This window comes from Gossypium arboreum, chromosome 4 (assembly GCF_025698485.1).
Source record: "Gossypium arboreum isolate Shixiya-1 chromosome 4, ASM2569848v2, whole genome shotgun sequence".
NCBI classification, from domain to species: domain Eukaryota; kingdom Viridiplantae; phylum Streptophyta; class Magnoliopsida; order Malvales; family Malvaceae; genus Gossypium; species Gossypium arboreum.
Window position 1 is genome coordinate 24,699,676 of NC_069073.1, and position 71,455 is coordinate 24,771,130.

The 71,455-nt window shown below is 34.7% G+C and overlaps 5 protein-coding genes and 1 long non-coding RNA gene across 15 annotated transcripts; 3 read left to right on the plus strand and 3 right to left on the minus strand.

Moving 5' to 3' along the window:
- The first annotated feature begins 22,786 nt into the window (after window positions 1–22,786).
- LOC108460768 (uncharacterized) lies at window positions 22,787–28,186 on the plus strand. Of its 2 annotated transcripts, none has more exons than XM_017760404.2 (4): window positions 22,787–23,286; window positions 25,323–25,598; window positions 25,944–26,081; window positions 26,464–28,186. In XM_017760404.2, exons 1-4 carry the CDS (start codon window positions 22,984–22,986, stop codon window positions 28,009–28,011), a joined length of 2,265 nt encoding a protein of 754 aa, XP_017615893.1. In that variant the 5' UTR covers window positions 22,787–22,983; the 3' UTR covers window positions 28,012–28,186. The 2 variants fall into 2 exon arrangements, with proteins under 2 accessions (XP_017615893.1, XP_052883042.1); XM_053027082.1 differs by lacking the exon at window positions 22,787–23,286 and adding an exon at window positions 24,928–25,081.
- An 11-nt stretch (window positions 28,187–28,197) lies between these two features.
- On the minus strand, window positions 28,198–30,328 carry LOC108460769 (uncharacterized). Its single transcript, XM_017760405.2, has 4 exons — window positions 29,943–30,328; window positions 29,451–29,594; window positions 28,662–28,867; window positions 28,198–28,486 (listed from the first exon to the last, which is right to left on the minus strand). Exons 1-4 carry the CDS (start codon window positions 30,182–30,184, stop codon window positions 28,332–28,334), a joined length of 747 nt encoding a protein of 248 aa, XP_017615894.1. The 5' UTR covers window positions 30,185–30,328; the 3' UTR covers window positions 28,198–28,331.
- Window positions 30,329–33,247: 2,919 nt separating this feature from the next.
- On the minus strand, window positions 33,248–38,426 carry LOC108460801 (uncharacterized). Of its 8 annotated transcripts, XR_008281692.1 has the most exons (7): window positions 38,073–38,426; window positions 37,118–37,181; window positions 36,045–36,943; window positions 34,859–35,195; window positions 34,242–34,770; window positions 33,561–33,650; window positions 33,248–33,443 (listed from the first exon to the last, which is right to left on the minus strand). It is a non-coding gene; the product is annotated as an uncharacterized LOC108460801 (long non-coding RNA). The 8 variants fall into 8 exon arrangements; XR_008281696.1 differs by having other exon boundaries at window positions 33,561–34,770; window positions 34,859–34,940; window positions 36,184–36,943; XR_008281690.1 differs by having other exon boundaries at window positions 33,561–34,770.
- A 7,675-nt stretch (window positions 38,427–46,101) lies between these two features.
- Window positions 46,102–49,694, plus strand: LOC108460410 (COP9 signalosome complex subunit 3). Its single transcript, XM_017759896.2, has 11 exons — window positions 46,102–46,469; window positions 46,756–46,871; window positions 46,979–47,225; window positions 47,657–47,714; window positions 47,807–47,896; window positions 48,123–48,188; window positions 48,318–48,407; window positions 48,491–48,649; window positions 48,745–48,866; window positions 49,251–49,323; window positions 49,415–49,694. The coding sequence occupies exons 1-11, from the start codon at window positions 46,285–46,287 to the stop codon at window positions 49,481–49,483; spliced, it is 1,275 nt and encodes a 424-aa protein (XP_017615385.1). The 5' UTR covers window positions 46,102–46,284; the 3' UTR covers window positions 49,484–49,694.
- A 580-nt stretch (window positions 49,695–50,274) lies between these two features.
- On the plus strand, window positions 50,275–54,701 carry LOC108460409 (uncharacterized). 2 transcript variants are annotated; one of them, XR_001867531.2, is made up of 13 exons: window positions 50,277–50,862; window positions 50,969–51,044; window positions 51,482–51,687; window positions 51,805–51,891; window positions 51,984–52,076; window positions 52,324–52,478; window positions 52,622–52,706; window positions 52,945–53,031; window positions 53,109–53,228; window positions 53,542–53,643; window positions 53,731–53,901; window positions 53,990–54,088; window positions 54,367–54,701. XR_001867531.2 is itself a non-coding variant. In XM_017759895.2 (12 exons), exons 1-11 carry the CDS (start codon window positions 50,548–50,550, stop codon window positions 53,896–53,898), a joined length of 1,494 nt encoding a protein of 497 aa, XP_017615384.1. In that variant the 5' UTR covers window positions 50,275–50,547; the 3' UTR covers window positions 53,899–53,901; window positions 54,367–54,701. The 2 variants fall into 2 exon arrangements, 1 of the variants encoding a protein (XP_017615384.1); XM_017759895.2 differs by lacking the exon at window positions 53,990–54,088 and having other exon boundaries at window positions 50,275–50,862.
- Window positions 54,702–54,937: 236 nt separating this feature from the next.
- Window positions 54,938–56,923, minus strand: LOC108459250 (kelch repeat-containing protein At3g27220-like). The gene is made up of 6 exons (XM_017758595.2): window positions 56,365–56,923; window positions 56,119–56,292; window positions 55,803–56,032; window positions 55,542–55,712; window positions 55,325–55,430; window positions 54,938–55,226 (listed from the first exon to the last, which is right to left on the minus strand). Exons 1-6 carry the CDS (start codon window positions 56,584–56,586, stop codon window positions 54,996–54,998), a joined length of 1,134 nt encoding a protein of 377 aa, XP_017614084.2. The 5' UTR covers window positions 56,587–56,923; the 3' UTR covers window positions 54,938–54,995.
- Between the last annotated feature and the right edge of the window lie 14,532 nt (window positions 56,924–71,455).

A 71,455-nucleotide genomic window follows, 5' to 3' on the forward strand; every position in this document is an offset into this window, starting at 1 on the left:
ATGTGTTGAAAGCATGCAGCATGTCATGGAGTGATGGGAATGTTGCTAAGTAAGCAGCTGCTTGCTCTTGCAATTTGGCTTTATGTTGATGCTCTCATGCATCCCTGTTTCGGATTGGTCCGCCAATCACACACCCCACCTCTAATAATTTTATTTTTCACTTCAAGAATCCTATGCTATACATTATACAAATAGCTGGATTAATTTAATCCAACTAAATAAATAGTGGATATTTTCGAATTTACCATTTAAAATATTAGAAATAAAATGCTATCTTAAAAGCAAACATAGCTTTGAAAATGGCCTCCTAACAAATATTCTTTTTCGAGCAACGGTTCTAATTACCTCATTAATGACTTCTATAGATGGTATGACATAGAAGAAAAACTCTTTTTTTTTTTGGGGGGGGGGAATATTTAATTTTATATATTTAAAATATTTATCAAAAATGTATTTATACTTAATTTGAATACAAATATTTTTCTATTAATTAAATTATAACATATAATATGTTGAAGCAAAGGGAGTTGAGCTGTGGTTATATCATATAAATGCTTGGAATTGTTTAAAAACTAAGCTTGAATTAAATACGCAAATTTGTTGAAAAAGAACTTTAAAGATAAAAGGAATTGTCTTACCTCAACATCAATTAGTTAAAACATTCTTAATGTAACCATTATTATTAATGGCCACGGTTAGTGATTGCAACAAGTATTTGGTACCAAACTTTTATGAACAAATAAAGTTGTTGTATTATCTTTTTGTTACTTATTTTTCTGTCAAACTTGAATTAATTGTTCGAAAGCTAATCTTTGACTTAAGTGTTATAAAAAGGGTCTTAAATTAGAAACTTGTTGTTAGAATTAAGTGACCCAAATTCTTATTTAAATAAAATACGATGGAAAATAAAATAAAAGTAAAATCCATATAGAACTAGACTTCTTTTATTTTATTTTAGAATAAGGTTTTAAACCTTATTAAACTCCATCTATTTTATATTGATTAGGATAAGGTGTTTCAATCCTACTAGAATATGGCTTTGCAAGCCTATAAATAGACATAGTCTATTCCTCTTGTATTTGAGTAAAAATTTTTCGACATAGTGAATTTTCTTCTCCTCTTGCCGTGGTTTTTTCCGAAAGGGTTTCCACGTAAAATTTATGTGTTCTTTATTTTTATTTATTTTATTCTATTTTATTTTTCACAAATTGGTATCGAGCTTAGGGTTATTCATCTCGATCACGGTAATGGCGTCTTTGAAGTATGAAATTCATTGTTGGATCGCAACACCGATTTGCGTTGTGGCAAATTAAGATGCAAGCGTTCTTGCAGATGGATCTAGAGGATGCCCCGCTAGGATAGATAAGATGCCTTCGACATTAACAGATGAAGAGAAGAAACGTAAGGATCGAAAGGCATTAACACAATTACATCTGCATTTGTCCAACGAAATTTTGCGAGGATGTGATGAAAGAGAAAACCGCCATTGCATTATGGAAGAGGCTAGAACAAATATGTATGTCGAAAACTCTAACAAGCAAGTTGCATATGAAGCGGCGTCTTTATGCTCATCGTTTGGAGGAAGGTGCGTCGTACACGAACACTTAACAAAGTGTTTAAAGAAATTCTCTCAACCTTGGAGGCCATGGAGGTTCAAGTATGATAAGGAAGATCTAGGGTTGATTCTACTTTGTTCGTTGCCCCGTCTTATTCAACCTTTAGAGACACGATTTTATATAGCCGCGAGTCTCTCACGGTTGATGAGGTTTATGATTCTTTAACCTCGTATGATAAGATGAAGCATCTTGTGGTTAAACCCAACTCTCGTGGAGAGGGTCTCATTGTTCGTGGGAGACAAGACCGAATGTTGATGATGATCGTGGTAGAACACGAGCGGAATCCTCGTGGTAAATCTAAGGGTAGATCGAAATCTTCAAGCAGAGGTAAAACTTGCAACTTCGCAAGAAGAAAGGGCACATTAAATCTGAGTGCTATAAGCTACAAAATAAGATTAAAAGGGAGGTGCGAATCAAAAGGAAAACAAACGGAAAATTCGGTGAAGCGATGTTGTAGAAGACTACGGCGATGGTGAACTTCTAGTTGCTTCATCAATGATTCTAAAGTAAGCGAGAGTGGATACTTGATTCAGTCGCACCTTCCACATGAGTCCCAATCGGGATTGGTTTACAACTTATGAAACAATATCCGAAGGTGTTGTTTTGATGGGAAATAATGCTTCATGTAAAATCGCGGTGTTGGAACAATTAAAGTTAAGATGTTTGATGGAGTTGTCGAACACTTAGTGACGTGCGGCATGTTCCGAATTGAAAAGAAATTTAATTTCGTTGAGTACTCTTGATTCAAAAGTGCAGAGATACACGGTGAAAGTGGGGTTTTAAAGATTTCAAAGGGTCCCTTGTTGTGATGAAAGGGCAAAGAAAGATTGCCAAGTTATATGTTTCTGAGGTTCTATCATTATTGGTGATGCAATTGCCGCTTTCTTCCTTGTCGATGATGATATTACTAAACTTTGGCATATGCGCCTAGGGCATATAAGTGAGAATGGCATGGCGAATTAAGCAAAGAGGACTTCTTAATGGGCAAGGAATTTGCAAACCGAATTTCTGTGAGCACTTGTGTTTTGGGAAGCAAAAGAGAGTTCGATTCACTAGAGGAATCCATAACACGAAGGAAACGTTGGAGTATATCCATTCGATCTGTGGGGCCGCCCGAGTGCCTTCGAGAGGTGGAGCTAATTATATGCTAACCTTTATTGATGATTTTTCCGAAAAGTTTGGGCGTTCTTCTGAAGCGAAAAGCGATGTGTTTTCCACATTTAAGTCTTGGAAAATTATGATTGAAAAAGCGAAGGAAAAGCAGATAAAATACCTCCGCATGCAGACAATGGCTTAGAGTTACATTCGATGAGTTTAATAGATTGTGTAAGTCGAAGGATCATGAGACACTTGACGATTCGTCATACTCCACAAAGAAAGCGGCGTTGCGTAAGCGAATGAACGAAGCGATCATGGAGAAGGTTCGATGTATGTTGTCAAATGCCAACTTACGAAGTCATTTTGGCGAAGCGACCTCTCATCGCATGTTTTTGATCAACCGATCTCCATCCGTTGCCATTGAGAAAAAGACTCCACAAGAGGTATGGTCCGGTAATCCGCTAATTATTCGATTTAAAGTTTTTGGGTGTCCTGCGTATGCTCATGTTGATAATGGAAAATTGGAACCGAGATCCATTAAATCGTTTTCTTGGTTATAAAGTGGTGTAAAAGGCTATAAGTTATGGTGTCCTGAAAATAGAAAAGTTGTGATTAGCGAGAGATGTTGTTTTGATGAAACCGCTATGCTACCTAACTTATCTCTTAAAGACTCTTCCAATAAAGAAAACCAAAAGCGGTGGAGCATCGAGTTAATACGTAATCAACTCCTCAAGCCAAGTACAAAAATTGAGAATAGAGTTACTTCTTCACCGCAATACTCTATCGCCAAAAACAGGACAAGAAGAGAAATTAAACCTCCAAAGAAGTATGCCGAGGTTGATCTAGTTGCTTATGCTTTAAATGTGGTGAAGATATAGATGCGAATCAAGAGCCATTTAATTATTACGAGGCGATTAGTGTGAAGACTCGAAAAGTGGATGTTTGCTATGCAAGAGGAGATGGAATCACTCCACAAAAAGCAGAACATGGGATCTTGTAAAACTTCCTAAAGGTAAAAAGGCATTCGTTGTAAATGGGTGTTTAAAAGAAAGAAGGACTCGGGAGTTGAAGAACCCGGATATAAAGCAAGGCTTGTTGCAAAGGGTTACTGATCAAATTCGAGTGGACTTCACAGATGTGTTCTCTCCGGTTGTTAAGCATAGTTCGATTCGAGCTTTGCTTGGTATTGTGGCCATGCATGATTTGGAGCTTGAGCGGTTAGATGTAAAAGCGCATTTTTGCATGGAGAACTTGAGGAAGATATTTACATGCAACAACGGAGGGTTTTATAGTCTCAAAAAGAGGACTATGTTTGCTTCTTTGAAAAAGTCCCTTTACGGTTTGAAACAGATCACCAAGACAAGTGGTACAAGAGGTTTGATTCCTTTATGACTTCTCATGATTTCAAAAGAAGTAGTTTTGACAGTTGTGTCTACTTTAAGAAAAAGCAGTGATGGTTCTTTTGTGTATCTACTTCTTTATGTTGATGACATGTTGATAGCGAGAAAAGATAAAGAGAGATAAGAAAGGTTAAAGCCCAACTAAGTGAAGAATTTGAGATGAAAGATTTAGGACCAGCAAAGAAGATACTTGGTATGGAGATTCTCGAGATAGAAAAGCAAGTAAATTGTACCTAAGTCGGAAGGGTACATTGAGAAAGTTCTTTGCGGAGTTCAATATGCAGAGTGCTAAGCTGTTAGTACTCCTTTAGCGACCCATTTCGGACTTTCATCGGCCTTATCTCCTCAATCGATAATGAGATTGAGTACATGTCACATGTTCCATACTCTAGTGCGATGGGATCTCTCATGTATGCTATGGTTTGTTCACGTCCGATTTATCATATGCGATCGGTCAGGTTAGCGGATACATGGCGAATCTGGTAAAGAACAACGGAAAGCGATTCGATGGATTTTAAGATACTTACGAGGCACTACTAATGTTTGCTTACAGTTTGGAAGAACTAAAGATGGAGTTATAGGGTATGTTGATGCTGATTTTCTTGGAGACCTTGATAGAAGAAGATCTCTCACGAGTTACGTCTTTACAATCGGTGGTTGTGCAATTAGTTGGAAAGCCACTTTGCAAACTACTGTAGCTTTGTCTACCACTGAAGTCGAGAACATGGCGATTCTTGAGGCTTGTAAAGAAGCTATTTGGTTGAAGGGACTATTTAGTGAACTCAATGAAGACCTTCAAATCAAGACGAAGATTTTGTGACGGTCAGTGCCATCTTTCTTACAAAAGATCAAATGTTTCATGAGAGAACAAAACACATTGATATTCGGTATCATTTTGTTCGTGATATTATTGCTCGTGGTGATATTGTTGTGAGCAAAATTAGCACTCATGAAAATCCTGCAGATATGATGACTAAGTCACTTCCTATAACCAAGTTTGAGAATTGCTTAGACTTGGTTGGTGTTCATTGTTGAAGTTAAACCCTTAAGGGGTTTTTGGAAGAGGTGAAGAACTTGTTTATTGAAAGTTCGCGATGAAGAACTTGTTCATTGAGAATTTGTGTCAAGGTGGAGATTGTTAGAATTAAGTGACCCAAATTCTTATTTAAATAAAATACGATGGAAAATAAAATAAAAGTAAAATCCATATAGAACTAGACTTCTTTTATTTTATTTTAGAATAAGGTTTTTAAACCTTATTAAACTCCATCTATTTTATATTGATTAGGATAAAGTGTTTCAATCCTACTAGAATATGGCTTTGCAAGCCTATAAATAGACATAGTCTATTCCTCTTGTATTTGAGTAAAAATTTTTCGACATAGTGAATTTTCTTCTCCTCTGCCCGTGGTTTTTTTCCGAAAGGGTTTCCACGTAAAATTTATGCGTTCTTTATTTTTATTTATTTTATTCTATTTTATTTTTTCACACTTGTTGAGTGGTTTTTTTTACAAGTTAGTTGATAAAATGTAGAACAAGGAGGGAGTATAGGACGTAGAGGTGGTTGTTACGAAGGTTGGTTCACCAAATTGGGATGGAGAGCTGGAGATTATGGAGAATGAAGGTGAAGAGAGTTCTAAGATTGGGAACTGAAGGTATGCTGATAGAATATTGGCTTGGTCTTCTTCAAGAGTCGATACTTTCTTCATCGTTTCTGGAAGTGTTTATAGGTGAAAGATGATGTTAACGTGTTAGACTAGACATCTGGTCATTATTACGAAGCGCGTTAGGGGAATGTCTTTGATAGGACGAAGATGTCTGTGACAAGACAAATTATTTCATTCATTCTGACTTGATGAGACAAAGCAATTGAGCCTACGTGATGTTTCATGCCAACAAATTTATGTCCCCAATGAAGATTAGACCATCCGTTGCCAAAGTGGTCATCTAGGAAGGGTGAGCTTGCAAGCAACATCTTAGCTTGTTGGTGGCTAGCTTACTGCTTAGGCATTTTTTTAGCTTGCCACGTGTCCAGTTTCCTAATGTAACACCCCTAACTCGTATCCGTTGTCGAAATAGGGTTACGAAGCATTACTATTAAAACAGAACTTTAAATTATACAATTTATACATTAATGCCAACATAATCTAATTACATACAATACACTGATAACGTCCCTTAATCGAGCCCTCGAGGCCCTAAAAATACTTTAGAAACAATCCGGGACTAAATTGAAAACATATGAAAAGTTTAAGAAAAAGTTAGAAAATTTGGACTGCAGGGGTCACACGGCCGTGTGCCTCACATGGCTTAGACACATGCCCGTGTCTCAAGTCACGTAACCTTCAAAATAGGGACATACGGCCGTGTCCTCGCCTATGTAACTCTCTAAGTTGGGTCACACGGCCAAGCCACACGCTCGTGTGCTAGGTCGTGTAACACTCAAAATAGCCTTACGTACCTATGTGCCAGGTCATGTGCTAAGCCGTGTAATTGCCTGACTTGTGAGCCTTAAATCTACAAGGGACACAAACCATGTCGCATGGCCATGTGTCACACACGGTTGACTCACACGCCCGTGTCTCAGGTCATGTGGACTTAAAATGAACCTTAAACAACAAGTTTACCATTTCAAGCTTACTTAGATCCTAAGTAAACCATTTACTGACCAAAATACCTCTTCAAAGTGAAATTAATCAATCCAAAAACATACCAAATCAACCTATTAAGTTCCTAACCAATATACCCTCATTGGTACCACAAATATATACAATTGAAAATCAAAATAAAATCTCAAACACAACTTATCAATTCATCAAATCAACACCTAACCAATGTACCTATCATAGGTACCTCAAATATACATATCATTAACACATACCATTTCTATTTGCATTGAAACATCTAACTCATTAACATGTATCTTATAGTTTAACAATATGCACATAAGTTATATTTAACATTATACACATCCAAAACATTTATAATGACATATACACTTAATACATGCCATAGAAATCGAAAAGAACGTTCCAAAAACTACTGAAATTATGACTTGAGTGCCGATCTGATCGTCCAGCCTTTCAAGTATCTACAAGAACATTAAATAACACAAGTAAGCTCAATGAAGCTTAGTAAGTTCGACATATTTAAAAGATAAATCTTATCGAAATAATTACAACAATTCAAACATTAACTATTCAACCACGAAGGTTTCCTGTCATCCATAATCTCAACCGATAAATCACATACGTTCAATTTAATACTCAAATGTATAGCAAATCCATCAAATTCATTAAACAAATTACTTTACCGAGATTTTCAATTCGAAGAACACGCTAGATGCTCATACGAGCCAATCCCTCTAAAAAACACCAATTGCTCACAAGAGCTATGTAACACCCCCAACCTGTATCCCTCGCCGGAACCGGGTTACAGAGCATTACCGGAGTTTACCGATCAAACAGACATAAATTTCAGACATTCCGTATCATATAATTCAGGTTTAAACCAATTAAACTCATACATACTATCCCTTATTCGAGCCCTCGAGACCCAAAATACGCGTTAGAAACAAGTCGGGACTAATTCAGAAACTCAGGTAATTTTTCAAAAAAAATATTAAAAATTTTCATAGCTACAGGGCTCACACGGCCGTGTGGACTCAGAATGTACCTTAAACGGCAAGTTTACCTTTCCCTGTAAGCTTGGACATTAAGCACTTAAAAAATCATTCGTTTAACCTATTCAAAACACGATCAAACGCATCCAAAATTTCAAAAGAATCATTCTCGGTGTTTAACCAATATACCCTCATTGGTACCACAATTATTTCATCGAATTATATTATCAAAACATCATTCAAATTCAAATTATAAACATACCAAATTCAATCCATTTTGCCCAATTCATGAGCACTTAAATATAAAATTAAATTCACGTGCACCTATCTAGATTTGGTTCAATTTACCATACCAGGATATAGCTTCAAACACAAACACATATTCATATGTATATACCAAACCAATATTAAACTTTTAACCTCATTTACAATCAAACCACAAAATAACTATTATTTAGACACCCTAGGTACATGCTAACACAAAAGATAAACATCACCACATTTGAGTTCGGAATCGTTGTTGGATGCTGAATTGGCGATCAAAATTAAGTGCCTAACCTATGCACGAAAAACAAAACCGTACGATGAGTAAAACTCAGCGGTATTTCTATAATCCGAATATTTAAAGATAAGAAATTACAAATATACAATTGAAATATAAACATATATTAATATTTAAATATTACAACAACCATATCATATTTCATTTGCTTCACAAATATCTCAATTCTCATACTTGCTATATAAATAGTTTTTCACAATTTATTTCACATTTCATTATACAATTGCATTATCCATTCCATATTCATTTCATGAGTATATAACTCATATATTCCATATATTTGCAACATATTTCACATTCTATTTTCAATTCACTATTTCACGTCCATTTCTCATACCATGCTATTTCAGTATCAATTATAAAACTTATTTATTATTTATTTACCCCTATTAACAATATCCGGACTCGGACGGATACATAGATCCGACCAAAATACACCAGTTTGGCACCCAGTGCCTCATCGAATAATTCGAAGTAATAATTTGACACCCAGTGTCTCATCAGCTAAACCGAAGTAAATTGGCACCCAGTGCCTCATTGAATTAATCCGAAGTAGCAAATTGACATCTAGTGTCTCATCGACTCGAAGTCGAAGAAATCCCTGAACTCTTCTAATCCTATGGCATGCCATCTATATCCTACTGAGTCTGATATAGTTAATAGGGTTTAATTTCACTTTTCAAGTACAACCGATATTCATATCAATTTAAATAATCAATATATTCAATATATATAGATATATACCAATTCAATCAATATAAATTCAATAAATTCATCATATACTAAATCAACCCATTTCAATTACAAAACACAATAATTCTCACCTCAACACTTACCATATACATTAAATTGAATTATAATAATTAACAACTAAATTTAGATTATAGAAATACAAACCAGAAATTCCAAGTTATTCCTCGTCGACTTTATCTTTCCCCCTTTTAGTCGAAGGTTCCGGTACGACGTTAGCTACGAAATTAAACAATTAAAAATCATCAATACAACACCATTCAGTTTCATATTGAATATTTCAAATTTTACTCAAATATTGCCTAAATTTCAATTTATTCCCTAAACCAATACTAACTTTTATTCTTCACATTTAGTTCTTTATTTTCATGCAAATTCCACTTTAGACTAAATTCAACTCCCTATTTTCACATAAATTCCTAAATTTCAATTTTTTTCACAATATAGTCCCTATTACACAGAATTTACTATTTGTTCTACAATTTAATCATTTTTCATTTCTAGCCTAAAAATCTATCAATTTAATCCCTAATACTAAAATTATTCAACATAGACAACACTTAAAACTCAATAATTTCTAAAATTTTGACATGGGTCGAGTAGTATTTAATATCGAAATTCCAAAAACATAAAAATTATAAGAAAAAGAATTAAATTGACTAATCAATTGAGTTTTGAACAATTTGAAACCCTAGCTTTGTGTCTTTCTCCTTCTTTCTTTCTCTTTTTCTTTTCTTTCTGTTTCATTGGCTTTGTTTTTTTTCTATTTCTTTTTCTTATTTATTCATTCTTTATTTATTTGTTTTATTATAATATAATATAATATAATAAATACTTAATTCTTAAGGTAAATATATTATAATATATATTTTTAACTTAAAATTTTATAATATTTTCATCCTTATGCCACCTTATTTAAATATATTGGGATAATTGCTTCTCTGGTCTATTTAATTTTTCTTTAATCTATAATTCAATTTTTACCTTATATACAATCCAGTCCTTTTACCTAATTACTCTTAATTCATGCAAATTCACCTAACCAAAACCTAATTAACCACACAACGAAAACAGAGTCTCAAAAATGCATTTTCTAACACTCGTGTCTATTGGGTCGTTACAAGCTAATCAACTGAAACACGCCAATGCTCATAAGAGTTAGTCCAACTGAAACACGCCAAACAGAGAGTATAACGCGAGAGTTCGCAACAAATACTAAACCTTGGTTTACTCAAAAAATATATATATACATCCCTCCAAAACCATCTTTACTCCAATCCCCCACAACACACCATATCACGACTGTACTCTGCCCTGCATTCAATCCAATCCGAACATCAAATTCAATAACACATCTCAAATAATCATTTATTATCAACAATTGAATATATATATTGTATCATGTTATACTATTCAACAATTCATATAGATGTTAAATTTTAAAACGTAAGAACTTACCTGGACTGCATTTTAGTACTTGCAGAAGTTCAGGGACTATTTCGTAATTTTTTCTTTTTCACGAATATCTACAGACTCTTGATCTAAAATATAAAATTTCTAAATTATCAACTTACATTTCACATTTCAATCCACTTTACAATTAATGCCCTTTTATTTTTCAAATTTACACAATTACCCTAAACTTTTACAATTTATACAATTTAGTCACTTAACTCGAAATTCATCAAATTAACCATTTTTTTCTCATTTCAATGTTCCACCCCAATATACTAGGCCCGTAAACAATCCTTAATAAACATTAATTCACCATCAAACCCTAAAATTTTGACATTTTCTTAATTTAATCCTAAAATCAAAATCTAACAAAAATCACTTTACAAAACCATCAAACAACACAATCAAAGCTCCAAATACATGGTATTCATCATAAAATTCAAAATTCATCAATGAAAACTTCAAAAATTTTTAACAAAATAAAAATAAAGGTACAGACTAGCTAGACCTAGTTGCAACGATCTCAAAAACATAAAAATTATAAGAAACAGAATCAAAATGGACTTACATGCAAAGAAATTAGGCAATCAAAAATTTTCCTTAACCTTGCTATGGCTTTCGGCCATTTGAAGAAGAAAATGAAAATGAATTCGTTTATCCATTCTTTAATTTTGTTTAATTTTGATTAAACTTTCACTAATTTACAAAATTGCCATCCAAATCACATTATTTTGTCATTTTCCATTAATTTGTCATCCCACTATATTAATTAGGGCTTAATTATCACTTAAGTCCTTTTTTAATTATTAATTAAACCATTTAATCACCTAATGCATTAATTAACAAGTTTTGCACCTTTTTCAATTTAGTCATTTTCTCTTAATTAACTATCTAGACGTTAATATTTCTAAACAAAATTTTAATACAACTCTAATGACTCTATAAATATTCTAAAAATAATATTTACAAGTCGATACGAGAAAAAATTGTGGTCCTGAACCATTGAAAATCGGGTTGTTACACATAACATGAGTGGGGGTATAACAATATTCCCTTTTGCACCGAGAGGAGGGTTACAAAGTGGCTTCCTTGTGAAATTCTGATATGATAACTCAGGTTGGTCCAGATGGTGGCTTTATTTTATGATAAAATGTTATATCCAAAAGTTTGAGATTCTGCCACAAATGTACTCTAAGGATCGTGTTCTTAGGGAGTCGTGATTATTATGAACAACAACCTTTTGGGACAGGTGATGAATTTCCATTGGATGTTGGTTGTCCTTTAGAATAGTGCATTTCTTTTTCAAAATTATTTTGCATCCTTTTTTTGTTTAAAATTTCTGCAACTGTTGTTGGCAATTTACTAGTCTTTATTGGTTTTTTGGAATGATTTCTATATTTTTAGATTTTTTTTCGATTCACTTCGCAGTTCTTGTTCTTTGCTGTTATAAGAATTATTTTCAATAATTTGTTAAAAAATTGCTTAACAAATGGTTAGGGGAGACAAAAGATCTAGCAAAACTTAAGAAAAAGGTGATGGTCATACTGGTTGTGCTCTATTTATAAAAGCGACAAAGATGCAGGAAATAATTACAGTGAAGTTTGATAAAGCTGTTGCAATGAGGTCCGGAAAGGGTAATGATAAGCCTGCTGTCAGTCTTAGTTATTAGTGTTTCACGATCCATCAAAAGATGAAAAACTTACTATTATCCCACGGTTTACTCATGAAGCATCACAAGTACGAATTTAGTATCCTAAAAGGGTAACATCATGGTAGCGAAGTGTTCAGCTCATACTTTATTAGTGAGAGGCCAGGATTCTATCTTTCATTGTTCCTACATGAAGCGAGTTTTACTATTCCCTTCCTAAATTTCACTTAGGACATTCAGTACGACTTCCACATGGCACTATATCAAGTGACGGGTCTCTCCTAGTGGTTACTTTTTCTTTTTCTTTTCACCATGTATCTTAAGAAAGGAATATATCCCTTCGATTAGTTGTTTTGATATATGTTTTCTTGAGAAAGTGGAACGAAGACTAATTCCCTAGGTTGTTCGAGTTTAAGCCTCAAACATCTTCTTCCTAGATGAAGAATTTATTCTACGACGAGAATGTGACAATACCAGTTGATTATAGTAAGTACATTTTCATAGAACTAAAGTTCAGAAGGAGATTTGGTTTTCTTATCAAATGGATTCGCCCCTTTACTAGGACTTGCTATTACCGTCTGCGCTTACAAAATATTCCTAGTGGTTCTCATTATTTCAAGATAATTAACTACAAGGAGATATTGGTGGTCCCTCTTGAGATTTCTTTGAGAAGTGTCTTCAAGTATTGTCATCGGGGAAGGGTGTTAATGGGTACACTATCCAAGATAAAGTGAATGGCTTTGAGAACAATGGAACTATGCCCCTAATTTCCTATGCTTTTCCTTTTCATTTCAAATTTGGGATAGCTAGATGTCTTCAGAGGGTGACTTTGGAAACTATCTATTATATTAGCAAGTTGTGCCGCCTACCTTATTGCGAGTAGGAGGTACCACCAGGTACTAGCCAAATCATTCCTCTGCTCTGAGATGATCGCCACATAAATGCTTTAGAGTCTCTCTCTTTTGGTGACGATGAGTCTGGTAATGATTATTCAGATAGCCATTTTATTATCATTATTATCTACTTGAAATTAATCATTATACTGATTACATTGTGCAGGTAGAATTTCTTTGTCTGGTTCAAAAAGACCAAAGGAAAGTGTTAATGACTCTAATAGGAAACGAGCAAGAGAAGATTTGTTTAGAAGGGGGATTTTTATTAGGCTTGCTAGAATAATGATTCATGACCTCACCGGATCTGACAATATAAAACAGTTCGTTTTTCAGTGGTGTTGAAAATAATGGTTTCAAAACCACAATTCTGATGTATAAGTCTGTATGTATTAATTATTTAATATTACAAGGTCATTAGTATCGTATTAAATTTTGGTCCAGTAATTTAAATGTTTAGATAGTTAATTAAGTAAAAAAGACTAAATTATAAATGTTGCAAAAATAAGCCATTAATAAATTATATGTGTTAAATGGATATTTAAACATGAAGTGAGGGTCTTACAAGGTAATTAAACCTTATTTAATATTAATGGATGGTAGGTAAATGAAAATGGATTAAAAATATGAAGTAATGACATTTTTGTAATTAAGTTGAAACTAAAACAAAAGAAAATGTAGAATGGTGTCATCTTTTCATTTCTTCTTTAATGTTGGTTGAACCTCCATGGGAAGAATTGGGGGAGCTTTGTTTTGAGTTCATGCTTGCATGTAAGTGTTTTCTTGGTCTGTTTTTCATAAATTTTACGTTTTTGAGATCGTTGTATTGATATTTAACTAGTTTAAGGACTAATTTGTGAAGTTTCCAAAGTTTAGAACCATTAATGTTCTTGAAGTATTTTTTATGTTTGTTCTTGAGCATGAAGCTTGATAATAATTTTGATCTAATTTGTAAAGTGATTTTTAGTAATTTTCATGTTCAGTGACTAAATAAAAAATAAACTAAAATAGACATGGTTTTTCTTGATAAATCTAGAATTTTAGGGTTATTTTAAAATGGTTAAAACCTAGGTGAAAAGGGTTTAAAGTTTAATTATGAGAAATAAGCTTGTTTTGGACTTAAAGACCAAATTGATTAAAGTGTAAAAATTTGGGACAAATGCGTAAAATTGTAAATAAGAAGTCATATGTATTAAATTGAATAATATATGAAATTGAGGCTAATAATTTAAATAAATTATATTATAAATCAAAAACAAATTGATAACCGAGGAAAAGAGAAAGTTGTGGTTTAGTCTCTGAACTCTTATCATTGCTGCAGTTTAGCTTTGGTAAGTTTGTTTGGTTTATTTTGATAAATTTTACAATATGAATTGAATGAGAATTTAGTTGTTGATTGTTATCTTAAATATTTCGATGTTAAATTAGTATGCATAGGAATAATAAACAGTTGGACCTTAGTTTAGTAGTAATATCTCTTGAGTCGATGAACATAGGATAGAGTACGATTGGCATGCCAATAGGTTATAGTGCATGCGGTACGGGGATTGTTTTGAGATGAGACGATAATTCCTAACCCGTGATTTTACACTTAATATACTGTAGTCTAGCATTTGTTGAGGACTATCATAATATATTATAGTGATTCTGGCATATTACTGGGGACGGAAGTAAAGCCTTTGGGCTTGGCACTTAATGCATAGGTGTGTTTTTGGTGGGATAATAGCCTACAGGCTAGGCACTTGGTGCTAAGATGTGTTATTGGTTGGATTGGCTTGTTTGAGCATTTGGCGTGTTTCAGATAGATAACTGTGTACTCATATCCGTATATCGTTCATCAGGCAATGTTTCTTATGTTAAATGTCTTGTTGTTAAATTCGTTGGATGATTATTCATGAATTTCTTGATAGCATTGTGGCTTGTTAATGACTGATCTCGTATGGGTATCTCGTACTCGTTTGTATATATATGCTCACCTGTTATGGATTGTGGTTAACAAGAAATTTTGACTTTTTAGTATTGTTATGTTTAGTTCGGTAAGTTTTATCGTCTTAAGCATCGAACTTACTAAGCTCTATAGAAGCTTTCTCGTGTTATTTATCTTATTTCCTTGTAGATAACGTTTTGTGGAGTTGGGCGATCAGATCAACTTGAAGATCACACTAACCAGATATATTTTGGTATACTTTGATATGTTTATCTTGGGTTATATGGCACGTAATAGTTGTTTTGTATATGTTTAGATACTTATTACAAATATTAGTTTAGATACTTATTACAAATATTATATTTTAAGCTTGGTATAAGCTTACTTATGTAGGTGCCTTTAATCCTGGTGTGAATATGTTCATATAAATTTGTTTTGGTCATGTGATATAAATCTTATTTAAGTGTTTGAATCATGGTATGAATGAATGTGAATGATTAAGAAGTAATGATAAGTTTGGCATGAGTTATATATATGAACTTATGAATTTGAATGTAAATTAGTTTATGTGTCATGTGAATTGAGGTTGATAATTGAATTATGGTGTCAATTAGGACACATTGGTTAGGCACTTAGGTTGATTGCTTTGGCATGTTTTAGGCTTGTTTAAATGTGTTTTTGAAGTATGGAAATGGCTGATTTTGATTTGGCTTGGAACCAATGTGTTGGATGAAAGTTTTACCTTGTTTTGGAAGCTTTTTAAGGTGCACACGGCCTGGGTTATGCCACACGGCCATGTGTCTTATTAATTTTTAGGTGTAGGATTTTTCACACGATCACAGTTAGTTACACGGTCTGGCCACACGGGCGTGTGGGGAAGACACACGACCTGGGCTATTCCACACGGCCTGGCCATACGACCGTGTGACCATTATTTCTAAAATTTTCAAATTTTTGGATATTTTTCTATTTTGATATAAATTAGTCCCGGATTATTCCCAAACTATTTATAGGATCCCATAAGCTCGACTTAAGGCCCGTAAGTGTATTTGTACATTGATTCTTATAAATTATTGAACGTTATCATTTATTTTATATTTCTACTTCTGTTTAATGATAAACATCTTAATTTGTAAAATAATGCTTCGTAACCTCAATCTGATGACGGAGACGGGTTAGGGGTGTTACACCATACCTCTCGTCATTTGGTTGTTTCGGGTAGGTAGTCTCATCCTATTCCCGAGGCTTTTCCTCATGTTACTCTTACTAGATCTTCGACGTAAGTTTCGAATCGAATCTTAAGGGTTGCTGGTGCACAATCGGGGGGCCATAGTTGTAACACTCCTAACCCGTATCTGTTGCCATAATAAGGTTATGAGGTATTACTTGACTGAACAAAACTTCTATAAGGTCAAAGATACTCACTATCAAAACATAACCGAATATCTAATAACAAATTAACTACTGTCAAGTTATAACTAAAAGATTTCACCACATTAGTTCAATTATAAGGCTTCTCTAAACAAAATGAGCAAGCCATCTTCGCATGGCTATAATGTATACAAAGTCGAAATATCATTCTACCTATAGTCTATCCTATACATGCCTTAAACCATGATGATATACAATCTTCTCAACTCATATAATGACTCGATAGTGTGATGATATCTCCGGCCCTTCCAACTCGAGCTAAAGTATAAACCTATAAGAAATGGAAAAGAGAACACGGAGTAAGCTTCAATGCTTAGTAAGTTTTAAGCAATGCAAACAATTAATTTACTTATAGATCGATTATTTCAAATTTTCAATAAATCATTCCTAGATAATTGCCATTTTGGCCAAGTATCCATGAACATAATGCATATTTAGCAAATTCACCTCACTTGAATCTGAACTCAATTAAAACCAAATATTGAAATCACAAATAAGATCATAAGAACTCGAAAAGCATCTCATTAACAAGTTTTAACCATGTTTGCAACAAAATCACAAATTCACTACAAGCTGTCTTCCTGAGCAACAGTCACTAAATTATTTATAACTGGATATAAGAAATTCCAAATCAAGTGCCATTAATTTTCCCTGAAATTAGACTCATATATCTTCCATCCATCAAATTTTCATAATTTTTGGTTTGACCAATAAATACCAGATTTTTATTGAAGTTTCCCCTATTTCACTGTTTGACTATTCTGACCACTCTTCACTACGAATCAATTTTCTTATTATACAGAATTCAAAATATGTTATTGTTTATTTCATTTGAAACTAGACTCATTAAGGAGTCTAAGGATATAAATTTTATCTTATAACCATTTTTTTAGGATTTATAATGATTTTCTGAAAACAGAACAGAGGACCTCGAAGTCATTTTGACTCTATTCCACGCCACTTCAAATATCTCATTATTGGAAATTCTTTTGCTCACACGATTTCTTTTATAAGAAACTAGACTCATTAAGATTTCATGACATAATTTATTCAGCTTCTAACTCAACTCCCACAATTTATGGCGATTTTCCGAAATCACGTTACTGCTGCTGTCCCAAGCAGATTTATTACCCATTCTTGCATTCATATTATTTAACATGTATATCACCAAATCAATCTCATATAACCTTTCACCATAACCGAATACACACATACATATATGAGATTTTCACATATACTTCTCATTTCTCAATCATGATTCAATTCCGATCAATCTAACATATAAAAGTATATAATACATACCTGATCAGCTTAATGTATTTGACATATTCAATGGTAGTTTACTACGAACATTCGAAATCATAATCTTACTCCAATCATCGGCATTAAGTCTGCTAGGTTTAAAACCCAAATCCAATCACCACCACAAAGCATGCGGGACTTTAAGCCCGAATATAATACCAGCACAAAGCCTACGGGACTTTAGCCCGGATATAACACCAGCACGAATGCCTTCGGATCTTAGCCCGGATATAACACCAGCACGAATGCCTTCAAGACTTAGCCCGGATATAACACCAGCACGAATGCCTTCGGGACTTAGCCCGGATATAATTCTCCATTATCATGCACATATATATATATATCATAACACATTAGCATTTTATTTGCATTACTTGAACACAAGCACAACGTGCTTATCAACCATTCCACTTTCGGCTCAATAGCCACATACAAAGAACACGATTTCGTTTCGCTATCCAACATGATTTCTATAACCATTCGGCTACAAGTCATATACACAAATTATTTATCCCACTACGTAATTCAAGTAGAACCAATAGGTCACAATTTATTTATTATGCTTATATACCATGATTTTATCAAATCATAAGCTAAGTTTCATTACTCAAAGACTTACCTCGAGTATATTTGAACAGTTACGGATAGGCTACTCGATTGCTTTCTCCTTTCCCTTATCTGATTTCGATCCTCTTAGCTCTTGAGCTTAATTTAAACAAATAAATTTATTTAATTATTTATCAATTGAGCAATTCAATTTAATGCATGTATATCGTACAATTAAAGTACAATTGACCTTATTAACTACTATTTTAACATCATGCATATGCTCCACTCATTACAACCGAACATATTACTAGCTAATCACCTTGAAATTTCGAGTTTCATAAACATCACTTAATTTCATATAATAATACATATCATCCAAGGTCGACACACAAGTCAAATGCATCACTCAAAATGCTAAAGTCCAATTAAGTCTACTATTATAGCATTATCAAATTTGTATACTTGGTAAGTCACAATCGAATACATTCGGCAATATGTATCGGTTCAAATATTTCTTTTAACATTAAACTCGGCTTATAACCTTCCCCATTTTAAAAACATTCTCCACTGACTAGACATGTTTACAAGCCTAAGCCGAATATCATTTAGACATTTGAGAAATCATTTCTCAACTCAACTTAATTGTATATACCTCTCTCAAAACATTCTCACCATTTTATTATATAATTTAAAACCTTTGTTCAAAATAATATTCACTATAATATTAGGGCCGAAATCTTCAATTAGCTAACATAGCCTCTTAAATTCAATATAATCATATATATATATATATATATATATAAAACCTAAACCCCTCTCTTAACACATAATTCACTAACTTGGAATTCATTTCCTAATTAATTTTTAAATTTTTTTTTTTTACTCCAAAGCCGAATGCCACTCAAGCCTTAAGCTCATGATCTTTTCATTATTAAGCAAGTGTTATAACACAACTAACATCCATTTTCAATTTGAACATCAACATAAAAATATTAAACATGAAAATTCATAGCTGAAAGTTATTTAACTTAAGCTACCCTTATATTTTTACTTATCACTTCATACCATATTATCAAAATGACTAATTATACTTATATAATTACTATCAAAGCCGAAACCTATACATAACATTATTCAAGATTTATACCCTTAAATTCATTTACAAAGCCGAACCTCTTGATATGAAAATCTCTAATTATTTCATACAATCACCCAACGGTATTTGTTCTCATTTAACACTAAGAAAAAAAAAACAAAAGGTTTATTCATGTAACTCAACAAGTCCAAATTCATCCCTTTCACATATAAATGCTAACAATCAAGTATTAACTAGCTCAAACTCCATTAAACCATAAGAACAACAATCCATTCACTTCAATTTCTCCTATGGCCGAATGCTCAAAACACCACACAACTAAAAATTTTGTCATGGGCTAAGTAAGGAACTTAATACCTAACTTAAAATATGCTAAAAATCCAAGAGATAACATGAATTACTTACCTTATTTAAGGCTTAAAATCACCGAATGATTTGCCCCCTTTTCTTCTTTAAAATCGGCTAAGAAGGAACAAGGATGAACACATTGTTTTCTTCACCCTTTTTCCCATTTTTATTTCTTATTATTCTATAATATAAAGCCATTTAATTAAAATAATGTTAATATAAAATTCATATATTATATGTTAACTAATAACATGGTTACCACTATCTAAAATGGTTAATTTGACATGCAAAACCATTCCTTTCAATACATGCATTAATAGACCATTATAAAATTAGCCTATCACATTTCAAAAGTGTCTCACATAAGTCCTATTAAATAAATTCACATACAAATGACCAAATCAAAGCATGAAACTTTTACACATGCATTTACTCACATCAAAAACATAGAATATGACATTTAATTATTTTTATAACTCGATTTTGTGGTTCTGAAACCACTTTCCGACTAGGGTCAAATTAGGGCTATTACAATAGTATTCAATTAAAGGGTCCTACACAGGCTTCCTCGAGCCACACACCTGCGGGGAACCATAGTATTCAATTAAAGGTGTGTCTCAATGTGAGAGGGAGTAGTGGCAAAAGAAGAAGAAAGAGTACATTAATATAAATAATGCCCTCACAAGGTTAGATAGGAGGACTCGGTCTTTGAATGGGGTGAGAACTCGTTGGAGGGAAGAGATAAAGAAGCGAGTGGAAATAAAAAAGGTCCTAGATATAGTGGAAGCAATTATACCTGTTATTGTTGTGCATGAGGTACTTGCTACCATGCAAGTGGCTTGCTTGGAGGATTATCACCTTGGTTTTGATATATATTACCCTTACAGACCTAAATAGGAGAAGTTATGTGATTATATCAGGATGTGAGTGTACTACGGGAGGTGTTCTCATTGGAATCCATTTTCTTGACCCTAAGGATGCTGTTGTAGTGACTCAGTTTTCAATGGTGTCGTAAAATTCAGTTTTAGAATAAATTACCATTGTTGAAAGTTCAAATGAAATTTGAATGTTTAAGCTTAAAAATCATGCATGAGTAACACTAGCTAGTTTATGTGGAAATATGTTACTATTGTAAGCATAAGTGTTAAATTGAACTTGAATTAAACTTAGACTAAATATTTAATTTTGGTATCAGTAAGGACTAAATTGTAAAGGATATAAACTTTGAGGGTTGAAAATGAATAATGGTTATAAGAGGCCCTTGTATTATATTTATCAAGCCGGATTTAAATTTGATCGGGTAATTGTGGTAGTTTTTAATACCTTGAGGTACGAGTGTATTCTGGTGTGGTTGGTGGGATAGGTGCACTTGTGCCCGGTTAGCATTTTTATGTGTATTTGGTGTGATAGTGAATTGTTCTGAGTATTTTTATTATATCTGATTTGGGTAATAGGGACTCTAATGTAACAATGATATATTGAACATGTATTGTACTGGTATGAGATATCGAAGGTAACATGAGATATGATTTTGATATGTTAAACTAGATGCAAATACTCTAAGGTTGGAAATTATATCCAAAAATTGACTAAAGCATTATTGTGAATAAAATGAAACGATAAGTAAACTATTGGTATATATATGTATCTATGATATTAATGTGAAATGATTAGTTGGTTATCTTGAATTATCATGTTATTTATGTTAATTTGGTTTTGTTATGTTTATATTTGAATTCGAATTATGTTAACACCACTGAGTAATCATTACTCAGCGTACAAATTTATTTGGTTTTGTGCATAGGTCTCGGATAAAGCTAAAGAAATTTTGCAGTGGAGCATCCAACTCTCAAACTAAGCTTGGAAGCCATTACAATCCTATTTTATATGTAAATATTGGAAAAAATCCGATTTAAAAATGGTTTTTTGTCACAGGGGAAATTAAAAATTTGAAAACCGAGTCGGTTTGTGATATTTAGAGCAATAAAATTTTCTTGAAGAGTATTGTGCTTTGTGTGAGACAATACTAGACATTCATGGATTTCAACCAAACGACCTTCTCCACTATTCTCGTACCACGAATTAGTTTGAGTGTGAGCTCAAACAATCACGAATCAAACACAAAATCAAAAATAATTTTCTTACTTTTAGTAGGAAAGTAAATCTCTCTATAGAAATAGGTAGAATTGTTATTTCCAAAAAATTGAATTTATACTTAGAAAATAAATTTTGAATATTTTCGAGCAGAATAACAATATCTCAAAATTTTGTATGTGCTTTTTTAGCCTTACCAAAACAATCTATTTATAGGGAGAGATTGAAGAATCTTGGTTGAATTAGTGCAATACAAATAATATTTATCTAAGAGAAAGATAAGTCACCTAGTTCTATTAGGAGAGAGGTGTGGCTAACCCTAGTTAATGATTGCTGTCCCTTATACACATTATAAAAGGGTTTTGGACCTCTCTTATATTGGATCAAATTATACATGCTTCTTAACTTTTAACCTAGCATTTTATAATTTAATCGAATATCTTTTCTATTTCTCAAAATAAATATTATTTATTAAATTAAATTTTCAATTAAATAAAATTTTCAAGCTAATTCTAATTTCGTTAAAGTCATGATAACTTTTTGTAAAAAATTTATGAGAATATATTTAATTTTTATATTTAATGGATTCACGATGACCAATTAATTTAATTCTATTTTCAAACTTCAATTATTAAAAATAATTTGAAAAAATTAAGGTCATTTCTATACTTAGTGAGAATCATCGATGTAACCCATTTATCTAATTTTATTATTTTTATCTATTTTTGTTCATTTAATTCTAAATGTAATTCGTTTGTGATTTTAGTGAGCTGGCGGGAAACGATTAGACATATATATATATATAATTAGAGTTAAAATATTTTATAATTAAGTTTAATTATTTATCTTTTATAAATATGTGGATGGATTTAGAAAAATGCCCACGTAAGAAACCAGGGCCTACCTCACAACTACCATTAAAGTTTCTACTATAATCGGTATTCAAACAGTTCATTCTTATATTTTTACCATTTAATGCGCTAAAAAAAGCATAATAAGTAAATAAATAAGCTGCCTTCCTCGCGTCAGTATCTGGCGCTCACTTCTTTTAATTTTTTTTTTCTTTTTTGTTAATATTTTAAACCCATTCAGTGTCTCTCTCGAGCTTAGCGTTTATATCCTCGTATGCCATCTCACACCTGAAACTTACATCGACTTCTCGGTGTTACCTTAAAGAAACCGAAGCTTGTAAACAATGACGGTGTTTTCCGGCAGTAGACAGGTGGTTCCCGTCGACTACGAGGGTGAAGTTTCTCAGCGTCTCCTCGACGCTTCGTTATCTGGCGATCTGAAGTCCGCTCTTGAATGTCTCGCCGATCCTTTCGTCGATGTCAACTTCGTTGGTACCGTTTGCTTGAAAACGAGGAAGACCGAAGTCGTTTTGAGAGAAGAATCCGCGGCTGAGGTCCGCTTCGAGTATGAAGAGTTTAAAACTGATGTCACCGCTCTTTTCCTCGCTGTTCATGTTGGAAATCTCGCTCTCGTTAAGAAACTATTGGTAATGCAGTAGAAAACTTTCGTTTTTCTTTTCTCTTTTTGTCGATCGGGATGTAATTCAAACTGTTTTACCCACGTCGCGTTTTTTCTGTGATGTTTTTCTCGTTTTGATGATCAAATTTGAAGTCTTACCGTTTTTCTCTTTTTCACTTTAAATTTCAGAATTTTCACCTGTCTTATTTCCCTTGTCGTTTTGCTTGGGATTCTCAAGCGTTTTAACCTCTTCTGCCTTTCGGTTATCTTGAGTTGGGTTTCACAAAAAAAACTTTAACTAATTTTGAAGATTCAATTATTTTTAAAAAGGTTTTGTTGAATTTTTTTAAATGTTTTGGAAATCAGTAACTTGTCACGAGAGTTAGATCGCTGCTTCTAAAGTCCCTAATTTTGACAGCATTGTCGAAAGTTTAGTAGTAATACACCAACGGTATCAAGGAGTGATGTGGTGATTTACTGATTTTGAAGCGTTTCACATCCACTCTCTGAAACTCCATGCTTTGCGACTAGAAAAAAAGTTGGAGTGGATATGATACTCACTTCGAAACAAAATTTTCAAATTCAAATTTCAATCGAATGGTAGTTTGGTGATTTCCTAATCTTTTTCGAACTGCTAAAAGAATTTAATATTTAAATTGCTCGTAATTTCCTTTCCTTAGATTCTTTGATATAATTATATTCTGACGCTTTTTCCATTTTTTGATTTTCTCAAATTGAGGAAGCTAAGGTTACATCTTATTCAAAAAAATTTTGTCTTGCTCGCTTTATTGCTTTTCTCCTGCTCCGGTCCCAAAATTTAAATCGTCACAAGTTACATTAACAATGCCTAATTACGAGATTACCGTAAAATAATGAAATGAAAATTTATAGATTTAAGTAAGCTTCCTTAATTCACGGTGGTAATTCCACTTATTTTTCCTTGAATCTTTACCGAGAATTCCGGATATGGGCAATAAACTATTCCCTTGATTTGAATACATGAAGTAAATGTTTGTGATACGCATGTCTTTTATATTTTATTTATAAACAATAAATGCGTTGATGAATTGTAGAAATTCTTGTAATAACACCTCATTGCTTATGGCTGAAACTGAATAATGTCTTGGTAAATTTGAGATTGCTGCATCGTAGTAGCTTCTTTTCTGGGTAGCTGCTAATCTCTTTTGTCAAGAGAACTCTGACTAGGCGATTCAAGCATTTCAGTTCATTTTCAGCTTATCTTTTGTTAAATCAGATGAACCTGTTTCTGGACTTTGATGTGGAAGTTGCGTCAAAGAAGTTGCTATCTGGATTGGCAGTGCGAAGATAGGCTGTCCTAGATCCAGTTTTTTGTTTTCGCCTGTCATTTCCATTGCTTATCGGTTTGATAATTATGCGTTTCTCTTATGGATTGAAGGGCAATTAGTCCAAGATATTTAGTGTTCAACTAGATTCAGAGGTGTCCCGTTTTCTCTTCATCAACATGGTTTTTCTTTTCAGAAGTAAATTCAGTAGAGATTTTTTTTTTTTAGAAAGACAGTTATAATTTGTGATATTTTATTTTGCATTAAGTTGGAAAATTTTTTATTTCTTATACTAGGAGGATGTAAATTAATGTAGCACTCGAAAATAAGCAAGAGGGATAGTTTTATTGATTCCCCGGGACGAGAAATATGCTCTGTGAGCCCCATACTGAGTTGTCACTGACTATTGGCTTGAGTTTGAAGTACAAAACAGTACACGATGCATCCCCCATCCCCTCTTTGATTGAATTCTTTGTGCATTTCTTGAAGAACGTTCCATGATTCTCTGTCTATGAATCAGTGTTGTTCCCTTCTTTTTCTTTCCCAGTTTTTGTTTGTCTGTGGCAGTGTATTAATTATTTTATTTTATTTTTATGAAGATTGAAAAATACTTACCATGCTAGTGGTAAAGTACAAGAATGATTGTAAACTTTAACTCCAAAAAGAAGTCTTCCGTTTAAATTCCTTTAAAATATCAAAATGAAAACAAAAAAAACCGTTTGTATTATGGACTAAAATTTTGTACACTTTTGGATGACAGAGCATAGGAGCTGATGTGAATCATAAACTCTTCAAGGGCTTTGCAACAACAGTAGCCGTGAGGGAGGGCCGACTTGAGATTCTGGAAATATTACTTAAAACTGGGGCTTCTCAGCCAGCGTGCGAGGAAGCTCTTCTGGAGGCAAGCTGCCATGGGCAAGCAAGGCTAGCAGAATTGCTCATGGGCTCTGATTTAATTCGACCACGTGTTGCAGTTCAGGCTCTCATCACAGCATGCTGCAGGGGGTTTGCGGAAGTGGTCAACACTCTCATGAAGGTAAAACCGTCATTCTCGCTGAATCATGCGCATCACTTTACTGCAACTTCATGAGCTCTAAAACTCACTAAAATAGAAGTGTGATGGGGGAAGTTCCAACAATTTTTATGGCAATACCAGATGGCAAAACAAATAGGAGATGCCGGGACCAGGACATTTTATCGTCCTGTAATAAAATTGACTATAAGTTGGGTGATTGGCATGAATGCCCTTATTGCTGATTTAGCTAACAGATTTCTGGTGTTATTTAGTTGATCCTCCAAGGGGACAAAGACCGGGAATATTACCTAGCTCTTTGATTTAAATTTTATATGATAATCTAATGGCTCTTCTGCTCTATAACAGTGTGGTGTTGATGCAAGTGCAAGTCATAGACAGCTCCTCCGGTCGTCTAAACCTTCCTTGCACACAAATGTTGACTGCACAGCACTTGTTGCTGCTGTGGTTAGTAGGCAGGCCTCCGTTGTTCGCTTGCTTCTACAGGTGATCTAATAATTTAGTGTGCTGTATGATTTACACAACTTTCTCGAACTCTGAAATAAATGCTTTTACATAATTAACCACTACATGGTTAAGTGGGTTCGTGCCACTTATTGTCCTTCTGATAAATCAGAAAGCTTTTTAGACTTTTTCCTAATTTTACATTTGCATATTCAAATAATTGAATCCATCTGGATCTAGTCAAACTTTCTTGTAGTCTGTTTCAATTAAGAATAGTTCATTTTAGCAAGATAGTTTACAATTCCCCGGATTAATTGACAAGAGAGTTTAAAGAGTTGTATTGGTTAAGCAGTCCTCTACTGTTATTTCTTGCCTTGTAAACTACTTAGACTCGTTATCTTATTTATCCAAAATCTTGAAACAGGCTGGGACACAAATCGATATTAAAGTAAGTCTGGGAGCATGGTCATGGGATACGACTACGGGTGAAGAGTTTCGAGTGGGTGCAGGATTGGCTGAGCCCTATGCCATCAGTTGGTGTGCTGTAGAATATTTTGAAGATAGTGGTGCCATATTACGGATGCTCCTTCAGCACCTTCCCCTTGAGACACTTCATCATGGAAGAACCCTCCTCCACCATGCAATTCTTTGTTGCAATGCAGGAGCAGTGAAAGTTCTCTTGGACTGTGGTGCAAATGTAGAATGTCCAGTTAAAACCCTGAAAACCGAGTTCTGTCCAATTCACATGGCTGCCCGTCTTGGCTTGTCAGCAGCCCTTCAATCCCTCATTGATGCTGGTTGTGATCTGAACTCCAAGACAGATTCTGGTGACACAGCTTTGATGGTTTGTGCAAAATTCAAGCATGAAGAATGCGTTGAAGTGCTGACAATGGCTGGTGCTGACTTTGGCTTAGTTAACGTCTGTGGTCAGTCAGCTGGTTCAATCGCTAGATCAAACCAGTGGTCCCTCAGTTTTCAGCAAGCAGTGCTTGATGCAATCAAGGTTGGAAAGATCCCCAAGTCAAGCAACGTTTCAGTTTTTTCTCCTTTAATGTTTGTCGCTCAAGCAGGCGATGTTCAGGCTCTAAAAGCTCTGATAGGAAGTGGAGAAGCTAATATTGATTATCAGGATGATAAAGGTTTTTCGGCAGTAATGGTTGCAGCCTTGAAAGGTCACGTTGAAGCATTCCGTTTGCTAGTCTATGCCGGGGCTGATGTTAAGCTGTTAAACAAATCTGGTGAGACCGCTTTTACGTTGTCCGAACTGAATCAGAACCGTCACCTCTTTGAGAAGGTGATGCTTGAATTTGCACTTGAAAAGGGCAATCGCAATGCCGGAGGCTTCTATGCTTTGCATTGTGCAGCACGGCATGGAGTATTGGATGCTGTTAAATTGTTGACAAGCAGAGGCTATGATGTAAACGTCCCTGATGGAAATGGCTATACTCCACTTATGTTAGCAGCTAGGGAAGGTCACGGTTCCATGTGTGAGCTCTTAATCTCACATGGCGCAAATTGTTATTTCAAGAATACTAAAGGGGAAACCGCACTCTCTCTTGCCAGAAAAATCGTAGGCCTGAAAAACGATGCAGAACGCGTGATTCTGGACTCACTTGCTCGCACGCTCGTTCTTGAAGGCACCTCTGTAATGAAGCATACCAAGGGAGGAAAAGGAAATCCACATGGGAAACAAATGAAAATGGTGGGAACTACTGGGGTGCTGCAATGGGGAAAGTCAAGAAAACGGAATGTGATATGCCGAGAGGCAGAACTAGGGCCGAGCCAAGCCTTTGAAAGAAACAGGAGTGGAAAGGGCAACGCTAATGAGCCCGGAGTGTTTCGAGTAGTGACCACTAAGAACAAAGAGGTCCATTTTATGTGCGAAGGTGGGTTAGAAATGGCAGAGCTATGGGTGCGAGGAATTAAGCTTGTAACAAGGGAGGCTATATTCGGCAAACAACCAGAAAGATAGATAAATAGAGATGAACTAGAGAGAATTGATAGAATTGTATTTGTATAGATGCTTGTAGAGCTTTACTTCTTTGTCTTGACGTAGTTTGAACGCTTGATACTGGGTTGCAATGTCAATGCCCTGCCTGATTTACGGTATCGGTTTTCAATGCGAAATTGAGAATTGGAGCTAAGAATTGCATCCCAATTTGTTGGAAACATGATAAAGATGTTATAACAAATACAATACCATTTGTTCCTGAAGCAGCAAAGAAGCCACTCTCTGTCAATGGTAATCATTCTTTTACCAATCAAAAGAAATAAAATCAACTGACCAAACATTCAATCACTTGAAGACCCATCATCATCATGATCTTCATGCTCCTTAACAACTTTCTCTATGAACCTCTTTCGAACTCCTTCGAGAACAGATGCATTGCTCCCACTTTGACCATCATTCAGTACAGGATCTGATTGACAAAGAACTAAGGCCACACCTATATCACATACAAATGAGGAACAAAATTATGTTGAAATCGGATTGAGATATGGAATTTCAATTAAAATGGCTGAAAAGCAAAAGAAAGACGAAGAAATGTGCAAAACAAGGATCGAAGAGCAGTAAACATAATTTATTTAAAAAACAAGTGAATTCCTTCACATATAGCAAACCTTCAGGCGTGCATCTGCGGCCAAAACTATGCAAGCCTACATAATTTGCTTTCACCGCTCCGTTGTTATACACCAAGAGTGTGGGAAGATTACGATCTGGGTAGTTAGGAATGCAATCTGTAGATATTATCTTGACAAACTTTGTTGCAGGGTATTTAACTGCCAATTCTTCCAAACACTGCAAGAGCAGCCCACACTCTGGAAATCTATAAGAGATGTCGGTAAAGAAGAAAATCAGTCAATGCAAGGAACCTGTCAACTCTCTTAAACTTAACGGCATGGCATTAACACCAATTTTATATGAGCATGAGCATCCATACATTTCATGGTTCCAAGTCTCAGTTTTCATTCTAAGTTTATTGAATTTTGAAGATAACTATAGAATATAGAGCAAAGACAAGGGAAATGTGCAACATCGATGCAAAAGTTATGGAAGAAAGATCATTTATAAATTTCATGGTTCACAAGTCGTGGATTTATTCGCATTTATAAACCAGTACACAGTTCCTATTGAATTTCATTGACATCCATATAATATCGAGCAAAGAAAAGGGGAATGACTTGGTTAGAATGACCAACACTTGAAGATGCAGAAAGCACCAAACATTTTACTAAGCAAATAAAGCCCATCAATAACCGAAAACCGGAACAAGAAGAGGAATAATATATTATGATGAGCATAAAAATTCTATGATGCCTATTTCGATGCATACAAAGAAACATAATTGTTACAATTTTAATAACTAATGTTAGCATAAAAAGAGATCCAACTGTTTCAAATGTTAATACCCTTCTTTGTAGAGAATGACAACAACCCAGACATCCTGAGGAGCTTGCGAAACCTCCCGTACAAAATCGGATCCGGAAATTGGCATAACCGATCCATACTTTGAAATCTTAACAGCTTTCCTCATCTCAGCCAGCCTCTTCTTTCTATCAAAACAACACCATTTTGTCAATTGAACTTCAGAAACATAGATATCAATGAAAACCCAGATTCCCATGAATTCAATCACTAGGAAAAAGTTCAATCAATCATAAATCTGTTACAAAATTAATAATCAACCTGGTATCATCTTTTAAGTTAAATAAAAACTAACTCTTTATTTTTCATCCATTTTACAAGCTATAGAATATGAAAACTATCCTTTCAACTGATATATTTAAAAAGTTTTATCTAAATGAACGAAAGCATCTATTAATTCAATTAAAAAGAATCAATAAAGTCTTAATCCTCGAAATTAAATCTGAACAAAAAAAAAAAGAGTTAAAAGAGTAAACCTGTATTCTTCAAGGAATCTATCATCATCGACATCATCTTCGATTTCTTCAAGCTCTTCTTCAGTCTTTTCATCGATCCAAGACTTGTCCTTAGGGACGGAATCCGGGTCAGGTGCGGGTTCAAAAGGGTCAGGCTTGAAAGCTGGTGGCTTTGGGGGTAAATTCCCAAGCTTTCTTTGAATATCATCCCATTGAGTGGAAGCTCCTTCGACGTCTTTGTAAACGAAATGGTAATCCGCCATTGTTTTACAGCAATCGGAGCTTCCTCTTTGGATCTCTGCCTCTAGTACGAACACAAAGGAAAGAAGAAAAATTGAAAAGGAGAACAACGATCGAGAGGTTGCTAATAGATCAAGTCAGGCCTAAGTAGGAAGGCCCGGTAATAAACCATAAGGCCGAAATTATGTTTTTGATGAATTTAGTCCCTCTTCTATTAAAAAGATTCAAATAAGTCGAAAGTATAATAGAATTAACATTTACAGCATACAAATATCTCTAAAATTTTCAAGTTCTGTTCAATTAAAAGAAGTTCATTTTCCATAAAATTTTTATAAATATTAAATTTATTTCAATTTAACTTTATTTGATTTTTTTAATAGCATAGAGATCAATTTGATTCATGTAATAGTAGAGGATTAATTTGACTATAGGGACCTCTTACATACATTCATCTTTGAATTTTATAAAATATTTTTCAATTTTTTGAATTTTTAAATAAAAATTACTTATGACAAAATGATAATGAGATTGTTAAAATATAAAATTAATTAGGATAAATTACATTATCTTATTTTATTAACGTGGTGGGAACTTAAGATTTTAATGTTAGATTACTTGAAAATATACTACTAGATTGCCTTTATTATAATATTTTTCCATGTATAAGTAAAATAACTGAAATAATTTTAGACATTATTAGCATGCAAAATATTTGTGATAAATTTCTGAATTTTATAATAAGATTAATAAAATAGCATATATCTTTTAAAATATATTTATTTTTTCTAAAAAATCAATTGCATTTATGAATATTTAAAATATATATAATAAATATGCATATTCTCAATTCAAATGTAAAGTCATGAATAAAGTTTTGTATAATTAAAGCAGATCAAATTTAAATATATAAATATTAATATAATTAAAGCCAATCTATTTTATTTAATTAAATAAAACTTATAAAAAGAAATAGTAAAATTGTGATAAAATTAATATTACTTTGAGAATCTTACATTATCTAACTGTGGTTGTAAGATTACTTCTTTAGTACCAAATTTTAGCATTGTTTAGAATGTTAAATTCCTATGTTAAGAAATATTTATGTTGAGTAATTTTGTCTCATATCTTATTAATAAGAATATTCGAATATTTATACATACTATTACTGTTCATGACATGATCTTACTATTTATGACTTAACCCCACTATTCTTAGGACCGACCCTCTGAGCGGACCTTGGGCATGCTGGGCATGCTGGACATGTGTTCCATTCTGGGTTGCCGGCTAGAGCATGCAATTTTCATCCTACAAGCTCCTTGGTAACATGCGAACAAAGACCGTAAGCCCCATTGCTATTCTTTCGTTGTTCGCCTCAAATTAATCCATCTGGTGGGTTGCTGATAGGTGACCCAGATCTTAACTGGAATTCGGGTCGGTGATTACTAATGTATAACAATCTAATTCCCCCAGTGGGCCTCAGGAGGGTTACAAAGTGACGCTTATTAGATCTATTACATCAAGTTTAAATGCAGCTTGTTGGGTATGCTACGAGCTGTGATGCGCAACGCATGTTCTGCCGCATGTACGAATAAGTTTTGTCTACTTGCATCTGACCGTTGGCATTTGAACCGTTTCCGTTTGCTTGCATCTGAATCATTGATCTTTCATGATCATGTAAAACGTCAAAATGTAGGAAGAGAAACCCCTTCTAAAAAGGGGATCTACAGAGCCTTAAGCCCCTCACTTCTAGTATTTTCAACAATCGGATTCAAGGTAACTTCGGAGAACTTACTTTTGCTTCGTAAATTTTCATTTTCTTCTTTTACTCAAATCATGATGAGAATGAGGGGAATCGGTAACCGAATAATCCAAAGCCATCTACAGCGAGAACGATCACCTAAGGTTTTGGTGACAGTTAACTTCTATACCTGCATTACGAAAATGGAGGAAATGCAGTGAGTTTTGGTCATACGAGGGATAAAGATTCCCCACTCCGCATATGAATTTTCCATTCCAGAGGGTCCCTACAGGCTAAGTGTAACCATCGAGGATAACTTCCTACTCCCCTTCACGCACTCAAGGCTGGGTTCTATCTGTCGTTGCACCCTTTCTTCTACAGCCTGCTCAGGGACTACAAAATTGCCCCTGGTCAACTTTTGGGTTTCTCCTAGTGGAATGTGGTAGCATACTTCATTGATTGCTGCTAGTGCAACGAGGTTCCCCTGCTCGCTATTTTCTAGCAGCTGTACCAATTAAAAAGCTACAACCGGGAGAACCCATCAGTGTTTTACTACTTTTCTCTACGCAAAAAGGTATAGACCATTATTTCAAATCTGTGTTGCAATATTCACCTGAATGGAGGGAAGTATATACGAGTCCAAAGTAAACTTGGTGATGGTTTTGATTTCCAACTGAGTGGTCTTCACTGAGCTGAGACATGTACTCATTTCAGCGATCCCTCTCCACAACGATGATACCCTAACTCAATTTCATAGGCTTCACAGCAGTCGTTTACTAATTCTGGAAGACTTTGTAACGATAATGAACATGTTTCGATATTGTTTGGAGGGCTTCAGCCCCATGGGTGAAAACGTGGTGATAATAGGGAGGTCACCCAGTCCATTGGTGCACAGCCTAAAAGCAATACGTGACCTTACAAATCTATAGGCGAGTTGGGTTTAATACTACGGGGCTACAAAGAGGAACTAATGAATTTCTTTTACAGTTTATGTGGGATGAGCACTGCAACAAAATTGACTTTTAGCGGCATTTTTTAATGGCTTTAAAAGCGCCGCTAAAACTATTTGCGGCGTTTTTACAAACGCCGCAAAAAACGCCGCTATAGATAACGCCGCTAAAGGTCATGACCTTTAGCGGCGCTTTACCTAAAAACGTCGCTAAAAGTAATAAAATTTAAAAAATATATTATAAAAATCATAAAAAATTTAAAAATTTAAAATTCATTATCAAATTATTAAGAAGAATAATATCCATGATATAAATATAAAAATTTTCTATTAAAATTAGTTATCAAATTAAATTTTCTATTAAAATTTTAACTAAAAATATTAAAATAAAAATAAAAATTTAGAATCAAAACTAAAATAAATAATAAAAATTAGATTAAATATAAAGATATCAATGAAATAAGGACTTAAATCATAACCATGTAAAATATAAGATATTATCATCAAGATTTACATCCTCATCTTGCTCAAATTTTGGTCGCTTGTACCTTTTCTTGAACCATTCATCTTGTAGAATTTCAGGAATAGTTATACGCTGCCAAAAAGAACATGCAGAATTTCAACCAAAATGCACGCGCTAAAAGCTTATACTGTGATCAAAGATTGCATGTAATCACAAATTTTCATAGGATGAATTGAATTTGAAACTTACGGTAAGAGGGCTTGGATCAAGAATACGCTTAATCAAATTCCTAGCACCAGATGAAAACCATGATGGACAGCTGAAAGAAGCCTCCCAGATCTGAAATTTATCAAGGTACAAACAATTTTAATGAAGTTCTCATCTAAATAGACTGGCCAGATCTAAAACATATATGTAACAAATAAATTGTTGGTCAGAAAAAGTTGTAAAAAATAAAAAAAGAAATGCAGTCAAGTGGCTCACTATAAACTTAACAGCAGACAAACAAAAGTGAAAATCATGTGATTAGCAATCAAACATTGTTACATCAGCAATCAATCATTATTGACGGGGTTGGCTTAGGGAAATCATGTGATTAGAGAGTATAACGGCACAAAAACAGAAGGATAAGAAAAACTATGGAATATATTTGTCTCCTATAGCATCATATAAGGCATAACATCTGTTAAAATAAAGTTGACACCTAAATGATATAAGGCATAACATCTGTTAAAATAAAGTTGACACCTAAATGAAAGTAATAGCAGCAACAATGGTCAAAAAACCCAGCAGAGAGGGTTGTTGTCATGCTAAAATTAGAGGTGATCTAAAAGGCATAGAAAAACAAATGTAAAATTTCTTTGTATTAAGTTACTTAGTCCCATATTCCAATAAATACATCCATCCATAACAAAGAAACAGGAAACTGACCTGTAAAGGAAGCATTGCTCAGTCCTGCATTAATTAAAGATAGAACTATAAAATTAGCTTAATTCTACTGGGCAAAATTGCCAAAGACCACATGTAATTCCTGTTTTAAGTAAAGTCGAAGCCTTAAGGGCTGGTACAAGTTACTAATATCACATGTAATTCCAGTTCATGGCTGTTATAATGGTATTGTACAAGTCAAAAATAACTTTGCTCATGTAATGATGAAAATGCCCCATCCAAGTTCAATTAGTTGCTGCCAAACTCAAAAGAGCTCATATGACTATTACAATACAGATATACAGAGAAAGAGCAAGTTCTACCTTCTATAACAGGACTAGTCTATTAAGTTATTGGTCATTCTTTACCTAAAAAAATTCAATCATCATTATTTAGTTAGTTGACAAAAGGCAACTTGCATGCTGCAATTGATTCTAAAAGCCATGTGTGACCAATGACTTGTCCACCTAATTTTGTGGCTATATCCTGTGCTTCACTAACCCTCTGCCAAATAATCAAAGAGCTTTGGTGCCTGCAAGAGAAAGAAGTTAATTATTTGCAAAAGTAACATTAACAACTTGAAAAACTAGCACACTTGAGCTCAAAAGAGTAAGACTCACATTATCCAATACCCTGAGTCTGCCAGTTTTAGGACCATCACAACACCCATGGTTGTCAAGACTAATTTCATCAATCATGAAACTTTTAACACCAAAAAGAATCAATTAACGAGAAATTTCAGTACTTGCAAAAATATCATCAGTATACGAGTTTACCTTTCAGCACAATAAAACACATACGCAAGTCAAAGATATAATTATTAAAAAAGATAACTGTGGCTGCCTCAGCCCATCGACGCTCAGTCATATCCATCTTGCCACCACATTCACGAATTATTCCCATGATCCTAGGATGTGGTATTGCAGACTTGACAGCAAGTGCTTTCTGGTATAATTACTGCATTAAAACCAATATCTCAGTCACGGCTAAACCATTATATAAAGACCAAACCAGGACATAACTGTATAACTTTGTAAAACAATTATCAGACAGAACCAAGGTTGGTTTTTCAGCTATAATATAAAATAGAACAAAGTTACAAGTATCAGTCAGGAAGAGAAGTAGTGACCACATGCAATTGAGACTAAACAACAGTGAAAACTTCTCGATTTCAGTATTAAGGTTTAACTAATAGTGCTTCATGCTAATGTAACAATGTCATTGACCAGGATCCAGATAAACAATCCAGACTACAAGTGAATATACTTTAGTAGTTTAAATTTGAGAGTTGCTAGAATTCTAAAAAATAGCAAAATCAAGACACAGGTGAACTTTCACGCCTAAAGTTCTACATATTTCATATCTTAGTTTAACATTGCTTCCCTTGAATTCCAGAAGGAAGCATACTTGATATCCGCAAAGCAGAAAATTGGGTACATATTCTACCATGTATTTTTATTAAATGGTAGATAAATGGTGACAGCAGAAACAATATAAACTAGCTTTCAGTAATAGACCTTTACAAGAGAATTATGACTGCTTATGTACCTCTCCTGAATTGCCACTTGTAAGTAATCATATTTGACATGTAATAGAATCATAGAATCATTCCTTCCTCATCAATAAAGAGTTCTTCATCTTACCAGCTCAATTTAAAATACTTAATGTCAGATTTTGACTTTTTAGGTACATATAGAGAAAACCTAGCAGAGAAGACCTTAAACCTCAATCCTCTCAAAGAGAGGTAGCAACTGCTTGGCCGATTGTAGATTTATACATTGTATCTTAAAAAGGAAGTTAAATTACCTTGAGCTTTTTGTTGTTCTTTGTCTTGGTATACATTTGAATTTCAATTGCATATACTTCCAGAAGCTGACTTCCCTTCTTTTGATCGTCAATGGGCTGAGGCAGCCACAGATATAATTATTAAAAAATATCACAGTACCTCATCAGCAAATGCCAGGCAGACTCTTCCCTAACAGCCAAGTGCAGCACCCTTTAGTCCACATCTGCTGCACTTCAGCTTTGCACCCTTTGCCAGTTCTGGTTTAAGGTTCTTAACATTGTCACCAACAAAATGAAAATTATCCCTTTGTACCCTCAGTATCTTGACCAGAAATACCAAGTCTTATGCATTGCGAAGGAGAGATGATACAGGAAGCAAGCTTATGAACACGGTCGAGATTGACATGAAGAGGAACGATCTCATTCCTTAGTGTATCCAATGCAACAGCAACTTTTTCCATTTTAAGAAGTTCAAGGAACTTCTGTTCCAAAATCAAGAAGGATGCTGACTTCATTATTTCATCCGAGAGACCAATCGTTCGCAATGTGGCCACACTATCATCCCATTTCCCATTGGTCACTTGCCCCATAAATAGATTAACCACCGAAGAATGCAATGGTATTCCCGATTCCTCCTCTAGAAGGGCACCACTTTTGTCATAACCAAGCGAGTACAATGCCCTAGTTATAATTTTAATAAATTCTGCTTTTCTTATAACACCTTGTGAACCAATTGTTTCCCCATCCCCTTGGGAGGTTAGAGGCCTAGCCATCTGATCTCCCAAAGAGCAAGAAACAGATTTTGCGGTTGAATGATCCTCCGGCAAGCTCTTGGATTCTTCCAAGGGCCCTTTCACACGTTTCAAGGGTGGTTCACTATCTTCGGCTACTCCCATGAAATGCCTAAACCCATAAATTTCCTAAAAAGCAAGCAAACTACTGCCATAAGTCACAAAATCACCGGTAACATGATATAAACAAGATGGCTAACATCAAACATTGACAATAACAACATCATTGCAATCATCTAACAGAAAAAAGAAAAAGTTCCAAGCAACAATTTCCTAAAGATAGTAAAGGGTACAAAAAATTACTTGTAAGTTTGTAACTAACAACCTCTTATGGCCCTTCACCAGTCAGGATCAAAGGCTCCTTTAACTGAGACATGAAATACCTTAAAAGTTAGTGAATTTGTACTATATAAGTAATCAAAATAATGCAGTTTAAACCATACCAAATTATCTATTTCACAGTAATTTTTACATAACATAAATCAAATTGCCTAATTGCTAAAATGGAGAGTAAAACTAAACTTTAAAACATCAAAACTCACCAACTTCCTAAAACAAGCAGAGAAAAAAAGGGGCAAATTCGATCGAATCACATATTCAGCATGAGTAAAATAAAAATGAACTAAAATAACTTTATCAAAAGAGAAAAAAAAATCATTCATAGTTAACGAGCAGATTCAATGATGAAAGAGAACAATCCGGAAAGTGTGAAGATAATAAGTACAAAAAAAATACAAAAGCGGAAAGGGAAATTTATTACGCAGCAAAACACATTCCGAGAGAAAGGAAAGGAAACGAAAGGGAGAAGGCAAAGAATCAGTTGGAATAAAGAGAATTGAAGGAAAATTAGAATATGGAAAAACACCACCACCGAAAGTTATGGATAGAGACTGCAGCATGGAGAACTGTGACAAAATTGGCGATTTTACTAATAATATTTGATTATTTTCCCTTTTTCTGCTTTCAGTTTGCAGATGGGAAAGGACTTATAAAAATTGGTTATTAATATTAAAAATGAATGAAGAAGATAGACACAAGGGCTGGTTTGGGTTTTGGCTAAACTTGTTGCTTTACATTTTAGCTTTCCATTTGATAGGGATAATTAAAGATAAATTTTAATAAAAGGGAGAATCATGTAAATGCTCAACAGGACCTTACCTCAGAGAGTCTAAAAATTTACAGAGAGTCTAAAAAATCAATAGAGGGGTTTCGGGTGCGAGTGAAACTGTGAAATCATGTTTAAAGCATGGCGATTCACCTTAGCCCAAGCCCTAAAGAGCCATCTCCGATTCTCCACTCTCCACTCTCCACTCTCCATACCAAGTTACCAACAATAGTTTGGAGAGACAAGTAGACGAGATGACCAAATGCTTCTATAATGTATTGAAGAAAGAACATAGAAAAATGAAAATCGAAATTAAGAACAGAATAATGAATATAAAAATTGGGTTTTTTCAAAACTAAAGGGAAACTGAAAGGGAAAGGGGAAGGGATCGTATGGGTTCCAAGGTAAACCGATGAAAACAGCGTGTGTGAAAAGGGAGTTTTGAGGATACCAATTTTAGGGGGAAATTTTAGGGTTTCGAAAAGAGAAAGAATTTGGTAATAAAAAGGTTCCATTTTTTTTAAGTAAAATATTATTTGAGGGGTTTTTTTAAAAAACGTCACTATTGTTTATTTTTTACTGTGCTAATTTCTATTTTATATATTTTATTTTCATATTTCATTTTATTTATTATTAATGTTTTATTTATTTATCAATGTTTTTTAAATCTAATATTTAAATATATCAAATGGTTTAGATTAAATATTTTTGAAAATAAAAGCATTAATCTAAACCCTTAACTCTTAACCTTAAGTCATAAAACATAAAACCTAAACTTCTACCCTTAATCTCTAACCCTTACCCCTATCATCTAAACTTTAAACGATTAAATTTTAGTATATATTTTTATAATTTTGAAACGATTAAATCAAAAATTTTACATTATTCAAAGGGATGAAGTGCAATTTTACCTTTAAAATTTTTAAAAATTTCAAAAAATCGAAATGAAAAATTTTTCATTTTAGAAGGGCAAAGACCCTTTCAACCCCCTACTTATGCCCCTAAATATATATTAATTATAGGGTTTAAGATTTAATTGAATATGATTCACTTGAGATTAACATACTACCCATGGCCATTAAACATTAAACCATAAAACCCTAAATCATAATTATATGACTTTTAGCGGCGTTTTACCAAAAACGCCGCTATTACTCTGGTTTTTAGCGGCACTTTGCCAAAAACGCCGCTATTGCTCTGGTTTTTAGCGGCGCTTTGACAAAAACGCCGCTATTGCTCTGGTTTTAGCGGCACTTTGCTAAAAACGCCGCTCATGTATGATTTTTGTGGCGTTTTTCATAAAACACCACTAAAAACGCCGCTAAAGCCCTATTTTCTTGTAGTGGAGTCCTCACCTATGAACCTTCGCTGGTTCTTTGCGAAGGGAAAATGATAGGCAGAATATTAACTTATTAACCACCTCCACTGATCTTAGAGTCATTGCTGATGCAAGCATCGACCGTAGCTCCGAAAATGATTCAACAAAGACTAATAACATATCTTACGAAATAAACGAGGCTATTAACATTCAATATTTGATAAGGAATGTACGCAAAAAATACAAGACAACCGCGAGGGCTATGAATATTGTTTTTACCAATGAGGAAGAGAGAAATAATCGGCATTTAGAGTAGCATCGTAAAAGAAGAATGGACCCTATTGGTCCCATAGCTACAGTAATTGACACCCTAGTTTCTCCCTTGGCGAGCTCACAATCAGTGACCCTTTTCATCTTGTCGATTACTGTTGAGGAGGATCCTCATGCTGGTCCTTACATTTCTCCATTTTTGCCTGTTACTAAAGAAACATCATTTAAAGGTAAACATATATTCATTTTCATGGTGTAGTCATCTAGACACACAAGAGTATCATTATGATTTTGCTAATATGGCCCAAAAATGGAAGACTTCTTTACCAGAAGTTACGATGAAGGATATGCATATCACAGAATCATCAAACAGTACACAAAAACCCTCAGTGTCAAGTTTCACTTTACTTCTACAGTTTTTGCTTGTTTAAGGTAATATGGTTGGGTTAGATCTTGGTGAGGTGTGCCAAAGTGAGCTCGCAGAAACTAAAGTAGAACTGAAAAGAGTTTATGAGTTGTACCTCAAAATGATGGAGGAAAATAAAGTCATCAGCAAGTAGAATGGGGACCTCGCAGAGCGTTTGGGGGCTACTGAGGTTAAGATCAATGAGCTATCATGCGAGGTGGCCGTTGAGAGAGATAGTAAAGAGGCCATGCAAGTTGAAATGAAAAATTTGCCACGGAGCATATGGCTACAGTGGATAGGATCATTAAAAAGTGCCACTCTGAAATGACAAGGTCGGAGCAAAAACAATATGAGGCCTTAAAAAAGTTATGAGACAATTCAGAACATGTACAACTCCATTTCTCAATTGAAAATGAATATATTATTGCATGCTCAAGTTGTGGGTGGAACTTTTGATGTTCGCAGAGTTGATTTTAATGCTCTCTGTGATGTGGATATGGATAAACTGGGGTTTGATGTGTGCTTTCCTTCGGGTGCTACATGAGACAAGTTCGCGTCAAGCTGGAAAAGCTCAAGAGAATTTTACGTAGACGAAAACCCAGCTAAGACTAGCACCCCTCTTGTTGATAATAGCCATGTAGATCAAGCCGCTGATAGGGGAGAAGAGGAAGACAATGTTCTTTAGCTACTTAGTGTTTCGTATACTCTTTTTCTATGAAATGGAGTTTGATTTTAGATGAAATTTGCCTTTATTAATTATTGTTATAACATTATAGTTTCTACAAATTTATCATATTTATCATATGACTACATCGCTATCATCAAAGATTTAACGTAAACAAATTTCTGAAAATAATCAGTTGTGAGTCTGCGAGCTGTTTTAAACTTAAGCAAATTTTCCAAAATAATCAGTTAGGAATATAAATCTACGAGTTGTTTTGAACTTAAGCATATTTTTTAAAATAATTAGTTGGGAATATAAATCTGCAAGCTGTTATGAACTTCAACAAATTTTCAAGAAATTATTAGTTGGGAATATAAATCCACAAGCTGTTTTGAACTTAAGCATATTTTCTAAAATAATCAACTAAGAATATAAATCTGAGAGCTATTCTAAACTTAAACGAATTTTCCAAAATCATCAACTGGAAATATAAATCCACAAGTTGTTCTAAAATTAAACATATTCTCTAAAATAATTAGTTGGGAATATAAATCCGTGAGCCGTTTGGAGGCTGCGATATGGAATCAACAAGCCTTAAAATTACAGGTGGGAGCTTTTAATTCTCGCTAACTGTTTGGAGGCCACGATATGAAATCAGCGAGCTTTGCAATTACAGTTGGGAGCTTTTAACTATCATTAGTAGTTTAGAGATTTCAACATGAAATCAGCAAGTGTTGGAATTACAACCGAGAGCTTTTAACTATTGCTAACTGTTTAGAGGCTCGATATGAAATCAACGAGTCTTGAAATTACAGCTAGGAGCATTTAGCTTTCGCTAACTGTTTGGAGGTCACAATATGAAATTAGCGAGCCTTGAAGTTACAACTAGAAGCTTTTAACTTTTGCTAACTGTTTGAAGGTTGCGATATGAAATCAGTGAGCCTTGAAATTATAGCTGAGAGCTTTTAACTCTCACTAACTGTTTGGAGGCCACGATATGAAATCAGCAAGCCTTGAAATTATAGTTGAGAGCTTTTAACTCTCGTTAACTGTTTGGAGGTCACAATATGAAATCAACAAGCTTTGAAATTACAACTGTGAGGTTTTAACTCTAGCTAACTATCTAGAGGCCGCGATATGAAATCAGCGAGCCTTGAAATTATAGTTGAGAGCTTTTAACTATCGCTAAACCTTTGTTTGGAGGTCGCGATATGAAATTAATGAGCCTTGAAATTACAACTGTGAGCTTTTAACTATTGGTAACTATTTGGAGGCCGCAATATGAAATCAGCGAGCCTTGAAATTACAAGTGGGAGCTTTTAACTCTCGCTAACTATTTGAAGGCACATCATGATACGAATATAATAACAAAATGATGCTTTTATTAAAACTTAAGAGTTTTTGTAGTATTTTTTGAGGTAATAAACATTCCATCTCAGTGTATAATACCTTTAACCTTTTATTTGCCTTTGGGGTCATCGCTCAAATCTTGTGCCTACTAAGGAGTAGTCTGATCTACATACTCGGTGATTTCACTGTCTCTGATTTCCTTTTCGATACTATCCTTCAAAGTAATACATTCCCCTTTTTAATGCTCTACATCATTATAGAAAGCACATCTATCTGTCGAGCTCAATTTCCTCTCACTGCGCCTCATAGGGATGGAAGGGGTAATATGCCTGAGCTCTTTTCCTGATTCAAAATATATGTACGAGTAGCATTCAATGGTGTGTAGGTTTCAAATTTTCCTTGTGGGACATACCTTTTGGTTTGCCTGGGTGGAGATTCCTAAGTGGTACTAGGAGAATTTCTCGATGCTTGCAATCTTTTCCTACCACGAGCTCATTCTATTTCTCTATACTATTGGTCATTTCTCCAAAACATGTTGCGCATTGCTCTATTAATCTCTTTTACTTCTACAAACTTATGAGCTCGCTTATACAAGTCTGCTAGGCTTTGGGGCCTATTATCAGTGAATGAGTACTGCATATGCTCATTCTGCAGCCTCATAAAAAAAGCGTTGATGGTCCATTGGTCTTTAAGGTTCTTTGTGTTGAGAGTTGTTGTATGAAACCGCTTCACATAATCGTGGAGTGACTTACCTTATCTCTATTTTACAGACATCAATCTCATATAAGTACTTATTATTTCCTTGTGAGCTCTGAATCTTCCCAAGAACATCTGACCCAACTAAGGAAAACTTCAAATGGAACCTTAGAGAAGGGATAAGTATTGGTCCTTTACACTCCCTTTGAGTGTCGTAAAAAAAGCTTTGCCTTCACTGAGTTCAAAGCTCCCAACACATTCATATAATCGTTATATTGCATCAGGTGGACTCACAGGTCCCTCCTACCTTCAAACATGTCCCTCAAAACCTTAAAACCATGTTGTAAACTCACTGTAGCCAATTCTGGGGCCAAAGGGTTGTTGGAGTAGAAAAGTCAATCCATGTCTCAATTTTCAAGATTCAATGCCCTCACGTCCCGTCGTAATGCATCCATCTTGTCTTCCCACTTCCTTGCCTACGAACTTGGAGCTTCCTCCTGTATGGTCAGATGGTCATGAAAATCAGAGTTATCAAATTGTACCTTTCTTTTGACCTTGTCATTTTACTTTAATAACTCCCGCTGGAGAGCTTGCTGTTGCTCCATCCCTGTATTCTGTGCAACCATTTGCTCTTTCATCAGCCTCATCTGATCTTAAAGAGTGAAGAACTGCTACTGAGGTGTTTCCTAGTTTAGGGGAAGTGGTAACCCTTGACCAATGGGCACGTTGAGGTCCAACGAACTAGAAACTCTTTGATAAGCTACGTTGCTGAAGTTTTCTGGCCTATCAATGAACTATCCTACAAACAAGTCTGCTCATTAGGTTGGCTATGTGAGTCTGATACTCCAGCCTATCCTGACGAAAAATAGAAAAGAAAGTTCTCATTTGGATAGACCATCTTCAACTTCCAAATTGAAGAAAACTGGAAAAACTGAAAAATCTAACAATTGGAAGTTTGTCCATGCTCATCGCACCAATTGTTAAGTAATTTTGTCTTATATCATATTAATGGGAACATTCGAATATTTATACATATTATCATTGTTCATGACATGGCCCTATTGTTCATGACTTCACTCTACTATTCTTAAGACTAACCCTCTGAGTAGACCTCGGGCATGCTGGACACGTGTTCCATTCTGGGTCGCTTGCTAGAGTACGCTGTCTCCATATTGCGAGCTATTTGGGTACATTCGAACAGAGATCGCAAACCCCTTTGCTATCCTTTCGTTGTTCGCCTCAAATTCATCCATCTAGCGGGTCGCTGGTAGGTGACCCAGATCCTATCTGGAATTCGGTCAGTGATTACTAATGTATAACAATTCGAAATCCAAATGTAGTTCCTCAATTTTTTATTTTCATTTATGATATAAGATTTTGTGAATTAAATGCCCCTTAAAACGTTAGATTTAAGTATTTTTGACTTTTAGGATGTGTTTGAACACTACAGAGTAAAAGGATGAAAAAATAATCAACTTGATAGGAATTACACTCCCTTGTAAGTACAAGTAATTCTAATTTTCTAGACGTGTTTGGTTAACAAAGTATAATTATATTGAAATTCTCTTTTTCATGTTTTGTAGTATAAATTGTAATTACACAACTATGTAGTTTTGAATTCTAAAAAAAAGAGAAAAGAATATTAACTTTTATAAAAATTATCAATAATACCGAAAAAAATCTAAACAAATCAAATTATCTTATGAAATATGTTATTCCAAAAGAGTATTCGCATTATGGTTACCAATAAATTTAACAAGAAAAATAAACATCTTATGCAAGTTTATCTAATTACTTTAGCATTTGATATTTGTTGGGCATTCCTCTATAATATTAAACATATATTCATTGTTATCATTTTGGTATTTGGTCAAGTATAAATGATAAATAATAAATACTATTTAATTTAGTTGAATATTTAGTAGGTCAAACTGTGGAAAATTATCTTAAGCAAATAAAATTTTTAGAATATTTAGACTGTAATAATAAAATAATATATAATTATATTTTAAAAATAGAATATATGCTACAAAATAAAAATACTATTGTTATTATATAAAATAATTTCTTAAATTTAAATCAAGTGCGGATACATTTAAATAGCTATAAAGTAATTAGATTTTAGTGTGATTATTTGTGATTATTCGTGTAATTACTGCAATTCTCACATTTTTCTTGATAATTAAAGAGTGTAATTAAGAGGCTCCAATTATATTTAATTCAATGATACCCACTATTTTTAATTTATTTTAAAATTTTTATAATTTAAAAACTACATTTAAAACGAGCCTTAACAAAATGATATCTAGATTTAAATAAATTTGAATGTTTATTTGTCCAAATTCTTTCTAGATTTGAATTTTTTTTAAATTTTATTTTTGTTAACAACTGTTATTGACATGAATCGTCATGTTAACATCGGTTGACTTAGTAAAAGTTAATGACCATATAAAAAAGGTAATGGTTAATGACAAAAATTGTTACTAAAAGGGCTTAATTAGGTGCATTCTTTATAAGAACTTAATTCCTTTTTCTTAAGTCAGGATAATTTTATTCGATTTATTTAGTTTATAAAAAAATCTATTAATTATTTATTTGGATAAAAGTAATATTTAGTGATTGACACTCGTAGGGATGATCATGATACATATATTTACATGTGTAATTTTTGGCCAACAAGAATGCAAGTGAAATCGAGATAAATACTTCGACTTTTCAATCTATTTCTGAAGAAGAAAACGACATTCGAGAATAATAAAATGTAAACAACTATGATTGAAGAGAAGAAGGAAGTAGGAAGTGAAGCATATTTGGATTTAAAAGACTTGAATACAAACTTTTATATTTAAATTTAACTAAATCTAAACTCGAATATAAACTTCTAATTTAATATAAATATTTTTCGAAAGAAATTTAAAACTGCATAGTTATAAAAATATAATAAAAAATTAGTTGAATTACTAAAAGGGTTGATATAGATTTAAAGCCATTATTGACATGAATCATCATGTTAACATCACAACCGTTGACTAATCAAAAGTTAATGAATGGTAAATGACAAAAGCTGATATTAAAAAGAACTAATTAGGTGCTTTCTTTGCAGAAGAGCTTAATTACTTTTTCTTAATCTTATTTAGTTTTTTTAAAAAAATTATTAAAATTATTTTTGGATAAAATAATAATTGATGATTGGCATTATAATTAGAAACAGCCCTTCATAGGGATGATTTTATCATATTACATATATTTTTGTATGTGTAATATTTGGCCGACAAGAATATATACGAAATCAAGATCAAATAGTTTAACTTTTCAATCCATTTTGAAAAAATCTAAGTATAATTTTTATATTTAAATTGAACTAAAAATAATCTAAACTCGATTTGAGTATTTTTCGATAGTATTTTAAAATTGTATAGTTATAAAAAAATTAGTTAAATTATTAAAATAAAAATCCTTAAATATTAGATTTGATTCCATTAAAAGAAGCCCTACGATGATGAATTAAATTGGGTTTAACCAAATGCAAATGAAGTTTATATATAGCTGCTAGACCTTTTAGACCAAAAGGGCAAAAAAGGTTTAAATACACTAAGTCCGGCAGCTGGATAATGCAGTTTTGGTTTTTGATTGGATCATCTATCTCGGCCGCGAGACAAGGATGAATTCAGTGGAAGGTTTACTGACTCAAATCCGGGGGCTATCAAGCACCGCCTCCGATGTTTTATCCCTACAAAATGTGCTTAAACAAGCTGATGAGTCCCTCCATGCCGAGTCCACTCGGTTGTTGCCTTTTCTCGACCAACTCGACCCTTCCAAACACTCTCTGGGTTACCTCTATTTCCTGTGAGTTCCTTTTCAAATTGGGTCTTCAAAATAATCAAATTTTCGATGTCGAATTTCGTGAAGATTTCTTTCTGTTTTCCCCTTAAAAAGATGATCTGAGCATTGTCTAGAATTTGATGTTTAATTGAACATTGAATCTTGAGTATTTTTGTTGATGTCTAGAGTTTTTGCTGAATATAAAATCTGGGTTTTGTGTAAACTTACTAAATCTTTGTGATTTCGCATGGGGTTTGCTTGTATTTAGGAGGAAAAGTAATATTTATGAATCTTATTAATGATTCAACAGAGAGGCTTGCACTGCTGGTCCAGTTACAACAGAATCAGCTAGTTCATTTGTGTTAATCATTGCCAGATTTATCAGTTCATGTGTTGCTGAGCAAATACGCTTGGCTCCTGATAAGTGTATGTTACTCTTACTTTGGATCAGATTGTTATCGAGATTGGCAAAGTTTTTGCTTGTCAGTTATTGATACTTGATATGTTCTTGTTGATTTTAATGTGCTTGGCAGTTATATCTGTTTGTAAGAGGTTCAAGGACCAAGTTCTGTCTCTTGAGGAACCCTTGCGTGGCGTGGCTCCGATGCTGACTGCTGTTCGGAAGCTTCAGTCTTCGACTGAACATTTGACTACTTTACATCCTGAGTTTCTTTTACTTTGTTTGTTAGCGAAGTGTTACAAAACCGGTCTTTCCATTCTGGAGGAAGATATTTTTGAGGTTGATCAGCCAAGGGACCTTTATCTCTATTGCTACTATGGGTCAGTTGCTTCAAACTATTCCATTTGCATCTGAATTTCACATTTAATCTTTGTCTGTTATAGGTCCATTGCTTCTAAAACTGTCCAATTTGCATCTCAGATTTTACATTTAATCTTTGTGTATTCAGATGCTTAGTTATTAGGAGCTCTTATCCTTTCCTTTAACACATTTAATCTCTTAAGGAAATTTGCTTCCTTCAATAGCCACATGTTACATCTAACTTTTTCCTTTTTCATTATGAATTCATTTTTTACAAGAACCAAGCAGCAAAATGTTGTTACCTACTGAAAGTGAAAGATATATCCTTGAAATAATGATTTACTCCTCTCCAATCTTAAATTTGACATTATTCTCCTTGATTTGCTTGTTCCACTAATTTAGCATCATTGAGGGGAATCACTGATAGGTTTCTGGTTTGACATGGCGTCAGGGGAATGATATGCATTGGACAAAAGTGTTTTCGGAAAGCATTGGAGCTTCTACACAATGTATGCACTTTCTTTACAGCTCTTTTATTCACTTCTTGCCAGCTACTAGAACAAATTATCCTATTTTTATGTGCTTTATGGTAATTGTCTAGGTTGTGACTGCTCCAATGTCGACCATCAACGCTATAGCTGTTGAGGCTTACAAAAAATATATATTGGTCTCTCTTATTCACCATGGACAGGTATGTTATTTATTTGACATTGTTTTATGTATTTAGAATGTATGGACGAATCCTTTAAAAATGAAAAAAGAAGGTATGGACAGATTAGTTCCCAATTTGGAGGCTGTGGCTTGAAAAAGTGAATCGTTTGACCATTTAGACCACATATACATTTGCAACTTGGTCTTTTGCTCTTCATCTCTTAATGGTGAAATTTCCTTAGATTCTTCCATTCCCTTGGTTACAGCTTTCTACCAGTCTCCCCAAGTATGCTTCAGGAGTTGCTCAGAGAAACTTGAAGAGCTTATGTCTGGTACATTTCAATTCTCAGACTAATGATGTTGAATGTTTTGTACATATATAAAAAGAAATATCCCTCTACTTCAATAGTTATCTTTTGTTGAGTTTACTGATTAACATTTTTCTTTTGTTCCTTGGGTAGTCATATATGGAACTGGCAAATAGTTATAACAATGGGAAAATTGCAGACTTAGAGACTTATGTACAGGCAAACATGGAGAAATTTGGAAGTGTAAGTGCTGTATCAAATAATTTATGCATACTCCTGTGCTTTATTTATTTGATGCTCTGAAAGAAGTTTTGTGCTTTTACCAGGACAACAATCTAGGTTTGGTGAAGCAGGTTGTATCATCTATATACAAGCGAAACATCCAGAGGTTGACCCAGACATATTTAACGCTCTCACTTCAGGACATAGCTAACACGGTGCAACTGAATAGCCCCAAGGAGGCAGAAATGCATGTCCTTCAAATGGTAATGTTGGATCTTCTGTTTTAGTTAATTAAGGGTAAAGCTTCATATCATCTGTTTCATATTTCCACTGTTGACATGTTCATGTCAAACTTCAGATCCAAGATGGTGAGATATATGCAACAATCAACCAGAAGGATGGGATGGTTAGATTCCTAGAGGATCCTGAACTATATAAGACCTGTGAAATGATAGAGCATATTGACTTATCGATCCTAAGGTACACTCTATAGAATAGACACTGCTATCTTGTTTTGCTTGAATAGATAATTTTCTATTGCCTATGAACATACTTGTTTAGAAATAGTACTTTTTCAAGATTGGCATTTAGTATAATTTATAACAATCTACAATACAAAAATCCTGATAGGATTTGAGTTCTTGATTCAAGTGATACCTACTCAGGGAATTAACAAAATGTCCTAACAATAACAAAAATCCAGAGTGGGTGAGCAATGGTTCATTAGAAAGAGTTGCAACGCATAATGTTATTGATCATATAGATATTTAGTGGGCACTGGTGATTATTTGTTTGGCACTTTCAATTATAAACAAAGCTTTATCAAATGATTTTCTCCCCCTTTTTTCTGGTGTTCCATTACAGGTTGATGACCCTCTCAAAGAAGCTGACTGCCATGGATGAACTCATTTCATGTGATCCATTGTATCTAGGAAAAGTGAGCCTGCCATTTCCATTCATCAAATTGTTTTAGTTAATATGTTTAAGAACCATTGATTTGTAACTATACAATACCTTTCTGTGTCCAGGCTGGGAGAGAGCGACAAAGGTTCGACTTTGATGACTTTGACAGTGTTCCTCAGAGGTTTAATATTTGAGAGCGGTAAATGACAACTAGAAAGATGCTAGACATACCAATATATGTTCAAATGGCTCTGAGTTGTTAAAAGAGGTGGCAAATTTTCTGAAGTAGTTTTGTTCACTTAATCTATGGGATGTGTTTGCTCTTGCAAGAGATATTATTGAACAGAGTGATGGAAGACTAGCTTTTGCACATTACTTGAATAGATTCAATTGATTTCCATATAACTACTTCTTGCCCTTGCTGTATTTTTCTCATTTTTCTAATAATTGAAGTTGAGACTAGTTTAGATAGTTAAGTGTAGCAATGGAACAGTTTGAACAACCTCCCGATTCACGGAGGCTGAGGCTGAGGATGAAGCATTTTCATAGTAAGTGAATTACAAATTTCATGCTAGTGGGAAAGAACAGAACAAGAACAAAAACAAGGAACCTGAGGAAGAGGCAGCTCTGTTGATGTGAAAATGGTTTGAATACTAGAAATCACCTACAAAGAGTAGGGTCTCCAAAGTTGAAGTAATTCCAACAGTTCATACAAACACGCTTGAGGCTTTATTATTGATAAAAAGTTTTCTCACGAAAATCTAATTAGCATTTGTGATTTGAGTTGATGCTTGTGGTTAAATAATTATAGTGTATGCTACTTGCTGTAAACTAAGATCATAAGAAGGATTAATTCAAATTCTCAAAACTAACAGGAAATAAAAGATGCTTAACCATATATAAAAAAGAAATATATCGACAAGTTTGACATTGTTGTTACAGTAATTCTACAATAATTTAGAGAAAAAATAGGTTTAAAGGAAATATCATGCTTAGGAAATGCATAAAGAGGCTACCAACTTTCAACTCTAAGAAATCGGTAGAAATCAAGATCAAAATACCACAGTTTCTTCGTAATTCACATAAAAACACCCTGATTTTTGTTTGCCCCTAAGCCAATACAATCCAAGTATACCCCAGTCGAGACCCCACTCTTCTTCTCTTATCCCTTCCCTTCCCCAAAAATAATATCTTCAAGAAAAGTTACAAACCTCAGCCTTCTTCTCGCTTCTCCAGTTTCTTTCAAGCAGCTTCCTTAATGGAGCTCACTTGTTTGCATAACAAATTCAATTTGTCTGCTTTGCCTCACCTTTCACTTCCATCCTCCAAGAACCCTAACCCCAGATTCTTTTCTAGAAAAAGGAACAATCTTTGTCTGGCCTCAACTTCTGATACCCTTGTGACTGGTTCCGGAAAAGAAGTTAGCAGCAAGAAAGATGCTGAATTTGGGGACTTGAAATCTTGGATGCACAAAAATGGCTTGCCACCCTGTAAAGTTGTTCTCAAAGAGAGGCCTTCTTATGATGAGAAGCATAGACCTATACATTACGTCGCTGCCTGTGAGGATCTTCGGGTAATTAAAATGGCTTAAATTATTTGGTTCTGTTTGGCGTATTCTGTTCTGGGATCCTGTCAAAATTGCCATTTTTTTTTTGGGTTCTTTGTTCTTGGTTATGTAGGCGGGTGACGAGGCTTTTTCGGTGCCGAATTCATTGGTTGTAACGCTTGAGAGAGTGCTGGGAAACGAGACTGTTGGTAAGGTGCATTATATAAGATGTTGAAGATTTCATATAGCAATGGATATTCCTTTCAATACCCGAAACTTGATTTATATGAGGAGTTTTTGTGTATACATGAAATATCTTGGTAATTTTCTTCGAATTGGCAAAGGGTATTACGGACTTAAATAGTAGTTTAGACCGTAGTTACAGCTGTTTCTCTGCATTTTTGTTCCTAGTCTGCCGTGTATATTTCTAACTTGCAAATCTAGATATTGTAGAGATTTGTTTGTCCACCTACACTTCTATAGCGTTGTGGTAAATGTTGACTGATTAGAGGAGGAGATAAGCAATGTAGAGTAGGATTCCATTTCTTTGCAGCACTTAATGGAGCATCTATGTTCAGAATTTTTTTTGTCTTTTTTGCACTTAATTTAGTTGTGTAATTACCCTGACCTTTTCTAATTTATACAGCGGAACTTTTGACAACAAACAAGTTGTCAGAATTGGCATGCTTAGCTTTGTACTTAATGTATGAGAAGAAGCAAGGAAAGAAATCATTCTGGTATCCATATATTAGAGAGCTTGATCGCCAACGTGGAAGGGGCCAGCTGGCTGTGGAATCTCCACTTCTATGGTCAGATGATGAATTGGCTTACCTAACGGGTAGCCCCACTAAGGTAGCTGCAAAAACACATTGTCTTTTTATCCCCTTACCCTTGTTATTTTTCAATATCTGATTTACTGTTTTATAGTTCCTTCAATTTCATGACCGAGTTCTATTGTTTGCAAGTTAGGCTGAAATTGTTGAAAGGGCTGAAGGAATAAAGAGAGAGTATAATGAGCTTGATACTGTTTGGTTTATGGCTGGGTCTCTCTTTCAGGTATTGTCTTTCATCTTTTTTCTTTTTCCTTTTCAAAACTTAAGAGTTTAGAGTGTGACCGCAAAATTTTTCTTTATTTCTTTGCATTGTAGCAATATCCCTATGATATACCTACTGAGGCCTTTCCATTTGAGATTTTCAAACAAGCCTTTGTTGCTGTTCAGTCTTGTGTGGTGCATTTACAGGTAAATTCTCTTTAGATGATAACCTTTTGCCGTTTTTCCCTAATTTCCAAAAAGTATATCGTCGACTCTTGAGGACTCACCAGATGGCAACTTCTGTTATTGTTTGTGATTTATAAAATTTAGAAACTTGTTTGCTAAACCTTGTTGATAGCATTGCATAGACTGAAACCCTCTTTTCTTGTTCTCATTTACTGGAAATTTTGAAACGTTATGTTTGAGTGATAAACTGAAACTTGTTTGTACTCAGAAAGTACCTTTGGCTCGGAGATTTGCATTAGTTCCTCTTGGACCCCCATTGCTAGCTTACAGGAGCAATTGCAAGGCAATGTTAAGTGCTGTTGCTGGTGCTGTTGAACTAGTGGTTGATCGCCCATATAAGGCTGGGGAACCTATTGTTGTCTGGTATAAATATGTCTTATTATTGTTCCTAACATTGATTTCTATTTCGGTCATGCTCAAGCATTGAAACCTTTGCCTTTTATATTATTGCTTCATTTGTATATACCAAAACAAAATTTGATATTAGTACATTCTTCTTTTCTTAGGTGTGGACCACAGCCTAATTCGAAACTGCTTATAAACTATGGTTTTGTTGATGATGATAATCCTTATGATCGCCTGGTTGTTGAGGTAAAATCTGGATTTTCCAACTCTTATTGCAATTTCATGGATTTCTTTGTCATCCGTTTTATCTGTTTAATGAATAAATGTCTTGCATGCTTAAATATCTTATATATTTTGAGATAAGGACTTATTAAAACAATGCGTAGGATTCAGTACAAGACTTATAAGATGATGGTATCAATGAGATTGAGATTTTGTGTTTTTGTTAGTCATCCATGTTCAGAGTTTTATTTACTCTGTTCAGGCAGCGTTGAATACTGAGGATCCTCAATATCAAGACAAGAGACTGGTTGTTCAAAGAAATGGAAAACTATCTGTACAAGCTTTTCCTGTATGAACTCAAACACGATGTAAGTTCGCTTATTGTAAGATATTGTCCTCCTGGTCTTTATTTTGTACATGCTGCAGGTTTATGCAGGGAAGGAAAAAGAAGCTGTCTCGGATATGCTTCCATATTTGCGATTAGGCTATGTTTCAGATCCTTCTGAGATGCAATCTGTCCTTTCTTCTCAAGGTCCAGTCTGCCCGGTGAGTTCATTTATTGCAAATTGTTAATTGCCTAATTTATTCACTGCATGACTAAATCCTAATTGCAAGTTTGCAATAAATGATTTGTGAGAGTTCTACACAAGTTGATATCCTAACTTATTCACTTAGATGACCAAAATGTGAGTCAGGTAGCTCATGTTTTGTATAACCATGATTCTAGCTGTGCCTTTGATAGGCAATTAAAGTTCCAAAAATCATTTAGTCAAACTAAGTGGAACTCTTTCTTTTCTCTCTCCCCCCCCCCCCTTTCTTTTCCTTCTAAAATTCTGGTGAAATGTACTTTCCATAATAGGTGAGCTCATGTATGGAACGAGCGGTGCTAGACCAGCTTGCTGATTATTTCAAGAGACGCTTGGCTGGCTACCCTACTACACTGAATGAAGATGAGTCATTGGTAATGTTGGTTCTCTTGACCAAGTTGATGATTAGATCTCAACTTATGGTGAAGTGAGTTTTAACAAACATGTTTTTGTTACATTAGTTGTTAGATCCAAACTTGAATCCCAAGAAACGAGTTGCCACTCAGCTTGTTAGGTTGGAAAAGAAAATTCTCCATGCATGTTTGCAGGCAACAGTGGATCTGATTGACCAGTTACCTGATCACACTGTGTCTCCATGCCCTGCACCTTATGCCCCCCTGTTGAAATAAAAGGTATTTTCTCTCACCCACTCTCCTCTCTTGTATTTGTACTGTCAACTTGATATTTGTTACTCATTTTCATGTATATTTCAATGAACAGTCTGCAGTATTACCAGTCTTGGTTTTAACTAGGCAAAATAGTGGAAGTTCTTTGCGCTACTTGGATAATTTCCCCTGTCAATAGGAGAGTATATATCAGGTCAGTTCAAGGAACTTGCAATTACCATATGGCTAATTAGCATTTCATGATTCTGCCAGCCCTTAGAAATCCTTAGCAACTACGAATTGACTCTACTTTAACCAAACTGGGGTATTTTGAGAATATATCATCTTGATGGTAGAGAAACTAGGAAAATCTGTCAAAAATGGTGATTGGCCAAATACTTGCTGAATACTTTATTATCATTGCACAGACATTTACACTGACTTTCTGACTTAATGTTCTACATGGTGCCTTTTTTCTTCATATTCTTGCAGGTAGATTTAAAAATCTGCAACCTCTTAGGAACTATATGGAATAGGGGAAGTTTGATGGTGGATCTAATAGGCTTTAAGAGAACGAATCATGCTTGTTCTTCTATTCCGAGATATTGGATGCCGTGATGTGCCTTTAATGAGTGGTTCTTCAAGATGCATAAACTCTTCGTTTGCGTCTTCCTTCTTGCATATAATTTTCTTTCTCTTATGCCCTTCAAGTGGCTAGCTACAATCTTGTGTTTGAGTAGTAGTCTTTATGTAATGTACATATGAATAAACGATGCTAACATTTTTTCTGTTAATAAACTGCTATAAATCAAAATTGAATAGGAAAAGATTTAATCAGACGTTAATTTTGGCTCTATACATCTCTCCAACGACCTTCATCGGCTGTGGATTATCTGGTCCTCTATCTCGTTGCCCTGATGTAAAATACAAATATCCATCCCAGAAAGCAGCTAGGGTAGTCTTCAACCTGTAAGGAAGCTTTCCAATCACTGACCAAGTCTGCAATTGCCAAATTTATATACCCTGTTTAAGTTGGTTTGCATGATATTTGTTGTAATTCTGGACCGCAAGTGATTGTAGATATTGAAATTTGAACTATTGAAATTCGAACTAGGAATGTTTTAGTATGAGAAAGCACATACCAGTGAGTCTAAATGAAACTGAAAAACCTCCCCAACAAGTATCATCCTCTTGTTCACTGGATGCTTTTCTGTTGTACCGCCTGTAATTATGATTGAGTTGTTGACAATCACCCAAGAACATTCTATATGGGAGTTTGGTTTTGGCATTGGAGATAAGACTTTCCATTTCTTCATTTCACCTTCGAGCATGTAAACATCACCGTACACCACCTAAAGATGATGAATATAGGTTAAGAAAAGCCCAGAAAATGGAATATCAAACATAGAAAAACATACCATAAAATCTCCATTAACTAGCTGTAACATACCTCATTCCTGCGAGAACATTTGAAGATAGGAGATCCAGGTTTTGCCATAAAATCTCCCTCTTGACCACCGATTACGAACAGCCGATCATTGTCCACAACACAAGCTCTGTTAAAACGTTGGGTTGCATGATTAGATCATGTTAAAAAGGGCGGTTGAGAGGGGAGGGGAAGGGAAGGGAATCTTGAAAGAATGTCTCTGAAAGAGCAGTAGCGAGACCTGTGTGGTCCTCCACGAGGAATCTGGATCTCGGACCGCCAGTTTTTCTCCAATGCATTGCCATCTTTTACAGCTATACTCCAATGCTCCAATCCAGGTGTATGGCGGTTTTCTTTGCTGCCCCCCATCACATGGAGTCGGCCTCTCCACAACTGAGTTGCAGGAGCGTACCTGAAATTTTCAATTGTTGAAAGCTGCAGTGTTATGGAAAATCATAAAGTATGGTGTAGTCCATGTAAATACGAACGAGGAGTGACTTGCCTAGGGACAGGTAAAGGAGGAAAGTCATGCCATTGCCTTGTTTGAGTATCAAGAACATAAGTTGCAGAAGTGGGGCCTCTACATTGGGGGCCATACTGACCTGACACCACATATATGTATCTCCCATCACTGGCCACTCCTAAATGTGAATTCGCCATGTATTTCGGTGCATCAAACCTCGCAAACCATGTATTATCTGTGAAATTATACACATCTACATGAGAGTGCACCTGCATGACACCCAAAAACATTCAAGACAATGCTTAAACCTTCAAAGATGAAAAAAAACCAAACAATTAAAAGAAATAATCTTTACATAGTCGAGGGTGCCATATCCTGAAAGAACATAAAAAAGATTGTTAATCTGTATTGATGATCCATCAAGTCGTACAACCGGTGCTGATGGCATTTGTTCCCATGGCAAATCAGGTGCTGGTATGTCCGCAAATGTTGCTGATATGAATCGCTGAGAACTACGTCCCTCTCCTACCTACAAATACATTTGGGAAAGTGTTAACGGTTAAAAAGTGGGATATTGGAGTAAATTAAAAGGGAACAAAACCTTGGTAGAAATTTTGGGGTCTTCTCCAGCTCTTGGAACGACAAAGAAAGGAGGTTTGTGAGACACCCAATTGGAGGTGAAGCTAAGATAAGACGAGTAGAAAGAAAAAGAAGAAGCGAGATTTAAAATGCAAGCCAATCCCACAAGGCAGGCAAAGGTGACAAGCAATACAAATTTGGTGCAATTGTTATTCTTCCATTGAGGATGATGATTTTTTGCCATTTCATTTGAGGGTAGTTGATCATACGAGTGTTGGTGTTTCTATTTCTATTTATCCTTCTGAAACGCGAAATGAGAAGACGAAAGGGAGCCAATGCTTTTATTAGAAACGCACAAAAATGAAGCGACAAAGATTGAGAGTATTACTGTGTGTTATTTTATTTCAGTTTCTTTGGGAAATCCTGAAATCCAGGAACATTCCTACATTGCTGTTTTCACGGTCTTTCTATTTCTTGGGGATGGCAACCACAACAGTGCGGGCCAATGTGGTTGGTTTTTTTTTTTTTTTACCAAATTCGATCTGACTTGATTTTGGCTAAATTACCCATATGTGATGCTTTTTTTTAAATTGTCTTTTTAGGCCATTTATTTTGAAAATTAGAGAAATAGACCATTTTTGGAAAGAGAATGTGAAAACGCATCTAGTTGGGAGTGCTTTCTGTACAGTTGGCAGGAAAGCGAGCCAACGACTTTTTAAATGTTGGCAACGGTTAGATTTTTTAAAGGGCCAACTGTAAATATTTTTTTCTTATAAATACTAGACCATTTTTCATTCTTTTCACTCAAATTCAATTCTCTATTCTCTTTAAACTCTCAATTCTCTCAACTCCTTCAATTCTCTCAATTTTCTCAACTTTTGTTTGAAATTTTCCTATACAGTTGTTTAAAAACACTACAATTTTATTTAATTATTTTGTATATTCATTTCGATTAAATTTTCACGAATGACAAGCTCTCTGATTTGTTTCGACGACAAACACATTTCTGCTGCTCAAGCGATAATGGTAAGGAGAAATTTTAAAATTTGTTATTTTCGATTAAGTTAACTTTAAATTTTTTTAATTTTTAAAATATTTTATTTTGTCAATATAAATAGGAGGATGATCGTGTTTTGGAGGGGTTCATACATAATTTGTCAAAGAGCTTAGACATCGAAATTCGTGTTTACTTGCAAGATGCGAGATTCTTGCATGCGTCTCATATGCTCGGGGGTTACAAACTCGATCCTACACTCATCAACTGTAACATCCCAAAATAGGGCTTAGTCGAAATAGTAATTTTGAAACCACAAATTTGAGGTCAAAAAATTATTTTAATATTATTTTCTGTGTTATAGCATGATTATATGAGTGCATGAAAATTTTGGTGAATTAATTTTAGCGTTTGTGATCTTAATTGCGAAAAAGGACTAAATCGCATAAAGGGAAAAAGTTTTGTTTTACTACCCAAATGTGTTAAATAGCTAGAGAACCAAAATTGGAGGTCTTTAAAGTGCAAATAGGCCATTTGGGAAGTGATGGATGACCATAGGGACAAGAAAATTTGAAAAGTCAACATTTGGTGGTATTAGGTGACTTGTTTCGGTAATAAAATAAAATAAAGAAAAAGTTGTCATCTTTTTCATTTCTTCTTCTTCTTCCACCAAAAATGGCAGCAAACATGGGGGTTTTGAGAGCTTAAATTTTCAGCCACTTAGTTCCCTTGCAAGTAAGTGATTTTGATGATCATTTTTGATGATTTTAGCTTAATCTAGCTAATGGTAAGATTATTTTGCAAAATGGTTGAAAGTCTAAAGTTTTTCCATGTGAATATTTATGTTGTTTGCTAAATTTTTATGGAAGAAAATAAGTTATGGTTGTGTAATAAATAACTTTTGTGAAAGGATTTTCATGAAAAACACCTAAATGGGCCTTTTTGTAAAGGTTGATAAAAAGGTGATAAGTGTGTGAAATGAATGAAATTGTGGGCTACTATAAGCCTAAAATAAATTCGGCTAGGCTTGATTAATGAAGAAATTCGATAAAAATCGATTTACGAGCATAGGGGTAAAATTGTAATTTTTGTGAAAGTCTAGGGGCAAAATGGTCGTTTTTCCAAAGTATAAATTATGGAATGTATTGGTTAATGTAATGATTAAAGTAGTGAATTTTATCATTTTAGATCAAGGAATCGAGATTCGGGCTTAAATCGGAAAGTACGAGGTTATAGACTAAAATGGCATAATTAGCCAAAATTGCATTCGAGGTAAGTTCATGTGATTAAATAAGTACGATATCCATGTTATTATTGATACACTTGAAATCTATCTTGCTATGATTGTATTGAATTTTATGTTGATGATATTGTATATGAAAAAGTGATGCCAAATGTTAATAACATTTATGTGATGATTGAATGCATTAGAAATTTGATGGAATATGATATTCCCTTGAAACGAGTAAGTTGTGCGTAAATATTACAACTTTATCGTTATTATGTACTGAGGTTAATTTTGAATGAAATGTTTGAATGTGGCTATGAGAAATGTATGATGACTTAATGTGTTAAACTCCCGGCTGAACTTTGAGAATAGATTGGATATTCATGCCATAACATTTGGGTGACATGTGTGGTAGCGTAAGACATGTCTGGGACATGCATCGGCCACATTATGAGAGTCAGTGTAAGACCATGTCTAGGACATGGCATCGGCCTCAAGATATGAAAGCTAGTGTAAGACCATGTCTGGGACATGGCATCAACACCGACAGATGAGAGCCAGTGTAAGACCATGTCTAGAACATGGCATCAGCCTCGATATATGAGAGTCAGTGTAAGACCATGTCTGGGACATGGCATCGACCTTGATGTGTGAGGCAATGTAAGACCATGTCCGGGACATGGCATCGGTATCTTACCCTATGTTTGAGGCCTATTGAATATCTTGTAGTATTCCAAGTGGTTCAACGGGTTGCTCAAAGCTTATGATGAAAGAGAGAAGGTAAGTATATGAGCATGTTGAAAAGTTATAGGTATGTACTCGAAGTTCAAATACTATTACGATCATGAAATGATGCATCTTTGGTAAGGATACAAATAAGTAAGCTATGCCTATGAGAATGAAATATTGATGACCTTCTGATTATAGTTCTATGCTTATGATGTACCAATATGTATTTTTACCATCATGTTTAAAATTGTTTTACCATTATTTTACACTAAACAGTTTTGGGACAACTGCAGTAGTCCAACTTGGAAAATGCACAAAAAATAGTGGAATAAGGGTTAAAGACAACTTGGAAAATACACCAAAAATAGTGGAAAGAGGGTTAAAGATTGAATGAAATATGGAATTAAAGCTAATTGAGTCTAGTTTCTTATAAAGGAAACAGTCTAAGCAAAAGAATTTCATATTATGAGATATTTGAATTTGTGTGAAACAGAGTCAGAATGATTTCGAAATCCCCTGTTCTGATTGAGAAAATCATTGAAAATTGTAAAAAACTAGTTATGGGTTATAATTTATATGCTTAGAATTTTTAATGAGTCTATTTTCAAGGGAAATAGACGGGAACATCTTCTGAGTCCCGTATTATGAGATAATTAATTTTTAGTGAAGAGGGGTCAGAACTGTTGGACAGCAAAAAGGGGTAGCTTTAAGGAACAAATTGTACTTATTGGCTAGACCAAAAATTCTAAAAATTTTATGGTAAGAAGATATGTGAGTCTATTTTGGGGAAAATTAGAAAATTTTAATTTGGAGTTCTGTAGCTCCAGATATAAATAATTTAGTAACTATGACTCGAGAAAACAACATGACCAGAATATAAGTAAAAGTGTAATTATGGTTGTATTACCTTTAGAAGCATGTTGGCATATTACTTATTATTTTCATATGAACTTACTAAGCGTAAAGCTTACTCTATCCTTTTCATTTCTTTAGTATTGTCAGGTTACCTCGGGGTTGGAGATTGTCGGAGGCAGCATCATACTATCAAGCCATCACCTTTGGAGTATTGACATATGTGTATTAAGCACCTTCAAGTGAGTGGCATGTATAGGGACATAGTTTTTATGATAGATGTTGTTATGATTAGCCAAATGTATTGGCTTATATTGATTCATTGTATTTTGCCATGAGATGTGGCTTATAATGATTGTGGCTTGTAAGCCTAGTTATCCATGATAAGTTCTAATGCTTGTGATGTGATGATGTTTTTATGCTTGTGGGACATGCATGATTGGTGTTAAGACATGTGTGTATGATAAATGCTTCATGACTAATCAAAATGGTTATAGCCATGAAATAATTGTATGGTATAGAAATAAGACGATGATGATTGAACATGAATGCTTAATGTTTAAATAAGGTCACTTGACAAGGTTAATGAATATGGATTATTGTGCCTAGACTTGAGATTATATGAGTATGTGAAACTTGTGAACGATAGCATGTTAAAGTTAAGAATACACCTTAGTGAAGTATGCTAAATCATTAAAATGATGCCATGATGTATAACTTTGATGTGTGTAAAGATGTGAGGGATTAATGGTAAAAAAAGGCTTGGAAAATAACCTAAGTGTTAGCCACACGGGCAGAGACACGGCCTAGCACACGGGTGTGTGGCTTGACCGTGTGGTTAAATTTTGTTTGCTGATGTCATAATCCGAGAGTTACACAGCCTGAGAACACAGGCGTGTGACCCTATTTCTTGGAAAATTTTCCTAAGTTTTCCCGAATCCTTTAAAAGTACCCGGTCTAGTCCCTAACTACTCTTAAAGTATGTTTAGGGCCTCGTAGGCCTGTTTAAGGGACATCTTGCATATGTATGAATTTTTTAAAAAGAATGAAATTTTATGGCTCGGATTTGATTGTATGTTTAAAATTATGTCCGGTAATGCCTCGTACCATATTCCAGCCTTAGATACGTGAAAGGGGTGTTACATTTAGTGGTATTAGAGCTATAGTTTAGTCGGTTCTCAGACTAACCTAGCACGTGTAAGAGTCTAGCTATACATGCCACAGATTCGTGATAGTGTGGTGTCTTCCGAAGTGAATGAGAATTATCTTGTGTAGACAAGGTACTCTCCAACTGAGCTACACCTGATCACGTAGATAAAGATACGAAGGTATTCAAATAAAGTGCAGTTATAATGAGTTGAAACTCAGAAAGGTACAAATAAGAATTCATGAAATGTATATATACATATTTGTGATATGAGAAACATGAAATAGAATGTGTAAATGGCATAATGAGCTTATCTATGGTTGATTGACAATCCCATGGTGTATATAATTGATTTGTTCGAGTGTACGCATGTGTTTAGATAACTTACTAAAAATACAAGTAGAACGAATGTTCATGTATAATTATTTGAATGATTATGATTGTCAAGCTCGTATAGCTTAAGTAAATGCGTTTAATTTTTCGGATAGATTTATTGATTGTAATGGCATGCATATGATGATGTGCGAAGTCAAAGTTTCGATTGTAATGTATATTCATCGATGTTTGTTGGCCCTCATATGATATGATGTGCTTGATATGTTTAATTAAGTGAATGTGACGAGAAAAGTTATCCAGAGTTCATAGAATGTGTGCATAATGGAACTTGAGTGAATAAGATAATCGAAAAATTGTGAAATAAAAATATGAACGATAATTTTCCTGAAGTGAATGACATGATTGTGATGGTGTCGCTATGATGATGAAAGTTGTGTCATATGCATATGTATATGAGAGTCAAGTTAGAGGCCCTACGACCTCACTCCCTTATCAGAGTAGTGTTTTATGATGGAATTTCGTGAGATTTACATTGAATAAACTTACAAGTGTGAAACCAAAGAGTTCAGTGGAGGAATAACTATAAATATGATTAGAGATTGAGAATGAGTTGATAAGTATGCCAGAGCTAGAAAAGTATTAGGTTGACAAAAAGATTATTTGAGTATTGCACAAGAAATTTAGTTTGGTAAATCAAATTACTCAGGTACGAGGTCGAGAAAATGTAATGATTGAAATCTCCTCAGAACTGATCTTATTTAGTGAAAAGAATAATATGGGATTTGTGATGACAAAAATAGTTGATGAGGAAATGTGCGTGAAGCTATGATTCTGTTTATTCTGGATGGTACTCTATCTCGATACATATGTATGAACAGGATGTGGACTTTGTTGCATTTGATTCCAGTGAGTCTAGGTAGTATCCTCTTCTAGATTTCTTTTCTCTGGGGGATCATTAAGATCTTTATTATTTATTTCATCTAGATTATGATTTCAGAAATTCTGTATGTCTTCATATCTTGAAGGTAAATGTCTTGAATCTCTGGTCATTCCTGTTGTTAATATGTATCGAACATGGTTCATTGTATGGGATATTCTTGGGTTAGAGTTAAAAGTGTTTATTATGATTATATCTTTAGCCTGATTATGAAAATAAGGTGATATTGATGTAACGTTTTCTAGGTTTTGTAAAAAAGGTTGAAATTTACTAGCGTGTAGATTGTGGTAGCTCAAGTCCAGATTGTGTAATGAGTTTCATTTACTGGTAATTTTGATTTCTATTGGGATTAGCAAAAGACCATATGGTCTGGTTAAACAAAACCAGTTCATAGAGAATTTTGATTAGTGTTATGAAAGAATCATAAAAGGGCTGTATGTTTGACTTATTTTGTTATTAGTATGAAGGGATTTCTTGAATTATTAATGATTGATGATTGAGGGTGATTCGGTTGTTCAATCTGTGTGGATTACTTGCTAAGGGTTAAATGAGATATTTATGTCCGAGTCTATTTTCAGGTCTGGAAACAAAATTTCGTTTCTTCATGGTAAAAAGATGGGTAGTCTGAAACAATAATGCATATTTTAGAAGACCATGACATGAGTTAAACAGTTTTGGGACAACTGCAGTAGTCCAACTTGGAAAATACACAAAAAATAGTGAACAAAGGGTTAAAGAAAACTTGGAAAATACACAAAAAATAGTGGAAAGAGGGTTAAAGATTGAATGAAATATGGAATTAAATCTAATCGAGTCTAGTTTCTTATAAAGGAAACAGTGTAAGGAAAGGAATTTCATATTATGAGATATTTGAATTTGTGTGAAACAGAGTCAGAACGATTTTGAAATCCCTTATTCTGATTTGAGAAAATCATTGAAAATTTTACAATACTAGTTATGGGTTATAATTTATATGCTTAGAATTCTTAATAAGTCTATTTTCAAGAGAAATAGACAAGAACATCATCCCAATCCCGTATTATGAGATAATTAATTTTTAGTGAAGAGGGGTTGGAACTATCGGATAGCAAAAAAAGGGTAACTTTAAGGAATAAAATATACTTATTGGCTTGATAAAAAATTCTGAATTTTTTATGGTAAGAAGATATGCGAGTGTAGTTTTAGGGAAAATTAGCAAATATTAATTTAGAGTTCCGTAGCTCCAGATATAAATAATTTAGTAACTATGACTCGAGAAAACAACATGACCAGAATATAAGTAAAAGTGTAATTATGGTTGTATTACCTTGAGAAACATGTTGGCATATTGCTTATTATTTTCATATGGACTTACTAAGTGTAAAGCTTACTCCCTCCTTTTCATTTCTTTAGTGTTGTCAGGTTACCTCGGGGTTGGAGATTGTCGGAGGCAGCATCATACTATCAAGCCATCACCTTTGGAGTATTGACATATGTGTATTAAGCACCTTCAAGTGAGTGGCATGTATAGGGACTTAGTTTTTATGATAGATGTTGTTATGATTAGCCAAATTTATTGGCTTATATTGATTCATTATATATAACCATGAGATGTGGCTTATAATGATTGTGGCTTGTAAGCCTAGTTATCCATGATAAGTTTTAATGCTTGCGATGCGATGATATTTTTATGCTTGTAGGACATGCATGATTGGTGTTAAGACATATGTGTATGATAAATGCTTCATGACCAATCAAAATGGTTATAGCCATGAAGTAATTGTATGGTATAGAAATAAGACGATGATGATTGAACATGAATGCTTAATGTTTAAATAAGGTCACTTGACAAGGTTAAAGAATATGGATTATTGTGTCTAGACTTGATATTATATGAGTATGTGAAACTTGTGAACGATAGCATGTTAAAGTTAAGAATACACCTTAGTGAAGTATGCTAAATCATTAAAATGATGTCATGATGTATAACTTTGATGTGTGTAAAGATGTGAGGGATTAATGGTAACAAAAAGGCTTGGAAAATAGCCTAAGTGTTAGCCACACGGGCAGAGACACGACCTAGCACACGGGTGTGTGGCTTGGCCGTGTGGTTAAATTTTGTTTGCTAACATCATAGTCAGAGAGTTACACGGCCTGAGGACACAGATGTGTTCTGGGCACACGGGTGTATGACCCTGTTTCTTGGAAAACTTTCCTAAGTTTTCCCGAATCCTTCTAAAGTACCCGGTCTAGTCCCTAACCACTCTCAAAGTACGTTTAGGGCCTCGTAGGCCCGTTTAAGGGACATCTTTCATATGTATGAATGTTTTTAAAATGAATGAAATTTTATGGCTTGGATTTGTATGTGTGTTTACAATTATGTCCGGTATTGCCTCGTACCCTGTTCCAGCATTGGATACGGGTAAGGGGTGTTACATCAACGTGTTGTAGAATGATGGAAGCCCAAGACACACACTTTTCATATTCCATGTGGTGAGCGTACAATCACACTCGAGGACGTAGCTTTACAACTCGATTTATCGATGGATAGGCCAATTATTACAGGGTCAACGATTGTTCCTGATAAAGAGGACCTTTGTGAGGTATTTTTTGGGAAATGTATCGAACAAGTTTCAACGTGGTCAGATAGATATGAAGTGGTTGGAGAATAATTTGAAAGAACTTCCTAAGGACGTGCCAGTTGTCAAAAAAAAAAGCTCGAACATTCATCCTGAGGTTAATCGAGGGCATTCTAATGCCTGATAAATCTTGAAATTTGGTACACATAAGGTGGGTACTACGCCTAGTTGACTTCAAAAAATACAAATGACTAAGTTGGGGATCAACTATGTTGGTCACGTTGTACCGAGAGTTGTGTCGGCCAATGGAACTAGATAAGATGTCAATCAATGGCTGCCTTCTCTTGCTTCAGTCATAGGTGTGGTGGTAGCTACCATTTCTATATCCCCGAGTGAACGACCCTTATACGCTCCCATTTGTGAGAAGATAAAAATAATTTGATAATAATATGTAGTTAATATAGTAAGTGTTGTTTATTTATTATATGTTTGAATTAACATATCACTTGAATAGGTGGAACCATAGGCGGAGTTATGTAAGACTACCAGAGCAGCTCGAAGATATACAGTTGCTGTTAGATCAGCGCTCGAAAGCTGAGGTTAGTTATTGATTTTTTTCAAACCTATAATAATTATGCAATGATTTGAAATTTAAAATTTCGTACATAACAGAATTTATAATTGTGCACTGTAGTTTGAATGGATGCCATACGCTGATTTGGATATCATAGAATGTGTCCCACTCAAATTTTTGGCCATTCAAAGTATGTAGGATGCGAATGTGCCATTGATAGTGTATGCGATGGTGGAGATTCACGAATCAGATCGAGTGATGCGACAGTTTGGGTGGAGACAAAAAATTTCGCCGCACCGCGAGACATGGAAGCACTGCATAAACTTGATTTGCGGGGGAAGACTGACGAAAATTGGTGAGATTACCACAAGGAGTACATCGAAATTTTGGGTTATAGGATGAAATTCTTACCCATCTGCGAGCTTTTTATCTTATTGGACATGAAGACCTGTTTAGTGTACATGCCTTAGTTCAGAGTTGCTGGCAAACTATATCTATTGTCGGTGGAGGCGAGGATTAGGCAACTTTATCAAAATAGGCCATGATGACCACCCAACAGCATAGGTCCAAAGGAGGTGCCGTAACGGGTTCGTCCCCGACTCCAACCTAACAAATTCCACCAATGTCTACACCACATCTTGATCAGTTCCCTAAATTTGTTCCTATTCATTTCACTAATCTCATGTTTTATTCACTAGCATCACATTTTGCACCACACTATGCACCACCACAACACCCTGAACCTACACCTCCCGTAGGTATGTATTTCAAGGCACCTCCGTCCGTAGCATACTACATGATGTCGATGTTGATGTCAAAGCAAATGTTGACTCAAATGGCAACGCATGTACTGACCCCGATAGCGACACCAATACAATTATTAATGCCTACATCAATTTTAACGTGTTCGAGTTTTGTGACATTGTACGGTTATTCGCTGGTAGTGTTACAAACGTCCACCGCGTCATTATTTTATCAAGGTGGGTCATCAGTGCAACCACTTTCTCGTGAAGTGAAACACGATGGAAGGTTAGGATGACATCGCACTCAAGCATGGAGGAAGGCGATAAAGACGAAGCCGATAGTAGAGATGAAGATGAAGACAATGGTGGAGATGAAGATGAGTACAAGGGTCAAGGTGAAGACGAAGAAGATGAGAATGATGATAACGATCAAAAAAAGGAGTCGACACCACAACTTGTATGTAAAAATCCTATGCACAACCGTTAGTCACCATATTGTGGCACACATTTGGCACGATGACTCCGATGAGGTATTTTTCATGTACTTTTTGTGATGTAATATAAATGACATAAAAAATAGTTTTTTATATTTCTATTATAACTCATATTTTTGTTAAATTCTAATGTAAGTTATCGTAATTTTCCATATATAATATTTGATATGAAATATGTAACTTTAGATAAGTACCTTTATCGAACTAGTGAGTAATTATGGTACAAGGACTAAATCATAAAAATGGTAAAAGTTCAATAGCCAGAGAAAATGTAATTGCTACTTGAAGTAGTGCTTAAAGTAGCAATTTTTCCACTATATGAATGTTAGTAGACAGTGGTAAATACAAATGAAATAAAAAAAAGAACAAATTTTATATAAAAAAAGAAGAAGCATTATAATCAATTTTATATCGAAAAAAAATGAATGCTAGCGATATTGAGGCCTTAGTGTATTCCAAAATATGGAACATGTTGCCTTTGTATGTCTTGGGTTTCTACAATACCTACATAACCTCTATTGATTGTCCTTCTCCTGAACATCTATATTGTGCGTATCTAAGTGAAAGTCGAACAACCTTTCGGGATGTGACGTAAGTTCATGTTTGGGGCCAACTCAAAGGGGGCATTAGACACTGGTGACCATATACTCTCATTTAAGACATGTGAGAATTCAGATCTCTATACATTGTGCATGCCTTCCAGCCTGTACACTCGTTAATATAATGTGTGTACTCAATTCGTACATTTGCACATGTGGAAATTACATGTGTGCTTGGGAATCGAAGTACCTGGAATCTCCCACAATTGCAAGTCCCTTCTGGTAGGTCAACACGGTATGATGCCCTTGACATGTCTTGGTCGAGCCTAACGTACTCCATGACCCGAAATCTCAGGTTTGGACGCGAGTGACACTGTGACAGCCCAAAATAGACCCTAGCCGGAATGTGGTTTCGGGACCACTAAACCGAGTCATAAAAATAATTAATTGTTATATTCTATGCTTACTATGTGTGTGCATGCATATGTGGAAATTTCATTCTCTAATTTTACCCATTTGTATGAGAAAGTATTAAATAGGGATCAAAGTGAAACATGGTGAAATATGATAGGCTAATTTTAAATGGCTTGTTAGTACATGTTAACAAAAAAGGTGGAGTTGCATGTCAAATAATCCCCTTCCTAAGGAGGAGTGGCGGCCATGACAAGGTTATGGGCAAGGAACATGTTTCCAACATGTTTTGCTAGTGGTGTATGTAGGAAGTCATAAAATAAAGACTAGCATTAAAAAAAAAAATTGTTCATCCATTCTAAACACTTTGGCCGAATGTCCTAAAGAAAGAAAAGAAAAATTTGTTCATCCTTTCTCATCTTCTTGGCCGAAAATACTAAGGGAAAAGGGGGAGGATTTTTGCTTCATGCTTGGGTTGGAAGAGACCTAGAAGGAGATTTGGCTAAGTTTGCATCAAGATTAAGGTATGTATGAGGTTGTGTTGGGAGTTTCATGCATGGTTTGGTTGCTAATTTGATGTGCATGTTAGCCATGGCTCAAATCCTTGTTATGCCATGGAAATGGTATTTGGCCAAAGTTGTTATGGTGATAAAGCCATTGCATGCTAAGTGTGAAGCTTGATGATGATGCATGCAATGATGGATTGTCTACTCTTGAGTAAGATTTTGAGTTTTCTTTTTGTGTTTAACCATGATTGAAGTTGAATGGAGCATGATTGTCATATTCGACCATGATGCATTCATGAGCATGGTTCATGCTTCTTTCATGTTAGTTAAAATTTGTATTTTTGGATGGCTATGGACACCTTGAAATTTGGCCATGCTCATATTGTATATATATGTTTGCACATGATGTTTTGGCTATGAAGTAAGTGATGAATATATTGGTTTAAAGAAGAAGATGTGGAAGAATGCTTGTGAAATTGCAAGCACAATTCGGCCTAGCACACATATAAGTGCTTGATGCTATATTATAAGTTTTGGGCCACAATGTGCAAAGCATTAACTAGTAAAATGCATGCTGTTTTTGTGAGGTATTAAGTGCAAAAATTGGCCTCAACATGTACATGAATATTCGGCCTTGGGTAGCCTATTGAAGGCCTTAGCTTTTCCTTGATGCTCAAATAAATTGTATTGAATTGCTTGATGTAGTATAAAATGTGCATGACCATTGTGTATTCAAGCTAAAGAGTGGCCATATGACCATTTAAACTCCTTGTCATATTCGGTCATAAGCAAGCACAATGAGGTTTTAATAAATTGAATTTGTTTGAATTAGCTCAAGAGCTAAGAGGGCCACAATTGGACAAGGGGAAGGAAAAGGTGATCGAATAGCCGAAAAAGCCGTTCGACAACATTCGAGGTAAGTCCTCAAGAAGTGACCTTACTTGAATTATGTGAGATGAAGTATGGATGTGTATGATTATTGATTTATGTGTGTATGAGAAATTGAATGATACCCGGGCTAAGTCCCAAGGCGAATATGCTTGTGAATATATGTGCGTTTGAGCCTTAGTAACGAAAATGAAATATGTATGTCCAATGATTATTGATGTATGTGTGCATGAGAAATTGAATGATATCCGGCTAAGCCCAAGACAATTATGCTGGAAATTATATCCGGTTAAGACCAAGGCAATTGTGCTAGTGGCTATATCCGGCTAAGACCAAGGCATTCGATGCGAGTTATTCTATCCGGCTAAGACCAAGGCATTTGTGCACGTGATTATATCCGGTTATATTCGAAGAATCTTGGGATGGAGGTGAGTGTTGGTTGCTGTAATGAATTCAATTAGTACACTCGAAAAGCCCAAAGGATAAGGTACGTTATATGTGCATTGGAAAGTCGACATGTTTGAGCAACATTCGCTCAATCGACTAATGAATTTCAGTTATTGAATTGATTGATACTTTGTGAAAGTATATAATGATGAAGTGTGAAGTAAGAATGTGTATTAATGAAATGATGCATTTGGCTATGTGAATGTATTGCTGTAATTAGAGTTGATTATATTCCTTGAGACTTACTAAGCATAAAAAAATGCTTACCCGTTACTTTGGCTCTCTTTTATAGATTTCGCCGATAGCAATCGGATTCGGGATCAATAAAGTCGAAGTCATCCACACTATCCACGCCTCTATTTTGGTATAAATTTTGGTTGAACTTTGAAATGGCATGTATAGGACTACCCCTTGTTGGTTGAATATGTTGTGATGTATATATATACGGCCATGCGAAAATGGCTCGTAAAAGTGAAGTATCGACTTAGACTAATTGTGGTTTGTATGTATATATTTGGTGTCATGATGTGGCTATGGCTTGGAAATGGGAATGTTGGTCATATGATCAGCCATTGGCATGGTTAAAATGATCATATATGAACCTATGTATGGCAAGACTAGTTGGTTCATGGAGACTACCAAATAGGTAAGACCTACCTTAAAACAGATGCTGCCAGCTGCAGTGACGTGAATGTGAAAATCACCAAAATTCGTAGGAATGGAATTAAATAGTGAATAAGCTATGTAAATGAACCTTGATGAGTCTATTTTCATATGGAAGAAACGAAATGGTCATAGGAGTTACATGTTAAGAGATATTAAAGCTATTGTGAGACAGGGCCAGAACGGTTTCTGGGTTCCCTGTCGCAACTTTAAAAATTTACTATAAATTATCCAAAAAGAATTAGGAGACATAACTTATATGTACAGATTCCATTTTGAGTCTAGTTTCATTAGAAACAAATGGTACCAGCATTAAAGCCCTGTACAGAGAGATATTCAAGTTATATCGCGCGAAGGTCAGAGCAGTCGATCCCTGTAACATGGGTGACTTTAACTAATAAACTGTACCAATTGGCCCAACCAAAAATTCTAGAAATAAATCCATGGATGTATATATGAGTATAAATTCAGGGAAAATTTACGAAACCAGTTTTCGAGTTTTGAAACTCGAGATATGATTTTTAAGGCGACAGTGACGCAGTTTTCCAGCCTGACTGGAAATGTCAAATGGATGGGCAAAACAAGTGAACTTGGCTTGTTAACCCCTCGTGTCCGACACCGGCGATGGTCTCGGGTTCGGGGTGTTACAGACACACTACATATATAGTGTTCACTCTATTTTCATTTAATCTAATTTCTTTCATGACATCCTCATACCAAACGTAACTAACCGCTATTTACCCAGCATATACTGCCGCCAGTTTTGGAAATAAGGCAACTAGACGATAGTATATTTCTTTGAAAATCAAGGTTATCGGTGACATGTTCCTTTTAGTACAAAATTGATGCATTTCGCTAGGTTCATTGTCATGTGACCATACCGTAAACCCCCGTCATACAATTATGTCCACTATTCAAAGGGCATGTTGGTGGGGTAGTTCGCATCGGTGCTGTTAATGGTGTGTAAGTTATCCAACATTTCATGGAAAGGAAGTTGGACGAGCTCGTACCCTATTGAGAAAAGTATATGCATGAATGCAAATAATGAATGAAATATATTATAACAT

Excerpts from the sequence above, each read along its gene's own strand:
- LOC108460768 (XM_017760404.2), top strand. The coding sequence starts at position 22,984 with ATGACGGTGTTTTCCGGCAGTAGACAGGTGGTTCCCGTCGACTACGAG. Across the intron at positions 23,287-25,322 it reads CTCTCGTTAAGAAACTATTG|AGCATAGGAGCTGATGTGAA; the intron begins GTAATGCAGTAG and ends TTTGGATGACAG. Across the intron at positions 25,599-25,943 it reads TGGTCAACACTCTCATGAAG|TGTGGTGTTGATGCAAGTGC; the intron begins GTAAAACCGTCA and ends GCTCTATAACAG.
- LOC108460769 (XM_017760405.2), bottom strand. The coding sequence starts at position 30,184 with ATGGCGGATTACCATTTCGTTTACAAAGACGTCGAAGGAGCTTCCACT. Across the intron at positions 28,868-29,450 it reads GTCATTCTCTACAAAGAAGG|ATTTCCAGAGTGTGGGCTGC; the intron begins GTATTAACATTT and ends CATCTCTTATAG. Across the intron at positions 28,487-28,661 it reads CCGCAGATGCACGCCTGAAG|GTGTGGCCTTAGTTCTTTGT; the intron begins GTTTGCTATATG and ends TATGTGATATAG.
- LOC108460410 (XM_017759896.2), top strand. The coding sequence starts at position 46,285 with ATGAATTCAGTGGAAGGTTTACTGACTCAAATCCGGGGGCTATCAAGC. Across the intron at positions 47,715-47,806 it reads CATTGGAGCTTCTACACAAT|GTTGTGACTGCTCCAATGTC; the intron begins GTATGCACTTTC and ends GTAATTGTCTAG. Across the intron at positions 49,324-49,414 it reads ATCCATTGTATCTAGGAAAA|GCTGGGAGAGAGCGACAAAG; the intron begins GTGAGCCTGCCA and ends TTCTGTGTCCAG.
- LOC108460409 (XM_017759895.2), top strand. The coding sequence starts at position 50,548 with ATGGAGCTCACTTGTTTGCATAACAAATTCAATTTGTCTGCTTTGCCT. Across the intron at positions 50,863-50,968 it reads CTGCCTGTGAGGATCTTCGG|GCGGGTGACGAGGCTTTTTC; the intron begins GTAATTAAAATG and ends TTGGTTATGTAG. Across the intron at positions 51,892-51,983 it reads TGGCTGGGTCTCTCTTTCAG|CAATATCCCTATGATATACC; the intron begins GTATTGTCTTTC and ends TTTGCATTGTAG.
- LOC108459250 (XM_017758595.2), bottom strand. The coding sequence starts at position 56,586 with ATGGCAAAAAATCATCATCCTCAATGGAAGAATAACAATTGCACCAAA. Across the intron at positions 56,033-56,118 it reads GATATGGCACCCTCGACTAT|GTGCACTCTCATGTAGATGT; the intron begins GTAAAGATTATT and ends GGTGTCATGCAG. Across the intron at positions 55,227-55,324 it reads AATGTTCTCGCAGGAATGAG|GTGGTGTACGGTGATGTTTA; the intron begins GTATGTTACAGC and ends CATCATCTTTAG.